This window comes from Bubalus bubalis, chromosome 23, assembly GCF_019923935.1.
Source record: "Bubalus bubalis isolate 160015118507 breed Murrah chromosome 23, NDDB_SH_1, whole genome shotgun sequence".
Classification (NCBI taxonomy): domain Eukaryota; kingdom Metazoa; phylum Chordata; class Mammalia; order Artiodactyla; family Bovidae; genus Bubalus; species Bubalus bubalis.
Window position 1 is genome coordinate 23,649,768 of NC_059179.1, and position 60,948 is coordinate 23,710,715.

Below are 60,948 nucleotides of genomic sequence, written 5' to 3' on the forward strand. Positions count from 1 at the left end.
TATACTGCAGATGGCTCATGGTTCAATGTACAAAATGAACAATGTACAGCCTCCATCAACTGGAAACTGAAATAAAATGCAGTCAGGAAAAAGAGGAAACACTATATATACTTATTATGGAAATATCTCCCAAATATGTTGTTAGACTTAAAAAAACAAGAATGATGTGTATTGAATTCCCCCAATTATGTGAAAAAGAAGAAGAATATATGTACTGTTTTGCTAGTATATAAGGTGTCTCTGGAAGAACACTCAAAAAGCTCATGAATTTGGTTGTCAGTGGGAAGAAGAATTAAGAACACACAAAAGCTGGGGGTATGGTGGTGGCAGGAAGAAGAGTTTTCAGTGCCTACCTTTTTATATCTTTTAAAACATTGAGAGGATTTACCTGGTGGTCCAGTGGTTAAGACTCTGACTTCCACTGACTTCCATTGCAGGGGACATGGTTCCACCCCTGGTTGGGGGAACTAGGATTCTGCATGCGGTATAGCCAAAAACAGCAACGCTGAACCATGTAAATGCATTACCATTTCAAAGTTGAGTTAAACATTAAAGCAAGAAGAAAAAGAAGAATAGAAATAGAAACTGTATTAACTGACTGTGTTAATACATTTTTTGAAAAAATTGATGCCTCCACCTACCACCCTGTTCCCTCAGACCTCCCAGAGATTCTTGTTTCATTCATCATTTTCCTCCTGCATCTTCCACTCACCCTCTTGGTTGGCCTTTTCTCCTCAGCTGACAAATACGCTTAAGACTTTTATCTCAAACAAAATTTTAATATCCTCCATATCCTGATGCTATGTTCCCCTCTAATTTTCCTTTAATTTCTCTCCTCCAACTTGCAATCAGACTTCTTGGTAGAATAATATGATGAACATTTGTGTTTCTATCTTATTCCCCATTCATTGTACACTTGTAGTTTGGCCTCTGACCCACTACACTGGTAGATCCATAGGATGTCTTTCAGACCTTCTATCCATCTATCTATTAATTATTGAGATATAGTTGATATTATAATAGTTTCAGGTGTATAACATGGTTCAAAAATTCTAACGGCTATATTTCATTTACAATTATATTAGCTAAATTCCCTGTTATACAATATATCCTTGTAGCTGTTTTAATACATAGTAGTTTGCACTTCTCAATCCCTTACCCCATCTTGCCCCTCCCCTCTTTTCTCTCCCAGTGGTAACCACTAGCATGTTCTCTATACCTGTGAATCTGTTTCTTTTTTGTTGCGTTCACTAGTTTGTTTTATTTTTTAGATTCCACATATAAGTGATATCATACAGTATTTATCTTTCTCTGACTTATTTCATTTACTGTAATACCATCCAAGTCAATCCATATTGTTGCAAATGGCAAAATTTCATTCTTATTTGTAGCTGAATCAAATACCATTGTGTTTGTGCGTATATATATGTGTATATCAATATCCCACATCTTCTTTATCCACTCATCCATTGATGGACATGTAAGTTGCTTCCGTATCTGGATTATTTGTAAACAATGCTGCAGTGAACACTGGGGTGTATCTTTTTTTTTTTGTTTGTTTGACTGCACTCTTGCGGCTCATAGCACCTCAGTTCCCTGACCATGAACTGAACCCTGCCGTCCCCAGTGAAAGCACTGAGACCTAACCACTGGAGAACCAGCGACATCCCCGCAGGTATCTTTTTGAATTAGTGTTTTCCTTTTTTTTTTTTTTTCAGATATATTCCCAGAAGTAGAATTGCTGGTTTATATGGTATTTCTACTTTTAGTTTTTGAGAGAAACTTCCATATGTACTGTTTTTCACAGTGGCTGCACCAATTTACTTTCCCACCAACAGGGCACGAGAGTTTACTTTTATCCACAGCCTCACCAACGCCGAGATCGTTATTTGCGATCTTTTTGAGAACAGCTATTATGGATGACATCACATTGTGGTTTTAATTTACAGTTTTCTGATGGTTAACAATGTGAGCATCTTTTCAAGTGCCTGTTGGCCATATGTCTTCTTTGGAAAAAAGGTCTATTCAGGTCTTTTGCCCATTTTTTAATCGAGTTGTTTGTGGTTTCTTTATGTTCAGTTGTATGAGCTGTTTATATATTTAAGATATTAATACCTTATCTGTCATATTGTTTTGCAAATATTTTCTCCCATTCAGTAGGTTGTCTTTCTGTTTTGTTGGTGGTTTCTTTTGCTGTGTAAAAGTTTTAAGTTTAATTAGGTCTCATTTGTTTATTTTTGCCTTTATTTGCTTTTCCTTAGGAGACAGATCAAAAAAAAAAATTGCTACAATTTATGTCAAAGAATGTTCTGCCTATGTTCTCTTCTAGGAGTTGTATGGTTTCCAGTATTACAATTAGGTCTCCAATCCATTTTGAGTTTTTTTTAATATAGTGTTAGAAAATGTTCTGTGCATGCTAAATCACTTCAGTGGTGTCTGACTCTGCGACCCTATGGATTGTAGCCCAACAGGCTCCTGTGTTCATGGGATTCTCCAGGCAAGAATACAGGAGTGGGTTGCCCTGCCCTGCTCTAGGAGATCTCCCTGCCCCAGGGATGCAACTAGCATCTCCTATGGCTCCTGTGTTGCAGGTGGATTCTTTACCACTGAGCCGCTGGGGAAGCCCAACTTCATCCCTTTACATGTAGCTGCTTTCAGACATTCTCTTGTAAAGACTCTCAATTAGCATTATCAGTTATTTTCATCTTCCTTACACCTTCTAATATGAAACATCACATAGTTCTGGATTCCTGGTAATCCTTTTGTTTCTCTTCTAGTTCCCCGTGTCTTCTCATGGATGTCAGCTTTCCCTAGTCAGCTGTCTTTGGCCCTTCTCCATCTACATTCTGCCTGAATGATCTCACACTTTCAAGGTTTTATCTATCATCAATACTCAATCTTTTTTTTTTTAATGGTCATTTTTCTACCAATGTTCAAAGTTTAGCAAATCCTTACTGCTTTTGACCCTCACAGAGCTTAGAGATGTCTGTCATTGCCTCCCATACTCATCTGACTTCACCCAGTTTGTGCGTTGTGCCTTGTGACCCTGATTGAAATAGGAGGATATGGCCAACGGGGAATCTATTCTCAGGCTGAGTTAAGCCAATCAAATTCCTTTTGGGAACTTGACCCTGCACTGTCAGCAACAATGCTGATTTAACAACCCTAGTCACAGTCTGGTCTGGAGGAACATTTTCCTTTTCATCCTTGTTAGCCGCATAGGCATGTCCAACTCTTTGCTACCCCATGGATAGTATCTGTTCATGGGATTTTCCAGGCAAGAATACTGGAGTGGATTACCATTTCCTTCTCTAGGGGATCTTCCCAACCCAGAGATCAAACCTGGGTCTCCTACACTGCAGGCAGATTCTTTACCAACTGAACAACCTGCAAAGCCCATTTCATCCTTAGGTATCAGTTATACATTTATCATCTGACTGTTGAAAAATCTTAGTTTATGAAAACCTTTACATTTTAATTAACTTGCAAAAAATCTACCATTTCAAAATTAAAACAAAAATCCCCCCAAACAGTGGTCTATCAGTATCCATGGGTTGTTGGTTCCAGGACCCCCATGGATGCGAAAATTCACAGATGCTCAAGTCCCTTACATAAATTGGCATAATATTTGCATACAGTCTACTTACATCCTCTTGTATACTTTAAAATATCTCTAGATTACTTATAATACCCAATACAATGTAAATGCTATGTAAATAGTCACTGGCCTACAGCAAATTTAAGTTTTGGTTTTTAGAACTTTCTGGAATTTTTTTCCCCAGGAATGTCATCTATATGAGGTTGGTTGAATCTGTGGCTGTGGAACCGGTGGTTGCAGAGGACTGGTTGTACCTTTAGTCAAAATGGGCTTTTTCAGAAAGGCTGATTGTGTAAGGTAGATGATAAACTGATCTACTCAATAGTAAGGCAAGAATCACCTGTTTGCCAGTGTAAAAATTCCTTCCAAAAGTACATATATACCTGGTGAGGGTGTAATTATGATCTCTGTTTTCTAGATCAGGAAAATGAAGCTTGGAGAGATTAACTAGATCTGTTCAAGATTGATCCCACAGCTGGAAAATGAGAGTGCCAAGGTTCAAATCCAGGGCTGACACCAAAGCCTGTGCTCTTAACTACTGTGCTTATGGTGTGGCAGCAAGAGAATCAGGAACAGGTGAGAAGTCACACTGCTACCTCTAAGAAGGCACACTGCACAGCTCAACCTCCCAGCCTTCCCCCAACACAGCCTCCCCTCCCATTCATCAGCACCCAGATGGAAAGGCAGAAAGGAACTGGAGCTGCTTCTCATAAAGGCTGCCCCCAACTAAAATGGGCACCAAGCTAAATCTTTGGCAGATATGTTTACACAGAAGAATGTCAAGGGCCATGCTTCCTGCCCTCAGAAAGCTTGGTCTAGTTTATACCCAAAGATCATGTCCTCCAACTGCCCACAATACATGGTGTGCTCAGGGACTGTAATACACGTGCACATATACATCAGTGTGTGTAGCAGATGTAATAGTCATGCAAATGCACATGTATATGGAGAGCACTGTAGATTTTTCTCTAAAAATATCCTAGCAGCTCCACTCTACTTAATAATGTAATACTTCATATAGCTGAGCTAAATGGACTCAACCTAGCTATGAGAAAAATAAAAAAGGTTTACTAAATAAGAGTATACCTAAGCTTTAAGGGTTACTGGTTAAACTATTAAGGACTCTTTCAAAGTAACCTCAAGCACTTAGAAATTTTCCATTTACGTGCAAAACCAAGACTAAGGAAATTGCAAATTCCTTAAGGATCATGCTAGGTAATATGTGATTTATGTTTTTTATATATACATATACACACAAATGAAAATATAACAGTCTTTGAAAAACACTGTATTTAAGATTTTCAGCTAGTTAGTTTAGGCTTCTCTCTACTTCCTCAAATACTGCAAGTTAGTATGGATTTATTACACATGATGAAATTTAAGAAATAATCAAAATTCTAAGAGGTAAGCAATGATGAAAAGTGGGAGATCAGCATAATGGAGATAATTAGTTGTCAGAGCTTAATTCTAAGATCATATACCACAATTTAAATATGAAATGTGGAAGTAATCCAAAAGAAATAATAAAAACAAATATCTATTTTAATCAGTGTCTTACTTTCTTCCATTAATTATTTCTATCCCATTTTAGCTATGATTTCACAAGGGAGACAAAGTGATAACAAGCGACCACTCCTGAAAAATTAGAAATATCCTAGGACCACAGCGAAAAACATAAAAATTTGGTCTATAGGGGTTCAGAACAAGCATCCCCCAAATGGGCTACTCTTCAGTTCAGTTCAGTCGCTCAGTCATGTCCGACTCTTTGTGACCCCAAGAATCGCAGCACGCCAGGCCTCCTTGTCCATCACCAACTCCTGGAGTTCACCCAAACTCATGTCCATCAAGTTGGTGATGCCATCCAGCCATCTCATCCTCTGTCGTCCCCTTCTCCTCCTGCGCCCAATCCCTCCCAGCATCAGGGTCTTTTCCAATGAGTCAACTCTTCGCATGAGGTGGCCAAAGTACTGGAGTTTAAGCTTTAGCATCAGTCCTTTCAAAGAAAACCCAGGGCTGATCTCCTTCAGAATGGACTGGTTGGATCTCCTTGCAGTCCAAGGGACTCTCAAGAGTCTTCTCCAACACCACAGTTCAAAAGCATCAATTCTTCGGCGCTCAGCTTTCTTCACAGTCCAACTCTCACAACCATACATGACCACTGGAAAAACCATAGCCTTGTCTAGACAGACCTTTGTTGGCAAAGTAATGTCTCTGCTTTTGAATATGCTATCTAGGTTGGTCATAACTTTCCTTCCAAGGAGTAAGCATCTTTTAATTTCATGGCTGCAGTCACCATCTGCAGTGATTTTGGAGCCCAGAAAAATAAAGTCTGCCACTGTTTCCACTGTCTCCCATCTATTTCCCATGAAGTGATGGGACCAGATACCATGATCTTCGTTTTCTGAATGTTGAACTTTTTCACTCCCCTCTTTCACTTTGATCAAGAGGCTTTTTAGTTCCTCTTCACTTTCTGCCATAAGGGTGGTGTCATCTGCACATCTGAGGTTATTGATATTTCTCCATGAAATCTTGATTCCAGCTTGTGTTTCTTCCAGCCCAGCGTTTCTCATGATGTTCTCTGCATAGAAGTTAAATAAGCAGGGTGACAATATACAGCCTTGACGTACTCCTTTCCCTATTTGGAACCAGTCTGTTGTTCCATGTCCAGTTCTAACTGTTGCTTCCTGACTTGCATATAGGTTTCTCAAGAGGCAGATCAGGTGGTCTGGTATTCCCATCTCTTTCAGAATTTCCCACAGTCTATTGTGATCCACACCGTCAAAGGCTTTGGCATAGTCAATAAAGCAGAAATAGATGCTTTTCTGGAACTCTCTTGCTTTTTTGATGATCCAGTGGATGTTGGCAATTTGATCTCTGGTTCCTCTGCCTTTTCTAAAACCAGCTTGAACATCTGGAAGTTCATGGTTCACGTACTGCTGAAGCCTGGCTTGGAGAACTTTGAGCATTACTTTACTAGCGTGTGAGATGAGTGCAATTGTGCGGTAGTTTGAGCATTCTTTGGCATTGCCTTTCTTTGGGATTGGAATGAAAACTGACCTTTTCCAGTCCTGTGGCCACTGCTGAGTTTTCCAAATTTGCTGGCATATTGAGTGCAGCACTTTAACAGCATCATCTTTCAGGATTTGGAATAGCTCAACTGGAATTCCATCACCTCCACTAGCTTTGTTCGTAGTGATGCTTTCTAAGGCCCACTTGACTTCACATTCCAGGATGTCTGGCTCTAGGTCAGTGATCACACCATCGTGATTATCTGGGTCGTGAAGATCTTTTTTGTACAGTTCTTCTGTGTATTCTTGCCACCTCTTCTTAATATCTTCTGCTTCTGTTAGGTCCATACCATTTCTGTCCTTTATCGAGCCCATCTTTGCATGAAATGTTCCCTTGGTATCTCTCATTTTCTTGAAGAGACGTCTAGACTTTCCCATTCTGTTGTTTTCCTCTATTTCTTTGCAGTGATTGCTGAGGAAGGCTTTCTTATCTCTTCTTGCTATTCTTTGTAACTCTGCATTCAGATGCTTATATCTTTCCTTTTCTCCTTTGCTTTTCTCTTCTCTTCTTTTCACAGCTGTTTGTAAGGCCTCCCCAGACAGCCATTTTGCTTTTTTGCGTTTCTTTTCCATGGGGATGGTCATGATCCCTATCTCCTGTACAATGTCACAAACCTCCGTCCATAGTTCATCAGGCACTCTATCAGATCTAGTCCCTTAAATCTATTTCTCCCTTCCACTGTATAATCATAAGGGATTTGATTTAGGTCATACCTGAATGGGGTACTCTTACACAAGACTTATTTTGAACTAAACGCAATTCAGACCCTATGGGTTCAGGAAAAATCCACTGCTCCTGTCTTAACTACGTAGAAGATTTTAAATTAGAGATTTTTCCTAGAGAAAGTATTTACCAGAGATAAAATTTATCTTAGTGGCCCCATCTTTATGACAGAACAAACACCTAGTTATTAAATATCTGCTCTTCTTAATCTCCTGAGAATGACCCTCCTGTCCTTGGAAGACCTAGACCCCCTCCCTCATTCCTTAGCTCAGGATGGCATAAGTACCTCCTTTTACCTTTCTGTCTCATGTATGTGGAGTCTCTGACCTCTTACATGTGTGCATTCCTATATATATGAAGTTAAATTTGATTTTCTGCTGGTAATCTGTCTCATTTAATTCTTATACAAGCCAGAAGAACCTGGAAGGGCAGAGGATAGTTTCTTCCCTCCGGACGAGGCTCAGTCTTGACAAGAGAGAGATCTCTTATTCTCCAACAATAATGCAAATTCTCCATTTGGTTTTAGGACATAATAAAAAAAATGAGAAGGTACATTTCAGTGATTTTTAAAGTTCCACATCCTCAACAACCATTCAAAGTACTGCCCATTAAGGAGGGCACTAAGACACCCCCCTCACACCTCACAAATAAAAAAGGGGGAGGGGCTCAAGATTACACTAAAGATTGCTTATCTACATTATAAAACTCAGTATGAAGGGTCAGTGAGAAGTTCAAGATTGGGAATTTGGCTTGTTCGTGCCTCACCTCCTTTACTGACCTTGTGCCCTGTCCACCTGAAAGCCCAATGGACTTGAAATGTAAGAGGCTGTGATGACTGTTATTATAAATGACACTGTTCCTACCATCACTAATTACCTTCAAAGAACCAGGTTTCCTGGAGTTTAACAAACGAATGAAGAGGACATTTAAAAAAAAAACCCCAAAACCAAAGTATCTCTAGTGTTTCATCTTCTTAGTGTAGTTAGCCATGACTCACTTCAAATAAGAACTCACATAAAACAAATATTTTTTCTTCCCTGGCATAACAGACAAACCTCAATTAAAAAAATTTTTTTTTTGCTAAAGTATCCTCAGGAAAAAAATAGAAGAAAAAAGAAGACCACAGCTAAGTTTTTAGGTAAGACAAAAGTTATGGACTGACAGGAGTAGTTTTCTTCAGGATCTGTTCAAGATGACCACAAAGATAATGGAAATTTTTCCCCTGCTCATCCCAAACATGTTGCCAGGGCTTCACTGATAGTCGTTTCCTTATCTACACAGAAATGACTCAGAGGAGAGGACTTGAAAAGTACTCCTGTTTACCTAACAAAACTCAATGTTCAGAATTAAAATTGGGCCCGTCTCATATCACCCCCTTTGAAATGACTCATTCACAGGTGGCTCCTGGAGCAACTGAGGAAGTCAGTCACAAGTCATTAAAGCCTCCCTCCCTGGAGAACAATCTCATTGATCAAAGCACCATCATGGTTACCATGCTGAATTCAAGAATCTTGTCTCTAACTATAGAAGGAATCATTACTTTCCTTCATGCTGTTTTTGGGTTAAGCTTAAAACTGCCTGAAAGATGCAAAGAATTTTATGATGGAAGATAATTTCACTCTATTCAAGCAACCTTGGTGAAGTCAGCAAAGAATGAGCTGAATGTACTGTATGTTCTAAGTTGGTTGCAAAACCTAGATCCTCCTTACAATTGTATGTCACATTGCCTGTGTGCATATGCACATTCTTCTGGGAAAAGCACCACAATTTTGATAGAATTCTCAGAACATGTAAACAAAACTTGTTAAAGAACTGCAGACCTAGAGGTGTCCTTTGTGAGTGAACAAAAGCACTTTCATAGAATGTGTGTCATTAACTTTTGTTTGTGCTTTTGAACATCCACAGGTTTCCATCCAAAAGAATTAATACCACTGACCACAGTGAGAATTTGGGGGCCAATCTGTACAACCCTTTCCAATTTTCCAAATCAAGGAATCTAGTACACACAATGGGTTCCTAACAACATGCCTCCAGAATGATCTGTAGCCATAGTTCAGGCCTTCACACTGAGGCCTCACAGAGAAGCTCATGCACTCTCATCTCTGACTCCTCTGGTCTTAGTCCCTCTGGAGCCTCAGTCAGTCAGTTCAGTCGCTCAGTCATGTCCGATTCTTCTCAACCCCATGAACTGCTGCACACCAGGCCTCCCTGTCCATCACCAACTCCTGGAGTTCACCCAAACTCATGTCCATCGAGTCAGTGATGCCATCCAGCCATCTCATCCTCTGTCGTCCCCTTCTCCTCCTGCCCCCAACCCCTCCCAGCATCAGAGTCTTTTCCAATGAGTCAGCTCTTTGCATGAGGTGGCCAAAGTACTGGAGTTTCAGCTTTAGCATCAGTCCTTCCAATGAACACCCAGGACTGATCTCCTTTAGAATGAACTGGTTGGATCTCCCTGCAGTCTGGAGCCTCAGTGTCCTCTAATTTAGGGAAAATGATAATAGTGGCACCAAACATTGCATATAATTATTGGAAGTTGAACCGGTATTGAACCAAAGAAGCTAATGTTCCTAACAGACTGGGCCATCTTGATGCCAGTTTCAGCACAGCAGTAAATAACACGGTCAACACTTGTCCCTGCAAAACAAACAAAACTTCAATAACAAACCCACAAACAAACAACCCTAGCACTTTCTCTGAGGAGGATTCTTATAACAACTCAGGACACCAGTACATAGAAATGCCCTTCCTCTATCACCACCCCATGAGGTCCTACCCCTCTGGGATAGAACCATGGATTTCTTCCCCCAGTTCTACCCCAACTAACCTGCCTTGTACTGTCTCTGTCAGCCTTTGTTTTCCTAGAGGAAATCACTCATCTCACTTCTTTATCCACCTCCTCTCCTGGTTCACTCACCGTGAACAAGAGTTGAGATCATTTCCCTGGGCAGAAGGAGGAAGAGAAAGAAGATACTACCAGATACTAGTAATCTTTTATTTTTGTTTTTCACCAAGGCACAAGTATTTAGCAATGATCTTTGCAAACTTCTAAAGTGTTATAAAACTACATTAAGGTGAATAATCACCATCAATTAACTCACCAATCCTAAAAATGAATGGGCTTCCTTGACACTCTTCTTGTAACTAATGCAAAAATTTTTGCACCAAATAATCATAACCTATCTCAAATCTAATTTTCATCACATAACTTACATGTTTTAAGGACTTAGAGTGAAGATCCTTATCATTTATCTGATAAATACATTTTGCAAGTGACTATTTTCAAGCCTCTGGACTTTCTCAGTCACGTTCATACCCCATACCCTTCATTTTTTAGTGTTGTCTTCAGCTCTGTTTCAGTCACAGTTCTGCCATATTCGCCTTGCTCAGTCCTATCTAAGTGTCCATCCTGAAGCCTCCGTTATCCCAAGAGGACCCAGTTCTCGACTATGACTTAGCACATGTCACACACTGAGATGTTGGGATCCACTTCCTCAAGGGATGCCTCTTCCTTCCCCTTCACATTTGGCATAGGCGGCCTCAATTCATGTTGTAGAATAGTGTATAAACGTTGTCTCCCCACCTCTGAGACACTCTTTCCCCAGACTCACTGCAGCTTCTCTATTGGAGTGGCTCCACACCAATCCTTCTTCTGTTACCATCACACCAAGCAGTCCTTCCTAAGACAGATACTGAGCCTCTATCAAAGCCAGGCACTGCTGTCCAGCTGGGAATAAAATAATGAGCCAAACAGATAAAAATCCCTGCCCGCATGGAGTGTGCCTTCCAATAGGGGAGAAGTGGATGCCCTAGACAGCTCGCATTCAATCTGAAGTTCAGTATAATTCAGTTGTTTTGATTTTACATTGAGTCAAGTGACTGCCCAGACTCGTGTGGTAGATATTCTGCAAAGACGGTACCACCAACTCCTCCTAAACCTGCAGACACGGGACTACTCCTCCCATCGAGAGGAAGAGTCTGTTTCCTCTCTACCTGAACCTGAGCTGCCATGTGACTCGATCAACAGTATCCTCAGAAGTTACCACTGTGCCAGTTCTGGACCTAAGAAGCCCAACAGCTTCCTCCGTCTGGGAAACCAGGTAGCATGTAAAGAAGTTCAGCCTATCCTGCTAGAGAGAAGGCCATGTGGAGAGAAAGACCCCAAGGAGGAGAACCATGGCACCCCGAGTAACAGCCAGGACAAAGGCCACAGACATGTGAGTGAGGCCACCTCCTACCTTCCAGCCACCAGGTGAATGCAGCCCCTTGAGTGAGCCCAGCAAACTTCACTGGAGCAGAGACCACTACCCATGATGAATTTCTGAACTATAGCATCACAATCAATAAAGTGGTGGTGGTTTTAAGCCACTAAATTTGGGGATGATTGTTAGGCAGCAATAGATAATGAAGATCCTGCCTTCATGAGACAGAGTTCTTAGCCAGAGTCAGGGGTGGTATCTTCTATGTGTTTCTAGGCCTTCATTATATCCATTACAGTTAGGGATTCCCTTGTGGCTCAGGTGGCAAAGAAACCACCTGCAGTGTGGGAGACCTGGGTTCAATCCCTGGGTTGGGAAGATCCCCTGGAGAAGGGAAAGGCTGCCCACTCTAGTATTCTGGCCTGGAGAATTCCATGGACTGAACAGTCCATGGGGTCATAAAGAGTTGGACATGACTGAGCAACTTTCACTTTTCACTTTAGGCAAAAAGGAAATACCCAGTCAAGATCTGATGAATGACTATTTTTTTGTTTGTTTTTTTTAAACAGCTTAATTGAGTTAAAAATTACATATAAAGTTCAAACACATAAAATGTACAGTTTCAGGACTTCAAGTAACCATCACAGAATCCAATTTTAAAATCTTTTCATCACCCCTCCAAAAAGAAACCCCACACCCACTACAGTCACTTCCTATTTTCCACCAACCCCCAGCCCAGCCCTAGGCAACCACTGATCTACAGTCTTTCTGTCTCCATGGTTTTGCCTATTCTGGACATTTTGTATAAATAGGATCATACACTATCTGGTCTTTTATGACTGCCTTCTTTCACTTTGCACTCGGATTTCCAGAGTTATCACATTATTAAACTCAAAAGTCCAGTGTTCACTAAAAAAATCACAAGGCATACTAAGGAACAGCAAAGTATGGTGCACTCAAAGGAATAAAACAAATCAATAGAAACTGTCCCTGAGAAAGACCTAAGGTCTGATATACTAGACAAAGACTTCAAAGTAACTGCCTTAAGGATGCCCAAAGGACTAAAGGGAGATATGGAAAAAGTCAAGAAAACAAGGTGTGGACAAAATGGAAATATCAATAATGAGACAGAAAACTTAGAAAGAACCAAAAAGAAATTCTGGAGCTAAAAAATATAATTGAAATTAAAAATTCATTAGAGAGATTCAAAGGAGATTTAAGCAGACAAAAGACTCAGTGAACTTGAACATAGGACAATGGACAGATTCTGATATTCTGGTTTGCAAAAAGGATCCACTGAGGTAAGCTGTCATTGACTGAACATATTTCAGACAAGTTCTGATGATTTTCTATTAGTTTTCTATTGCTGCATAACAATATTACCACACACATAGTGGCTTAAAGCAACACATGTTTATTACCTTATCATGTCTGTGGGTCAGGAATCCAAGGACAGCTTTTCTGGGCCATGCAGGGTCTTAGAATGCTGCAGTCAAGGTTGTGGCCAGGTTCTCATTTAGAGGCTTGACAGGGGAAGGATCTGCTTCTCTACCTGCCTGGTTGTTAATACTATTCAGTTCCTTTTGGTTGTTTGACTGAGAGCCTCCTTTTTTGCTGACTGTCAGCTGGAGCTCAGCCCTTAGGCACTAGATGGTACTTACAGTTCTTTGCTGCATGGAGTTCTCCAATGGCCGCTTGCTTTCTCACAGCTCGAGAGGGAGAGACTCCAGCAAGATGAGCCTTACAATCTTATGTAATGCAATCACATAATCTCATACATGTAATCACATATTTCACATCACCTATGCATATATGATTGTTTGGAGGTCACATGTCCTGCCCACAAGTAAGAGAGGAGGATTACACAGGGCATGAACACTGGGAGAAACAGATCATAGAAGCCAGCTGTCAGTGGCCAGTTTACTTACCACAGGTGGCTACTTGTTACCACGGCTCTAGAACAACTGTTCTTTTCCTAAGGTTATGGGTGTGAAGCAACTGGAGTCTCCTGCACTGCTGTTGGGAATGCAGTGGTAAATAACTTTGGAAAATGTTTTGGTAGTTTTTTGAAAAGTTAAAGACTTACCATATGACCCAGCCATTTCATTCCCAGATACTAGCCAAGATAAGTGAAAATAAACTCACATAAAGACTTGTATGTGAATGTTTATAGCAACTGTATTCATCATAACCCCCAAAAGGAAACAGCCAAAATGTCCATCAACAGGTGAGTGGATCAACAAAATAGATCTATCGATACAATGGTCTATATCTCAGCAGTAAAAAAAGGAACAGACTAGTGATACACACAACTAAGTGAATAACTCTCAAAATTGTTATGCTCAGAGAAAGAAGCCAAAAAAAGTATTTCCTGTATGATTCCATTTATATAAAATTCTAGAAATCCAAACTAACCTATAGTGCTAGAAAGCAGATTTGTTGTTGGCTAGAGTGAGGGATAGATGGACTAAAAAGGGGCACTTGGATACTTGTGGGAGTGATGAAAATGTTCTATATCATAATAGTTGTAGTAATTCACAGGTGTACACATCCATCACACTCATCAAATTGTACATTACAAAAATTTTTTGCGGGGGCATGCTGTGTGGCCTGTGGGACCTTTGTTCACTGACCAGGGATCAACCTGCACCACCTGCATTGGAAGTTCAGAGTCTTAACCACTGAATCACCAGAGAAATCCCCAAATTGTACACTTCAAAAGAATGTAGTTATTTGAACATAAATTATACTTTAATAATGTTGATTAAGAACAAGAATTAAATGAAAGAATCAGAGACATCTGAATATAGACACTTGGAAGATAAAGTAATGTTGATATTTAATATAGGTGATTTTAAACAAAATTCGCCAATGTACCATTACCTCTCTCTGGTGCATTGGCCTGAAAAGAAACAGCTACACAAAACACTTGAGATATTAATTCTTTTCAAGGTGATCATCAGTTTGCTTTAATAGAACAAAGGGGTCATTTATCATTGAAAATTACTAGAAAGTTTAAGCATTTTTCATACCTATTGGCTATCTTATTTACCCTTATAATTGTCTGTTTTGTGAACTTTGCCAATTTTTTCTGTTGGCTTTTTCCTCCTGGATTTTCTGTTTGTTTACTTGTCTCCTCAGCCTGGGAGTTTACTGCATCTCATTTTTCTATCCTCAGTCCAACAGTGTTTGGTGTTTCGTTCACGAAATTTTTGTTAAATTGAATTGAATGATCTTAATTCTCAGAACGCTTGGGAGATTTATTATTTCTATTTTACAGACGAAGAACACAAGATGCAAACGCTGAAGAATCTGCAGTCAAGCAACTAACCGGCAGAACTGGGACAGTAATCCATCACACCTTTTGATTTTAAACCATAGGTTTGCTGAAATTGTCCTCCATCCTCTTCGTTGATGTTTCACTGAGCCGCGTCTTCTTCAGGATATCAACTGAGTATTTTAAATTAAAGTGGGCAAAGCACAACCTCCGCTAGGCGCATGCGTCCCTTCCTTTTCCCACGGTAGGAAAAAAAAGACATCACCTCCTTTCCTTCCGCTTTGCACATCTTTTGGCCCGGGCGACTCGCCATCGCCCTTGGGGAGGTGTTCACTGGCCGAAGTGATGGCGACCGGGACCCCAGATTCGCAAGTGCGATTCGGTCAGTCCGTGAAGGGGCTTCTGACGGAGAAGGTGAACACCTGTGGTACTGACGTGATCGCTCTAACCAAGCAGGTTCTGAAGGGCTCCCGGAGCTCCGAGGTAAGCTAGGAGTGACCTCTCCGGGCCTAGCACCTTGGGAATCTCTTTTCTTCCTTGTCTGTGTGGAAGGAGGTGGGGTGGCCGCATTGCATCCTGGGAATTGTAGTCCGTGAACTAGCGGAGACGAGAGGAGAGCTCGTTCGCGGAGGGCGTGCTTTGCACTCTGAGGTGTGTCTCTGGACAGGACTTATGGTTCTACGAGCCGAGGAGGGAGCAGAGGGGAATGGGGTGGGGAAGAAACCAAAGGATAAGAATCGGTGCCTTAAAGCATACATTGCGCTAGGAGACGGATGAGATAGTGATTCTATCGAGTTCCTCATTTTTTTCTGAGTTGTCTTTAGTGAAGATCTGTCCCTTTTGGCCCCCAAATTCCGCGTGGTTTTGCCCTCAACATCCCAGATTCCTTTCAGACTTTATTTCTGCGCTGTCTTCCTTGCCGCTCTGGGGCCTTTCTCTAGTTGGGACGAGTGAGGGGCCTCTCTACTTTTGCTGTTCGCGGGCTTCTCACTGCGGTGGCCTCTCCTGTTGCGGAGCACAGGCTCTAGGGCGCGTGGGCTCAGTAGTTGTGGCGTGGGGGCCCAGTTGCCCTGCAGCATGTGGAATCCTCCCCGACCAGGGATCCAACTGGCCTCCCCTGCATTGCAAGGCGGATTCTTAACCACTGGACCACCAGGGAAGCCCCCTTCAAGACTCTTCTATATCGTGTGTCCACAGATTCATTCTTTTCTGACTTGTCTTTCTGGTCACGTTTTTGGTTTTCTGTTAGCTTTCTCCTTTGCCGTGATTTTCCTCTCATCATCCTCTGGCTAGTTCCATGAATGGGATTGTTTGATGGCTTTTCACACCAGCAAGCTTTATATGTGTACGCTTTCTCCTAAAAGAGACCTATCCATTGTACCTTGAGAATTCAACCAAGTGAAATGAAACTATATGTCCACACAAAGACTTGTATGTGTTCATAAACATTTATCCAAAATAGCACCGAATTGGAAGCACTCCAAATGCCCATATGGCAGGTGATTGGACCAACAAAATAGGTCTAATGACCCAGCTTTTCAGCTTCTAGGTTTTTACCCAGGAGAAAGGAAAACATGTCCATCGTTTTGTTACAGAGACCAGCCATGCACATGGTGTATCATGTAAGATGTCCAGGTTTGGATTCTTTAAAATGGAAGATATCTTAAATATGCTTGCAGAATAATCTGGGGACAGAGTCTTTAGGTTTCTATAATTTCTCCTGTAGACCATTGTCTTGCTCATAATTAATCCAATAGCAGTGTATCTTAGCTACTCATTTTCAACAAGTATATTTGATTTTATAGAAATAGCAACTCTTTCTCCCCCACTCTTCTTTTCCTCATATTTCATCATTATTCCATTAAGTTATATAGTTCCTTTAGCAAGCATGATATGTCTGCAAGTCTTCACCTTCATATATGAATGTTCAAAGTATTAGTTTAGGGTCTGGTAGAATTATCTTTACAAAATTAGCTTTTACCTTATGTCCTTAGTTTCTATTGATAGTGACATCTATTTCTGCTTTATTGACTATGCCAAAGCCTTTGACTGGTGTGGATCACAATAAACTGTGGAAAATTATGAAAGAGATGGGAATACCAGACCACCTGATCTACCTCTTGAGAAATTTGTGTGCAGGTCAGGAAGCAACAGTTAGAGCTGGACATGGAACAACAGACTGGTTCCAAATAGGAAAAGGAGTACGTCAAGGCTGTATATTGTCACCCTGCTTATTTAACTTCTATGCAGAGTACATCATGAGAAATGCTGGGCTGGAAGAAACACAAACTGGAATCAAGATTGCCGGGAGAAATATCAATAGCCTCAGATATGCAGATGACACCACCCTTATGGCACAAAGTGAAGAGGAACTCAAAAGCCTCTTGATGAAAGTGAAAGTGGACAGTGAAAAAGTTGGCCTAAAGCTCAACATTCAGAAAACGAAGATCATGGCATCCGGTCCCACCACTTCATGGGAAATAGATGGGGAAACAGTGGAAACAGTGGCAGACTTTATTTTTCTGGGCTCTAAAATCACTACAGATGGTGACTGCAGCCATGAAATTAAAAGACGCTTACTCCTTGGAAGGAAGGTTATGACCAACCTAGATAGCATGTTCAAAAGCAGAGACATTACTTTGCCAACAAAGGTTCGTCTAGTCAAGGCTATGGTTTTTCCTGTGGTCATGTATGGATGTGAGAGTTGGACTGTGAAGAAGGCTGAGCGCTGAAGAATTGATGCTTTTGAACTGTGGTGTTGGAGAAGACTCTTGAGAGTCCCTTGGACTGCAAGGAGATCTAACCAGTGCATTCTGAAGGAGATCAGCCCTGGGATTTCTTTGGAAGGAATGATGCTCAAGCTGAAACTCCAGTACTTTGGCCACCTCATGCGAAGAGTTGACTCATTGGAAAAGACTGTGATGCTGGGAGGGATTGGGGGCAGGAGGAGAAGGGGACAACAGAGGATGAGATGGCTGGATGGCATCACTGACTTGATAGACGTGAGTCTGAGTGAACTCCGGGAGTTGGTGATGGACAGGGAGGCCTGGCGTGCTGCGATTCATGGGGTCGCAAAGAGTCGGACACGACTGAGCGACTGATCTGATCTGATCTGATAAGAAACAACTGTATAAAAAATGTGTTTACCGTAACACTATTGTTGAAGTAATTGATCTGGTGATCCCAGATAGGCTTTGTATGAAGTTTCACATGGTATACTCATTTTAGGATCCAGAGGGCTTCCCAGGTTATTCAGTGGTAAAGAATCCGCCTGCTAGTGCAGGAGCTGTGAGTTCGATCCTTTGGGTTAGGAAGATCCCCTGGAGAAGAAAAAGGCAGCCCACTCCAATATTCTTACCTGGAAGAGCCCATGGACTGAGGAGCCTGACAGGCTATAGTCCACAGGATTGCAAAGAGCCAGACACAACTGAGCACACCCTCAGGCATCAGAGGAAAATCTACCTGTTTTAAAGAATTGTTGTGTCGCCTTTCACCAAATAAGAATTATGAAACTTACTGTGCTTCATGTTTTACCTTGGTAAACTACCAAGTTTTTACTAAAACTACCACAGTCAGTTTTAGTGGTAGACATATCTACTTCTCCTTTTCATGATTTTTTAGATTCTTTTTCTGTTATTTTTTTTAATGTGTGTGTTTTATGTAGCTTAATTCATAAATCTTCATAACCACTGATAAAGGAAGTGCTTTTCTTACAGAGAGGAGTTTCACTTGTCCAAGTTCATGCAGTAGCTGGGAAGGGGTAGTACTAGGATTCAAACCTAGGCAGGCTGGTTCTAAACCCACACTCTTGGATGCCACTTCTCATGGCCCCTAGCTGGATTAAGTGGTCAAAAAGCCACAGTACCAGTGTTGACTGCCCTGACGTGGCTTGCTGCTTCCGGTTCCAGCTCCTCCTGTATTTTTCGCAAGAGTTTCTTCTGTAGTAGATTTAGATAAGGTGCTCAGTAAGTGGTATGGATTGAGTTAAGCTGAAACCAGTCCAGTTTTCTGGGACGGAGTTGATACACTTCTCAAGCCGGAACTTTGTCTTTATTTTAAAAATTGGTTAATATTTTATTTATTTTTAAATTGGAATATACATCAGTTCAGTTCAGTTCAGTCGCTCAGTTGTGTCCAACTCTACGACCCCATGAATCGCAGCACGCCAGGCCTCCCTGTCCATCACCAACTCCCGGAGTTCACTCAGACTCAATGTCCATCGAGTCAGTGATACCATCCAGCCATCTCATCCTCTGTCATCCCCTTCTCCTCTTGCCTCCAATCCCTCCCAGCATCAGAGACTTTTCCAATGAGTCAACTCTTCGCATGAGGTGGCCAAAGTACTGGAGTTTCAGCTTGAGCATCATTCCTTCCAAAGAAATCCCAGGGCTGATCTCCTTCAGAATGGACTGGTTAGATCTCCTTGCAGTCCAAGGGACTCTCAAGAGTCTTCTCCAACACCACAGTTCAAAAGCATCAATTCTTCGGTGCTCAGCCTACTTCACAGTCCAACTCTCACATCCATACATGACCACAGGAAAAACCATAGCCTTGACTAGACGAACCTTTGTTGGCAAAGTAATGTCTCTGCTTTTGAACATGCTATCTAGGTTGGTCATAACCTTCCTTCCAAGGAGTAAGCGTCTTTTAATTTCATGGCTGCAGTCACCATCTGTAGTGATTTTAGAGCCCAGAAAAATAAAGTCTGCCACTGTTTCCACTGTTTCCCCATCTATTTCCCATGAAGTGGTGGGACCGGATGCCATGATCTTCGTTTTCTGAATGTTGAGCTTTAGGCCAACTTTTTCACTCTTCACTTTTACTTTCATCAAGAGGCTTTTGAGTTCCTCTTCACTTTGTGCCATAAGGGTGGTGTCATCTGCATATCTGAGGTTATTGATATTTCTCCCGGCAATCTTGATTCCAGTTTGTGTTTCTTCCAGCCCAGCGTTTCTCATGATGTACTCTGCATAGAAGTTAAATAAGCAGGGTGACAATATACAGCCTTGACGTACTCCTTTTCCTATTTGGATCCAGTCTTTGTTCCATGTCCAGTTCTAACTGTTGCTTCCTGACCTGCATACAGATCTCTCAAGAGGCAGATCAGGTGGTCTGGTATTCCCATCTCTTTCATAATTTTCCACAGTTTATTGTGATCCACACAGTCAAAGGCTTTGGCATAGTCAATAAAGCAGAAATAGATGTTTTTCTGGAACTCTCTTGCTTTTTCCATGATCCAGTGGATGTTGGCAATTTGATCTCTGGTTCCTCTGCCTTTTCTAAAACCAGCTTGAACATAAGGAAGTTCACGGTTCACATATTGCTGAAGCCTGGCATGGAGAATTTTGAGCATTACTTTACTAGTGTGTGAGATGAGTGCAATTGTGCGGTAGTTTGAGCATTCTTTGGCATTGCCTTTCTTTGGGATTGGAATGAAAACTGACCTTTTCCAGTCCTGTGGCCACTGCCGAGTTTTCCAAATTTGCTGGCATATTGAGTACAGCACTTTCACAGCATCATCTTTCAGGATTTGGAATAGCTCAACTGGGATTCCATCACCTCCACTAGCTTTGTTCGTGTGATGCTTTCTAAGGCCCACTTGACTTCACATTCCAGGATGTCTGGCTCTAGGTCAGTGATCACACCATCATGATTATCTGGGTCATGAAGATCTTTTTTGTACAGCTCTTCTGTGTATTCTTGCCATCTCTTCTTAATATCTTCTGCTTCTGTTAGGTCCATACCATTTCTGTCCTTTATCAAGCCCATCTTTGCATGAAATGTTCCTTTGGTATCTCTGATTTTCTTGAAGAGATCCCTAGTCTTTCCCATTCTGTTGTTTTCCTCTATTTCTTTGCATTGATCGCTGAAGAAGGCTTTCTTGTCTCTTCTTGCTATTCTTTGGAACTCTGCATTCAGATGCTTATATCTTTCCTTTTCTCCTTTGCCTTTCGCTTCTCTTCTTTTCACAGCTATTTGTAAGGCCTCCCCAGACAGCCATTTTGCTTTTTTGCATTTCTTTTCCATGGGGATGGTCTTGATCCCTGTCTCCTGTACAATGCCACGAATCTCATTCCATAGTAAGACGGTATGTGTTGCAAGAGGGCATCAGAGGGCAAACACACTGAAACCATACCCACAGAAAACTAGTCAATCTAATCACACTAGGACCACAGCATTGTCTAACTCAATGAAACTAAGCCATGCGCGTGGGGCAACCCATGATGGGCAGGTCATGGTGGAGAGATCTGACAGAATGTGGTCCACTGGAGAAGGGAATGGCAAACCACTTCAGTATTCTTGCCTTGAGAACCCCATGAACAGTATGAAAAGGCAAAATGATAGGATACTGAAAGAGAAACTCCTCAGGTCAGTAGGTGCCCAATATGCTACTGGAGATCAGTGGAGAAATAACTCCAGAAAGAATGAAGGGATGGAGCCAAAGCAAAAAGAATACCCAGCTGTGGATGTGACTGGTGATAGAAGCAAGGTCCGATGCTGTAAAGAGCAATATTGCATAGGAACCTGGAATGTCAGGTCCATGAATCAAGGCAAGTTGGAAGTGGTCAAACAAGAGATGGCAAGAGTGAATGTCGACATTCTAGGAATCAGTGAACTGAAATGGACTGGAATGGGTGAATTTAACTCACATGACCATTATATCTACTACTGCGGGCAGGAATCCCTCAGAAGAAATGGAGTAGCCATCATGGTCAACAAAAGAGTCCGAAATGCAGTACTTGGATGCAATCTCAAAAATGACAGAATGATCTCTCTTCGTTTCCAAGGCAAACCATTCAATATCGCAGTAATCCAAGTCTATGCCCCAACCAGTAATGCTGAAGAAGGTGAAGTTGAACGGTTCTATGAAGACCTACAAGACCTTTTAGAACTCACACCCAAAAAAGATGTCCTTTTCATTATAGGTGACTGGAATGCAAAAGTAGGAAGTCAAGAAACACCTGGAGTAACAGGCAAATTTGGCCTTGGAATACGGAATGAAGCAGGGCAAAGACTAATAGAGTTTTGCCAAGAAAATGCACTGGTCATAACAAACACCCTCTTCCAACAATACAAGAGAAGACTCTATACATGAACATCACCAGATGGTCAACACCGAAATCAGATTGATTATATTCTTCGAAATCAGATTGATTATATTCTTTGCAGCCAAAGATGGAGAAGCTCTATACAGTCAGCAAAAACAAGACCAGGAGCTGACTGTGGCTCAGACCAGGAACTCCTTATTGCCAAATTCAGACTGAAATTGAAGAAAGTAGGGAAAACCACTAGACCATTCGGGTATGATGTAAATCAAATCCCTTATGATTATACAGTGGAAGTTTTATACATAGTAGTGTATATATGCCAATCCCAGTCTCCCAATTCATCCCATCTCCACCTTCCTCCCTTGGTATCTTCATCTGTGTCTCTATTTGCTGAAATGGCAACCCACTCCAGTATTCTTGCCTGGAGAATCCCAGGGACAGAGGAGCCTGTTGGGTGCCGTCTATGGGGTCGCACAGAGTCGGACACGACTGACTCGACTTAGCAGCAGCAGCAGCAGCGTACTGACTTCGGGCTTCCCAGGTGGTGCCAGCTGTAAAGAACCTGCCTGCCAATGCAGGAGACGTAATGAGAGACATAAAGAGGGCTCGATCCCTGGGTTGAGAAGATCCCCTGGAGGAGGGCATGGCACCCCACTCCAGGATTCTTGCCTGGAGAATCCCACAGACAGAGGAGCCTGGCAGGCTATAGTCCACAGGGTCTCAAAGGGTTGGACATGACTGAAGCGACTTAGCACACACGCATGCATGCACACATACCAACTGTGTGTTTTTACTAGATCTCCTACATGACACTTACCATGTACCATACTGCATTTTTCTATAGTTACTTAGGACTTCCCTCATAGCTCAGTTGGTCAAGAATCCGCCTGCAATAAAGGAGACCCATGTTCAATTCCTGGGTTGGGAATATCCCCTGGAGAAAGAAATGGCAACCCACTCCAGTATTCTTGCCTGGGAAATCCCATGGACAGACGAGCCTGGCGGGCTACCGTACCTGGACTTGCAAGAGTCAGATACAACTTAGTGACAAAATCACCAACATAGTTACTTATGCATATTTTTGCCGTTTTCTTTACTAGGCCCTGAGGTTATGGGAGTATTACTGATGTTCAGTCCTTCTTAGCCCACAGAGCATTGCTTCCCTCTTCATCAGTCTCAACAAAGTTTTGTGTGACTATAAGACAAACTGGTGTTGTGATAAGTATGAGCAAGCCTGGGGGAAAATTCATAGAAATGTACAAAGATTCTATACTCAGATTGTTTTACAGGTGAGTTTCAGATGTTGTTCCACTTTAAGGAAACTGAAACTGGAGATCTTAGGTAATAGGTTATGTGCGTGGCTGGTTTATGCAAGCAAAAAATGCAGCAATGTCAATGATTATGTCTGTCATCATAGAAAAGGCCCTGGTCCTGCATGCCCACAGCCCTGACATTCCAGGTAATCGCAAGTCCCATCAGGTCTATCTTCTGAATAACTCTCAAGCCCTTTACCCTGCCTTTTTAAATTGTCACTTCTGTGGTTCGAATCACTCTCATTACTTTCCTAGAATACTGCTATGTTCTCCTAACCAATCTCTCTGCCTTTAGGCCTGCTCCCCCCCATCCCCCCCCCCCCCATCTAATCCATCTTGTTCACCACGTGCTAAAACAGTCAATCTAATCATGCCACTTTTTTGTGGCATTATACTTCTGAATTCTAAGCACCAGCCTTTAGGTCTTAGCTTAGAAGTCACTTCTTTGGGCTTCCCTGGTGGCTCAGTGGTAAAGAATCCACCTGCCAATGCAGGAGACATGGGTTCAATCTCTCGTCCAGGAAGATCCCATCTGCCATGGAGCAACTAAGCCTGTGGCTACAACTATTGAGCCTGAGCTCTAGAGCCTGGGAGATGCAGCTACTGAAGACTGTATGCCTAGAGCCTGTGCTCTGCAACAGGAGAAGCCACCACAATGAGAAGCCCACGCACCACAACTAGAGAGTAGCCCCTGCTCGCTGCAACTAGAGAAAGCCACATGTAGCAATGAAGATCCAGCACAGCCAAGAATAATAAATAAATAATGAAATCAGGAATTAAAAAAAAAAGTCACTTCTTTTCGGAAGCCTTCCCTGAGTGCCTACCCTGAACTGGCGTAGTCACCACTGCCCCCAAGCTCCCCTGACATCTGGTGCATCCCCCTCAGCACCTACCACAAGGTGTCATAGGACCTTTGTCCTCTCTAATCCCAGCCTGTGAGCCCTGAAAGGATGGGGGCTATGTCTCTTACTGGCTTATAAGCACTTAATATATATTTGTTGAATGAATGAGGAAGATACTATTAGAATCTTCAATTTGTTGGTCACAATCCCTTGTCTGTAGGAGTTTGGAGTTTGCCATTTAAAAGTGGCCACAGGGAGGAAACAGGAACTCTCCTACTTGGTGGGAATGCAAAATGGTATAATCTTAATAGGGAGGGTGATTTGGCAATATGTAGTTCTTGCCTGGAGAATCCCAGGGACAGGGGAGCCTGGTGGGCTGCCATCTATGGGGTCGCACAGAGTCAGACACGACTGAAGCGACTTAGCAGCAGCAGCAGCAAAATTAAAAGCCTCTGATCCAGCAATTAGAATCAAGATTCTGAGTCTATCCAGAGATGCCGGCAAAAAGATACAAAAAGATATGTAAGGTATTTTTTTAGCACTACTTATTAATATGATAGCAAAAGACAGGAAACAGCCCCAAAGTCTTTAGTAGAAGACTGGTTAAATAATCTTATGAGACATCTCTACAGTGGAGTGCTCGGCAGCCCTAAAAGAACAGGTGGAGATTCAATATTTATTGCTGTAGGTCTATCTCAGTATATATTATCAAGTGGACATGGCATGATGTGGAAGAGTGCATATGGTAGGGTACATTTTATGTAAGATGGGCAAAATATATACACATGTCCATTGTTTTATAAAGGAACAATGGAAAGATAAACCAAAAACTAACTTTAAAAATACGTATGCATAGAGGAGTGATACCAGGAGAGGAAGAGGCTGGATAGAAGGTCTTATTTTATTGTTTTGCCTTTAGAAGCACGTAAGATTTTACTAACTTTTGAAGTTAAAAAGAAAAATAAAAGTTGCTATAGGGAGAGAAGTCAGGAGGCTGGATCAGTGCTGGTTTCTTGTTAATTGGAAGTCATCTGACCCAGGGGAACAGGAAAGATTGGTAGACACACGTAACAGGAGCTGCCTTTCATGGCTGGACTTCGTGTCTGCCGTGAACAGGGTGCCTCAGGAAGCAGAACACCTCTGTTGATCTCTTCTTGCTGCTCAGTGTAGAGTCAGATCTGCTGACCACAGGCCACCCAGCTGAAACAGAGCTCACTCAGCCTCTCTCTCTCTCTTTCTCTCTCTGCCACAGGGCCCAGCTATCAATGAATTCATTAAAATCCGCTGCCACCTTCCTCCATTCTTTTCTCTTCCCCAGCTCCATCTAACCATTCTTCACATGGTACTTTCCCACTTTGAATCCCAGACTTCCTCCCAGGTCTTTCCCCTGCGCCCTACTCCCCTCCCCACCCCCTACATCTGTGTTTCTCGTTCCATTTCTGAACAGTTACATCCCTTTGTCCTTTAAAGCCCCATCCTAACTCTTGCCCTCTCCCTCCCCCCAAACAACTCCAAATCTTAAATTTGCCTTAGAGAGTCAGAAGTTAGGTTCTCGCTGGGCTTGTGGAGCCAAAGTTTTTTTTCGCAGACTTTTCCTCTCGGCGCTTGATGAGTAAGCTCAGCATTCTGGAGGACTTGGGGCAGTGGCCTTTGGAACAGATGTCGAGCCCATGCCAGCACTGCCATAGTGACAATGAAATGGATTTTCAACATGAACAAATGGGGAATTATCCTCCTTTACATTCGGAGGGTTTGTATTTGTATGGGGTGGCAGAGTAGGGGGAGGTGAGAGGGCCCTGGGAGAACAGCTGCAGAGAGAAGATTACAGGAAGTTTGGAAATTTTTGATTATTACCATTTTATTTTTGTCTTCCAGCTGCTAGGTCAGGCAGCTCGAAACATGGTACTCCAGGAAGATGCCATTTTACACTCAGAAGATGTAAGAAACAATTTCTGTTACGATTTGAGTTTTATGTGCACAGTTTTTGTGGCTTCAGGGAAGTGGAATGCTCTATTTCTCTCTCTCTTTTTTTTAATGCAGAGTTTAAGAAAAATGGCAATAATAACAACTCATCTTCAGTACCAGTGAGTATGCGCTCTCCAGTGCCTGCTGTACTCGCTACACAGTCACTCTCTGCAGGCTGCTTCTTGTGGCCTTTATGCTTTTGCTTATTTTCCTGAAGGCGGGAACCAGGAGTAAAGTGTCAGGAGGGTGGTGGGAGTGGGTGGGGAGGGGGTTAGTCAAGGATATATTCCCTCTGGAATAGATGCCTGAGACTGCAGAAGTTGGTGTACAGGGTGCGATCAGAGTGGCAATCACCTTTGTGAACCTCGCTCATATTTTGGGAGCTTCTTAGAGGGAGAGACTGCAAACCCCATAAGGCCAGGGCCCATCCAGGACCACACACATGCATAGCCCTTGGCACTTGGTGGACACTTAAGTGGTATTTGTCAACTGTCTGTGCCTGAGGGCTTTCCCAGAGTGGCTGCACCTTCCCTGGGGAATGGAGTACATCAGTGACCTTTATCTTACATTCCCACGTGCGTGCTAAGTCGCTTCAATTGTGTCACCTCAATGTATCTGACTCTTTGCAGTGCTTTGGACTATAGCCCTCCAGGCTCCTCTGTCCATGGGATTCTCCAGGCAAGAATACTGGAATAGATTGGCATGAGCCCTAACTACGTATAAATCATCCAGCAGATTCTGAAATATAGAGACTCCCTTCTCCATTATAGTTTTGGACAAAATTACAATTTAATTAACTTTTCATCTTACTTCATTTTGCTTTTTATTTTATGCAGTTGATATTACACTTAGGTACCTATTGGAAATATCTGACTGGGAATTTAACTCTTGATATTTAAATAGCTAAAACATTCATTTTGGGGGTATGTACCTATCAGGTATGTGACCCTTCAGCTCCACGTACCCAAACTGAATTTGAGCCATCCTTATAGTCAGTTGGACCATGTCCCTCACTCTGATAGAGTTTTATTACATCTTTAGGTGTAAAATCCATCTTTTCAGCAACTCTGTGCTCAGATAGTGAAGAGGGATTCAATAGCACAATCTTAGGATAGGATGGACAGAAATAGAAAATGTGACAAGCTGGAAATTTGTCCTTCCTGTGTATATATCTGATCATAGATAACTTCTTCTAGGTTGCTACATTTTCTTATGTTTATTTTTCTCTTTCCTTCTCTGATTTAGGCAAGAAGCTATTCAGAAGAAGTAAGTAACCCCAAAGGTAGAGGAGTAGGGGGCCAACTAACTGTAGCAAGCTGGGGGGAATTACACTGCTGGGCCTAGGATTAGTATGAAGCCATGGTTGACATAGACCCTTAAATTGATTTAGGTTCTAGGATAGCTCACTGAAAATATAAAGAATATCTCAGAGGCGTGCAGTAAGTCAATTCACTTCTAGCACAGGCTTTCTAAAAGTTATAGGGTGTAGGGAGCCAACCTTCAGGAGTAGACAACTTTTTACATTGGTAATATTTGTTAAGTAGAGTAAATGTGCTGTAGTCATTGAACAGACTTGTATGTTTGTATGTGTGTATTTTTTTTAAGTGGACTAAATCAGTCCCTTGCAATATTGTTTATATAATAATTGGCTTTACAGATCTTTTCTTCATATTTTAAACATGTCTGGTCCCCCCCGCCAGTGGACCAATATAAATTTTTGATTTAGCTTCAGCAGAACTATGCATATATATTTTGTGCAAATACTCTGTGCAAATCATTTGCACAATGAAATGCCTTTTTTTTTTCCCACATCAGTTGATTTTTTTTTTTCAGTATCTAGTTCTCCATTTTTCTAGGGAGAACATATGATATTGTACTTTCAGGGATAGTAAACTGTTACAAACAAAGAATATAGAGAAATATACCCCTATCTCTGCACCCAGTCATGAATCTGACCCCATTAATAGCCCCCACATGTAAAGCCAAAAGAAAATATGATTGCATAGAGGAGTTGCTATGATGACAAGATGCCCATTGTAGATGAACTTTTTTCTCTATCCTAATTTATAGTGTTGAGCAGTCTTCAAATCTACAGGACCAGTTGAATCATCTATTGAAATAGAACGAGTTAGAAGAGGGCAAAAGCACTTCTTTGCCTGACCCTGAGGAGGAAGTATCTTACATACCATGTGCTATGGGTTTGATTTTCCATTTTCTTCTCCAAAAGTTAAGTTAGAAAAGATCTGTGATGATGAACAGTTTCTCCTGAAAGGAAATTAGATGACTAAATTTTAGAAGCACTTCTTAAATCAAACCAACCCATGTTCTTAATGAATTTTTAAGTTGTTCTGTTAGTTTGATATTAAAACAAAATTAAAAGATGTCTTAGTTTTTCCCACAGAATTTTAATATGTCAAAAGCCATGTTGTCTAAATGTGTTTCTTAAGCAAATACTGAGTAGTGTTTTAAATTCAGACTTAGAGATTCTACTGTGAATTTATAAGAATCATTAATATTTTTTAAAGACTTTTTTTTTCTTTTAATCATACTTTCAGGAAATATTTTAATTTCATGGTCACAGAATGATGATTAGGTAATACCGGTTGTTTTCTTTTCTAGTAACTAAGAAGAGATACTTATTTTATTTGTTGGAGCAAATTCCTTCATGAAAATTAGGCAAATGGTATCATATCTGGCCAGCTGTAACTTCCTGCCTTGACCTTCATTCCTAGGGTTTCTTTGTTGTTGTGACTCTTGATTAAGTGGCCTTGGGTTCATTTTGTAATTTTGCTAGTCGTCAGCAAATTCAGTTGTATGACATTATTGCCAAGTGAGAATGCAGCTAAATTACCAAGATTGAAGTATAAGCTTGTGCCATGTAGAAAACCTTATGTTTGTAGACATATACCCGTGTTCACTGAATTTATCTTATTAAATGTCATTGCCTTTGTTCTCAAGTCTGAATGTCTATGCTTTGTTTGAATTTAAAATGGGACTCTAACCTGGTTTAGCTCCATTCTTAATTCACTAAAGTATTGGGAGAAAGCTGACTTAAGAAAATCGTGTTTTTACTGAAAGAAGAAAAGCAAATGTGAGTCCAGTTTAATTCATATGCTCTATCATCAAGTTGACTAATCATGTTAGATTATACATAGATTCCTCATTTTATATATATGCACATTAACTTAAAGTAAAAAATAGGTATGAAGGGATTCACTTATGTATTCATTCTATAAACATTTATTACAATTATTAAATGTAAACAGGCTCAATTTACCTTAAAAAGAATGGTTGCAAACTTACATCAATTGTCATATTATGAGTAAAACATCTGAAATATTATCTGCGGATGTTACCATCAGTTTCTATTTAGCATTTCGCTGTAAGCCACACCTGGTGCAGAAATTAAAATTAAATGTAACTATTAGCAATGAAGAGACAAAATTGTTATCATATAGTAAAATTATCTTCTTAGAAAATCCAAGGACTGATTTTTTTTTTAAGTCACCAGTTTAGAAAACAAAGTTTAACCATCCAAATATACACAAAGCAAAGAAATATTTAAGATGAAAAAAATTAACATATGCTGGAACAAATATTAAAGAAGCAGTAATTGCTTAGGCTTCCCAGGTGGCTCAAGTGGTAAAGAATCTGCCTGCCAATGCAGGAGACGCAGTTTGGATCCCTGGAGGGGGAAGATCGCCTGGTTGAGGAAATGCTTATTCCTGTATTCTTGCCTGGAAAATCCCATGGACAGAGGAGGCAGGCAGGTTATAGTCCATGGGGTCTCAAAGAGCAGGACACAACTTAGCGACTGAACACATACACACTATTGTTTATGTTGTATCTGATAAAATAAATTTTACAACTTAATTTTCACAATTAAAATGAAAGATGAAATTTACATTAAATAATGAAACCCTAGTTTGTTGTTGTTGTTCAGTCAGTCATGTTGGACTCTTTGTGACCCCATGGACTGCAGTATGCCCGGCTTCCCTGTCCTTCACCATCTCCCAGAGCTTGCTCAAACTCATGTCCATTGAGTCAGTGATGCCATCCAACCATCTCCTACTCAGTCATCCCCTTCTCCTCCTGCCTTCAATCTTTCTTAGCATCAGAGTCTTTTCTAATGAATCAGTTCTTTGCATCAGGTGGCCAAAGTATTGGAGCCTCAGCATCAATTCTTCTAGTGAATATTCAGGATTGATTTCCTTTAGGATTGACTGGTTTGATCTCCTTGCAGTCCAAGGCACTCTCAAGAGTCTTCTCCAACAAAGAACATAATGCCAAAATACATGAAAGAAAAGTAGACAATACGAGAATAGGCAGAAATGTATACATAATTTAATAGTTTGTTTCTTATAGAAATAGGTTATATAGAATTAAATGGCGATCAAACATATGGAGACAAAAGATATTTCTTTAAAATAACATCTGGGTTATAGAGGATATGTTGGAGGATAATTTCAAAATAATGAAAATTCAAATTTTATGCAAGTGAATTTATGCGATGACACCCAAGCAGTACTATAAAAGAAAAAAGTCATATTTTAAAGTCATACCGACTCAATGGACATGAGTTTGAACAAACTCTGGGAGAAGGTGAAAGACAGGGAAGCCCTCTATATTAGGGATAAAATAGAAATAAATGCCCCCCCCACCCTCCGCCAACCCAAGGGGTTTGTGGTTAGAATTTAGAAAGAGAGCAAAAGAAATCAAAGTAGAATAAGAAAACCAGGCATGTGTTACAAAAGTTTGAAAAATATATGAAACCATTAATTAGTTCTTATAGATTAAACTGGTAAAATGTTGGCTCAGTCATAAAAGTGTAAATTTGTAATTAAACAGGAGATATATAAATCAGTTAGATTTGAAAAGAATTATCAGTTTGATTCCGTATAGACTGAGGTATGGGTTTTCCAGTAGTCGTGTGTGGTTGTGAGAATTGGACCATAAAGAAGGCTGAGCACCAAAGAATTGATGCTTTCTAATTGGGGTGCTGGAGAAGACTCTTGAGACTCCCTTGGACTGCAAGGACATCTAACCAGTCAATCCTAAAGGAAATCAACCCTGAGCTGAAGCTCCAGTACTTTGGCCACCTGATGCAAAAAGCTGATTCATTGGAAAAGACCCTGATGCTGGGAATGACTGAGGGCAGGAGGAAAAGGAACAAAGAGGATGAGATGGTTGGATAGCCTCACCGACTCAATGGACATGAGTTTGAGCAAACTCTGGGAGAAAGTGAAGGACAGGGAAGCCTGGTGCATTGCAGTCCATGGGGTTGCAAAGAGTCAGACACAACTTAGTGACTGAACAACAACAAATCAGTTTGATGCTGAAAATTTAATTATTAGTATCAAAATGTCTGGCTCATTATAAAGACATAGTATCATAAAACCGACATTTAAAAAAGAGTATGTCCCATCTGGTTATGAGAAATAATCCATAACTTGTCAAAAATAACCAGTTAAAATGTCATCTGTTTGTAATGGCTATCCTGAGACTTTTCCAGAGTATCAAAGAACAAATCATTTCCATATGCTCCCAAAGTATAGAAAATGATAGCAAGATACCCAGTTCCTTTGCTGAAGTAAATGTAATTTTCATGAAAAAAAAATAAATTGAGATAACATATAGGTATTTAGGAGATACTTATTTATGAATATAGAGGCAAAAATCCTAATAAAATCTCTGAAAAATCAAATAGAGAAATATTTAGAAGAGTTGCCAAAATAATTCCAGAATTACAAAGTTGATATAACAGCTGCAAAATACATTAGATTACCAGGAAACAATAAAAATTATACATCACTGTAATAAGCACCAAAAGGGGATTAGAAAAAATTCAACTTCTATTTCCAATTAAAACTTAAAAAAACTCTCTAAAAGTATGTTTTAGAGGAAAGTATCATAGGACTCCAGAATATTATAGCTGTATGAGGCCTCACAAATGATTAAATTTTGGCCCCATGTTTAACAGATGAAAACACATAGGCAGGGAGATGAAGTGACTTATCCAAAGTCTCTGAGCTTGGTAGTCTTGACTGCTAGTCTAGCTTGCTATTATCTGTTACTTTTCTTTTAAATTGAGACAAGGGTATGTGTGTGTGCTCAATAGTGGCTCTTTGTGGCTCCATTGACTGTAGCCCCCCAGACTCCTTTGTCCATGGAATTTTCCAGCAAGAATACTGGAGTGGGTTGCTGTTTCCTCCTCCAGGGGATCTTCTCGATCTGGGGATTGAACCCATGTTTCTTGTATCTCCTGCACTGGCAGGCGGATTCTTTACCACTGCACCACCTGGGAAGCCCCAGAAACAAGGATGCTTCCTGTCATTTCTAGTATTTAGCATCATACAAAGGAAAGATTTTTGGAACTGAATTTTAACCCATTTACCCCTGCTGCTTCATGTCTGGTAGGTAAACAACCGGTTGGTATTTCTATTAATAGCTTCTGTTTAAATGCTTCTAATGTTTGGAGAATCTTTTACTTGGGGATGCTGGCCATTTTGGAAGCTCTACTTGAAAGGTGGCTCTGTGTATTGAACCAAAATCTGGCTTTCTGGACCATGCTGGAATTGTCAGACCAGTAACTTACAAGGTTAGATGTGTGGAGTTCTACACAAGGCCATCCTTGGAGGTAAGGAAAGAAAACATGAAAATATCTGTGTACGTTTATGTTTTATTTTTAAAAGAGAAAATTAGGGACTTTCCTGGTGGTCCAGTGGCTAGGGCTCTGTGCTCCCAGTGTCGGGGGCCTGGGTTCGATCCCTGGTCAGGGAACTGGATCTCACATGTAGCAACTAAAAGGGTCCTGCACAGCACAAGAAGGACCCACGTGCTGCAACTGGGATCCAGCTCAGCCAAATAAATAAATAAATAAATATTAAAAAAGAGAAAATTCGCTTTTGCTAATATTTTAAATATGGCTTGATTTGAGAGCTCTACCTCAGTCTGCCTAGCACGTGCACCATTCAGGAGGAGCGCTGGTGGTAGTGGTGGTGATGTAGTCACTAAGTCGTGTCCGACTCTTACAACCCCGTGGACTAGAGCCTGCCAGGCTCCTCTGTCCACGGCATTCTCTAGGTAAGAATACTGGAGTGGGTTGCCATTTCCTTCTCTAAGGAGTGATACTAAAAACAAAAAAATTCTGTGACTGAGGCCCTGACCAATCAGGATGAGTGACGTTCACAAGCCATCTGGTCCAAAACCAGCCCTGCACACTAGATACTTCAGGGAAAACTGGGAATAACCCAGTGTAAGTTGATGGTGGTTTGTTTAATTGTAGCATATCTGTGTGTGGTTAAGCGGATTTAAGGCTTATCAAATGGTTCTTGTGAATAACCGCAAATTGAAGATAATATAATAAAACAAGCACAAGTGGACAAGTAGAAAATGATAAATTTCTTTCCTTAACCTCCCACTCATCTGTCCTTTCGAGATAAAGTTACCATTTTAACAATGAGTGAGAAAGTGACTACTTTTCTAAACGAACTAATTTTAAATGGAGAGAGTGTTTTTAAAAACTTAATATTTAGAAGTTCAGTTCCGTTTAGTCTCTCAGTCGTATCTGACTCTGTGAACCCATAGACTGCAGCATGCCAGGCTTCCCTGTCCATCACCAACTCCCGGAGCTTGCTCAAACTCATGTCCATCGAGTCGGTGATGCCATCCAACCATCTCATCCTCTGTCGTCCCCTTCTCCTGCCTTCAATCTTTCCCAGTATCAGGGTCTTTTCAAATGCGTCAGCTCTTTGCATCAGGTGGCCAAAGTATTAGAGTTTCAGCTTCAGCATCAGTCCTTCCAATGAATATTCAGGGTTGATTTCTTTTAGGATTGACTGGTTTGATCTCCTTGCAGTCCAAGGACTTGCAGTTCCATATTCAGGAGTGTTTTCACCATTAAATGATTGCCCAAAACTAGGTATCTATAAAAATTTACTTTTTAAAAAACTCATTTTTACATATTTAATAGTTAGAAATATTCTGGCCTATAAGAATATTCCAACAAGCATCATTTCCATGGGTTTAGTTTGTTAAAAATACAAAAATACAACAACTTCCTCTTAATATTTAAAAACTAACTGACATCTGGGAAAATTGTTATCAGATGAGATTGAAAAGTAAGTAAAATTTGGTAAATTTTCCGTTCAGATATCCTTTTAATTGAAACCCCGTATCTCCTTACTATCCTAATGAATAGGAATTCTTGTTGTTACCACAAAATAAAATGTATTAGTGGAGGAAAAACTAAATTAAAAAAAAATTTCTGCAAGATGAGATGACAATACCTAGAAAACAAGTGAATTGTTTTAACCTCTAGTAACAATACTAGAGGTTAAAAATGAACCTAGCAAAGTTGCTTTCCTAAATACCATTCAATGTAGACTGTGAACAACTACATAATGTGTGAGTCTATTGCTGTGACATTCTGGGAAAGTTGGGACAACAGATCTATGGTTTAGAAGCTGGAGGTGGGGAGATTTACTATACAAAGAGGAACGAAGAAACTTTTGGGTGAGAGAGTCTCGATTATAGTGATGTGCTCTTTGTTAGACGTCACAAAACTGTACACTTTATAAAAAAAGGTGAATGTTACTGAATGTAAATTATATCTCAATACACTTGACTTTAAAAACTAGATTGAGAAAAGGTGATTTCATTCCCTAAAGAGGCAAAAATCAATGTATGTATGGATGTTAATATGAGCGTTATAAAATGAAAATTACAGTCGAGCAGTAAAGGAAGATACTAATTAACAGTAATTGCCTTTTCCTGGTTGGAAAGACCGAAAGCCAAGCTGACATTAGGCCCAGTAGGGCCAGAGCAGCACGTGGGGACACGTGGTCCCTCCTACTGCACAGGTGGGTTCCTGCCCCGGGGCGGGGGCGGGGACTCAGGCCTGCCTGTCTGGGGGTGGGGCCTCGGGAGCGCTGGGCTTTGAGAGAGGTCTGCGGGTGCTCAAGCCCTGGAGTCCGGAGACGGTGGAGACAGTGAGTGTGGTCCTTCTCCTCTCCGCCCGCCCCCAGACCAGGCCCTGTGCCCGAAACTCTGCTCCCTCTACCTCCCACAGTCGCCCCCAGCAGGGAGCTCCGGCTCTAGGCCACCCCTCTGCCCCGGGGCTCCCCCACCTCCACGCTGGGCTCAGCGCCCTGGCTTTTCAGCTGCCTTTTCTCCCTCCCGGCAGTGGCCACCCCGCGCGACGCTGAGATCCGGAAGGACGTGCAGGTGCCAGCAGCAGGGCCAGTGGTTGCGGTGGAGCTTCGGCTGAGTGCAGACTTTAGGCCTTTGGAAGCCCGGCCTGGCCCGCCAGGATTCCTGGGGTGGGGGCAGGGCCACTTCCGGGCTTGGAGCTTTACAGGGAGCAAAGGCCGGCCAGGCCTCAGTGGGTTGGAGTGGGGTTGGTGGGGTGCAGGGGGCCTTACCCCAGTGGACACCAGCTCTTCTTTCCCCACCCCTCACCCCACCTTTGGCCCCTGGGTCAGACCTACTATGGGCAGGTGCTGAAGAAATCAGCAGACTTGCAGACCAATGCCTGTGTCACTGCAGCCAGGCCGGTCCCCCAGCACATCCGGGAAGCCCTGCAGAATGTACACGAGGAAGTATCCTTGAGGTAAAGTGCTCTGTGCTGCCTCCATGAAGACCCCAGACAGCAGCTTTCTCAAAAGATAGTGATGCCAGGTCACTAGAATTAACCTGCCTCCTCCAGTCCATGGGGCTTGCCTTATCTGTCATAAAATCGGTAAAGCTCGCACTGATTATCTTACTGCTCTGTTGAAGAACATCCAGTGACACCCCCTCACCTCCCAGCTCCAAACACCCCCCCCCCACCAACCCCCACAACGCACAACCCTTTACTCACAGGATACATTCACACTCCTTTGACCTGACATTCCAACCTGTTCAGTTTGGCCCTACCTTCCTAACCAGTCTTGGCTCCCTCCAATGCCCTGGACTACTCTAGGCCGACCTTTCCTTTCCTCTTACCATCAACACAGCCAAGATGATTTCTGCCTGCCCGGCGTGCTGTTATCAATCTGGAATGCTTTCTGAATCCCGCCTGTCCAACACCTCACTGATGTCCTACCTACTTTGCCAAGCTGTCGTCAGTCCTTGAGCACTGCTTCCCTAAACCACTATAGCACTTACTTCCTGTGCCACTGTTTTTCAGTAAATCATAGAAAATGTTCTCTGTGTTTGTGTTTTACCTCCCCCATTAAATACACTTGTCTTACCTTTCTTCTTCAGTAATGAGCTTGTCCTGGACCTGCATTAGATGCTCAGTTAGTGCCTAACAAATATTTTAGTTGGTTTATTTGTTACTACCTGGAATGGTGCCCATCAATTCAATGGTAACAAAGCAGTGATAGTCAGCCTTCATGGAGCTTCCAGTGTATTGGGGGAGACTAAACACCAGAAGAGAAATTGAATGAGTGATGGAAGGAAAGGAGGGAGGGAAGGAGGAAGGATTTATAAGATTTAGTGGTTCCATGTCTTCTAGTTTCTAGAGGGAAAATAATAGACAACGTGTATATATTTTCTATTTTCCAGGTATTATGGCTGTGGTCTGGTCATCCCTGAGTGTCTGGAAAACTGCTGGATTTTGGACCTGGGTAGTGGAAGTGGCAGAGATTGCTATGCTCTTAGTCAGCTGGTTGGTGAGAAGGGACATGTCACTGGAATAGACATGACAGAAGGTCAGGTGAGGCGATTTCAGGGATACTGCTGCTGCTAAGTCGCTTCAGTCGTGTCCGATCTGTGTGACCCGAGACGGCAGCCCTCCAGGCTCCCCCGTCCCTGGGATTCTCCAGGCAAGAACACTGGAGTGGGTTGCCATTTTTAGAGATGAAGTTGTTTCCTTGTTATGTGTCAAGGATAATTTAAGAGAGATGCTAAATGCAATGCTCATTTCTGCCATTATTGCTTCCTGACTTGGAAGCTGAGAACTTTGAGGTTTAGGGGCCTCTCTGGGAGAAGGGAGTCAGAGGTTTGATCTGATATAGGAGTTTCATGATGTCTGAATGGAGTTTGATCTTTTCCTTCTTTCTACCATTTATCCTGAAAGATTTTCTTCATTCAAATAAAACCCATGTATTAGACAGGGGGTTTATGCTTCATTGAATTGTCCTATGTTGTAGTAAATTCTCCTTGCCCAGATGAACCTTGTTTACTTACTTAAAATAGTCTGGGGGGAGTATATTCCATTAGTAATAGGAAATGTTAGGAAAATATTAGTGCATTCAAAAATGTTGATTATCAAATCTATTTTTTTCCTTCCTGTAGGTGGAAGTAGCTAACAAGTACATTGAATATCACATGGAAAAATATGGGTTCCAGGCACCCAATGTGACTTTTATTCATGGCTACATAGAAAAGTTGGAAGAGGCTGGAATCAAGAATGAGAGTTATGATATTGTTATGTAGGTCTGCATCCTTACTGTTGTGAATATAGTCCATTTATGATTGAACACACAAACATCACCACTTTTTGTTGAATGGATTCTCATTTAGGGGCTTAAAGTAAACTTAGGCTGGCTTAACAAAAGGATGGAGCTAGCCTGAAGCACTTGTAGTCCACTAGCCACCTAACACACTAGCCTAAGAGAGAACAGATTTTAAGCTGAACCGTGGTTTATGAATGTGCCCAAAAGACCAGCAAGACTCCTGAGTCTGCTTGTATAATGTACATTGATCTGTTATTTTTAATATTATTTTCATGGGAAATGATAAGATTCTGTGTTTCTGTTTTTCCTCCGAGTTGTCAAATCATGCCCAAGTGACAGCCTTAATAAAGCTGCCTTTGAGGAGCTCAACCTATTTACATGTGGTGTAAGAAATGCCTTGAACAGTAGGCGTCTGGTCCCAGATCATTTTGTTGCATGGCCAACATCATGCCTCAGAATTTTTTCTGCACACTTAAACTTGCTAACAGTTTATTGAGATTCTAAACATTCTATCGCCCTTATCTTGGGACAGAGTTGAGTGTGAGGAAGAGAGGAGGGAGGTGGGAAAAATGGTGTAGCTTTGAGAAAATGGTGGGAACCACCTTTAGGGACTAAAAGGATTTGAGGGTGTCTTAGTAGTCTGAAGGTGTGCTTGACATTCTCTCTGTTCTTTTTTAGATCCAATTGTGCCATTAACCTTGTACCTGATAAACAGCGAGTGCTGCAGGAGGTATATCGAGTGTTAAAGGTGAGGAGAAGAGGGAGACAGGCTGTCTTTGAACATCAGTGAGAACACATGGAATCTGTCCTGTCCTTGTCCCCTTGAGCTGAGAGCTCCAACTCTTAATTTATCCATTAAATTAGAAAGAGTGGCAAAAAGGGGGTGACTGGAATACCTGAGATATGAATTTATTTCCCTCTCAGGTTGCAAAAGGTGATAAATCTGAGAGTCACGATTGAGATTGAATATGTTAAAATTTGCTTTTTTGACTGTTTTTCCTCCTTGCTTCTGTAGAGGAGCCTAGAATAGCATCTGCAGAGCTGCGGGGACCTTTGGACTGACTCCTAAGGTTATTTTGAATATGCTCTCCTAGCATGGACAGTGTTTCTCAGTGCTCCTTATTTTGTACCCATCAGTATTCCATTATCTTTGGGAAGTTACAGAAGGTGAATCTTTTACACTAACTACTGTCTTAAAGGAAAATTTGCAGGCACTCCACACCCTCTATATGTATCATGAGATGTGTATCTTCATGATAGAAGATTCTGAGATTCTTGGTTTATATTACTGTTACAGAGATCAGGGGCTTTTGTCTGCAATTCAGGAGACCCAGGTTTAAACGATCCCTGGGTTGGGAAGATCCCCTGGAAAAGGGAATGGATACCCAATTCAGTATTCTTGCCTGGAGAATTCCATGGGCGGAGGAGTCTGGCAGGCTACAATCCATGGGGTTGAAAAGAGTTGGACACTATGCAGAAATGATTTAACAGTGTCTTAATTAGTATGCCATTATATAGACCAGTTCATTACTTTCACCAGGGTGTACTTGTAGAAGGTAGAGACATTACTGTAGAATCTAGACCTCCATGCTCTTGAAATTAGCTAAATAAAATCTTAAAATTCCTGATAACTCATATGCCTGAAATTTTAAGGACGTTTTAAAAAGATAATGTGTTATTACAAAAATAAATAACAGTGTTACAAAAGTTATATAATTTTTAAGGAAGGAGACTTTATGAGTACCGTTTACGTCTGTTCTGTGAAAGCCTGGTCTGCTTTGCTTCAGATTGATTAAGTTTGTAAAGTTATTTTATTAGCTATTAGCTGACCAATCCCAAAGAAAGGCAGTGCCAAAGAATGCTCAAACTACCGCTCAACTGCACTCATCTCACATGCTAGTAAAGTAATTAATGCTCAAAATTCTCCATGCCAGGCTTCAGCAATACGTGAACCGTGAACTTCCTGATGTTCAAGCTGGTTTTAGAAAAGGCAGAGGAACCAGAGATCAAATTGCCAACATCCGCTGGATCATGGAAAAAGCAAGAGAGTTCCAGAAAAACATCTGTTTCTGCTTTATTGACTATGCCAAAGCCTTTGACTGTGTGGATCACAATAAACTGTGGAAAATTCTGAAAGAGATGGGAATACCAGACTACCTGACCTGCCTCTTGAGAAACCTATATGCAGGTCAGGAAGCAACAGTTAGAACTGGACATGGAACAACAGACTGGTTCCAAATAGGAAAAGGAGTACGTCAAGGCTGTATATTGTCACCCTGCTTATTTAACTTCTATGCAGAGTACATCATGAGAAACGCTGGGCTGGGCTGGAAGAAGCACAAGCTGGAATCAAGATTGCCGGAAGAAATATCAATAACCTCAGATGTGCAGATGACACCACCCTTATGGCAGAAAGTGAAGAGGAACTAAAAAGCCTCTTGATGAAAGTGAAAGAGGAGAGTGAAAAAGTTGGCTTAAAGCTCAACATTCAGGAAACAAAGATCATGGCATCTGGTTCCATCACTTCATGGGAAATAGATGGGGAAACAGTGGAAACAGTGGCTGACTTTATTTTTGGGGTCTCCAAAATCACGGCAGATGGTGACTATAGCCATGAAATTAAAAGATGCTTACTCCTTGGAAGGAAAGTTATAGCATATTGAAAAGCAGAGACATTCCTTTGCCAACAAAGGTCTGTCTAGTCAAGGCTATGGTTTTTCCTGTGGTCATGTATGGATGTGAGAGTTGGACTGTGAAGAAAGCTGAGCACCAAAGAATTGATGCTTTTGAACTGTGGTGTTAGAGAATACTCTTGAGAGTCCCTTGGACTGCAAGGAGGTCCAACTAGTCCATCCTAAAGGAGATCAGTCCTGGGTGTTCATTGGAAGGACTGATGCTAAAGCTGAAACTCCAATACTTTGGCCACCTCATGCGAAGAGTTGACTCATTGGGAAAGACCCTGATGCTGGGAGGGATTGGGGGCAGGAGGAGAAGGGGACAACAGAGGATGAGATGGTTGGATGGCATCACTGACTCAATGGACATGAGTTTGGGTGAACTGCGGGAGTTGGTGATGGACAGGGAGATTCATGGGGTCTCAAAGAGTCGGACACTGAGGGACTGAACTGACTGACTGAGGCACTGAAAAAAAATCTTGGCAGTTTGCTATTGATTGTAACTAGAGAGGGAGCAAGTAGTTATTTGTTCAAAAAGGGTCAACTCAGGAACTTCTGTTGTTTTTTTAAAACTTGATTTTATCCCCTCATGCCTTTCTTTGCTATCAGGGACTAATGTAATCTTTAACCTTGTTTGGATTAATTCTGTTTCAGCATGGTGGGGAGCTATATTTCAGTGACGTCTATGTTAGCCTTGAATTGCCAGAAGAAATCAGGACACACAAAGTTTTATGGGGTAGGTGTTTGTGTTTTGTTTTGTTTTGTTTTGAGGCAGATACTTGTTCAAGTACAGCATTCCATCCTGCTGATGTCCAGGGTGAGGCTTTGTGCTGTGGGAACACATGCCTTTAGGTAACAGGCTTAGGTTCTTTTCCTCCTCTGACACTCAACTCTGATAAGACCTTGGGCAATTTAATTACTCTCTTTGAGTCATGACTTCCTAACTATAAAATGTAGGTAATAATTCAGTCTGCCTCATAAGGCTGTCATGAAGATTGAATGGGATAATGTGTGTGAAAAATTCTTTTAAAAGCTCTAGTGTGGAAATGACGCCAGTTGCTCCAGAGATGATGCGTCCTTAATTCCCTGTATTTTCACCATTATTCTGTTGCTGATCCCTTGAGTGTCATTTTCATGGAGTTTCTGGACATTGAGGAGATAAATGGCATGTGTTTGGTCAGTCTGGCTATGAAATCAAAAGTTCTTTTAAAATAAATTATGTTAACTTTTTTCTTTCATACAATTATATTGTACAGCTGAACCATATTTTATTTGGCCATTTCTTTCTTGGTAATGATTTAGTTTGTTTCTAATTTGTTGATGTAATGAACTTGAAAACTATAAATGCCTTATGAACGTTAATAGTACTTACTGTTCTAGTAGCAGATTGTTATAAGGTTAATCTGGAACTAAGAGGCAGTGTTGTAATTTTTCTTGTATATTTTTACTCACATAACATAGTGTTTTTCAGAATGTGACCTAATATATGCATGAATATTATGATTGATAGAACCATTAGCTAGCATATCCAGCCTTCACTTTGATTTTCTAGACCTTGGGGGACTCTCAGGTTCTTCTATTTTTCTAGGACCTGTGTTCTAAGTAATACCATAGCCTAATCAATTATACCAGAAGAATAACTCCCTAATATCTAGTTGTATTGGTTGATCTGTGATTTTTCTTTTTTTAGGTGAGTGCCTGGGTGGTGCTTTATACTGGAAGGACCTTTCTATCCTTGCCAAAAAAGTTGGGTTCTGCCCTCCACGTTTGGTCACTGCCAATTTCATTACAGTTCAAAACAAGGAGCTGGAAAATGTGATCGGTAAGAAACAGTGGCAGGGACTGTTATAACTCCAACCTGAATGGTTCTGATTTGGTGATTAGCAAGTATCTCCTCAGTGAGTCTCACTGAAGGAGACTGTGTCATCTGGAAATCTCTATCTTATCTCCCCTTTAATGGCAGCTTCCCAAAGTTTGGTGTTTATCCTCTGAGCCACCAGGGAAGCCCCCCAAAGTTTGGTGTTTAATAAAGCACTTTGAAGGTATTCAATAAATAGAGTCATGTGCCCAGAAAGATGATTGATGGCATGCAAAGAAGATACCATCTTTATAATATTTAAGTCTTCATCTATTGAGCAGACCAATAACCATTGCAGTGCTGGAGACAAACCATGAGTATATTCTGTTTTTAGGCGACTGCCGTTTTGTTTCTGCAACATTTCGCCTCTTCAAACTCCCTAAGACAGGACCAACCCAAAAATGCCAAGTTATTTACAATGGAGGAATCAGAGGACATGAAAAAGAACTAATATTTGATGCAAATTTCACATTTAAGGTAACTAAAGATTTCCATGACTTCCAGCATTCTTCCTCTTCTTACTTTGCTCCACAAACCTTTGCTTAATCTTGCATTGCTTCTCACTTTTCTGGTCTTGGTATATGTGTATGTGTCTGTGTGTCTGTCTATATACACACAAACAAATACACACACATACTTGTGGGCTTCCCTGGTGACTCAGTGGTAAGAATCTGCCTGCAATGTAGGAGGCCCAGGTTCGAGCCCTGGGTCAAGAAGATCCCCTGGAGAAGAAAATGCCAACTGACTCCAGTATTCTTGCCTGGGAAATCCCATGGACAGAGGAGCCTGGTGGGCTACAGCCCACGGTGTCAAAAAAGAGTCAGACACGACTTAGTGACTAAATAATAACAAATATATATATATATTATATATATATATATATATTTTTTTTTTTTTTGCTAAACCATTAAAATGTAAGTTGCAGATATCATGACATTTTACCTTTAAATATTTCAGCATACATCTCCTAAGAATAGAATGTTCTCTTACGTAACCAAATATCATTACCTTAAAAACTTTTCTATGAAACGTCATTCATGCATCAGAGTCATGGTATTATAAAGATGGAAAACTGTGAGAGTACTGAGCAACAATATTTCAGTTGTTTAATTGTTTTGGGACTAAGGAATTGTTAGTGTTTAATGATGACACTGATATTGCTACTACTCTTTTTCGAGTAGGCTTTGTTTTTTCAAAACAGGTAAGTACAGGCTTTGGAACTAGACAGCTGGTTTCAAATTCTAGTTCTGTCATTTATTTATTACTTGAGTAAACTTGAATATGCCACCAAAATTGTTTGAGAAACAGTTTGCTCCACTGTAAAAGTAGGGATAATAATAATACTATGTGGCAGATTTTCTATAAAGATTAGCAATACTGTAGTAAAACATTGGTACTGGGAACTCAGTAAATAGAAGATACAGTCATTGTTTGTTTCAAAGGTGGAAGAACTTAACTGTTTCCCTACTCTGATGTTTTGGTCTAGATAGCATTTTCCGATTTCTTAAATACTCCTGGTGCCACAGAGCCATTAATGCTTTTTCACTGATACACTGCCATTTGCCTGCTCAGTAGAGCCACAGAATCAGTAAAACCATCACTCTGGTCTAGTGGCTTTCCAAAAAACATTTCTAATGGCAGAATTATTTTTTATTGAGACATAGTTGGCACATAACTCTATATTAACTTTAGGTATAAAACACAGTGATTTAAAATTTGTATATATTGCAAAATGATCATCCAGTAAGTCTACAGTTAATGTCCATTACCATACGTAGTTACAAATTTTTTTTTTCTTATGATGAGAAATTTTGGGATCTTTCTCAGCTACTCTCAGATATATAAAACAGTATCATTAACTACAGTCACTGTGCTATACATTACAGCCTCATGAGTTATTTATTTTATAACTGAGAGTTTGTATCTTTTCACCCCCATCAGCCAATCTGCCTACCCTCTACTTGCCCCCAGAATTTTTTTTTTTTTTTTTCAGCAAAAGCAGGCAGATTCTTTACCAACTGAGCTATCAGGGAGGCCCACAATTTTATTTAAAAGACCAATACTTAACTATGTGTAGGTCCTTGCCTTATGTAACCCCAGTATCTGAAGGGATACAAGCAGAATTTATTGGACAGGAGCAGAGACTGGACAGCTCAGAATCTCCTGTGTTAACTCCTGGTTCCCAAGGCGTGGACCCTTTACGCATGTCCCAGGCACACTGGGACTCAAGGAAACACACCAGAAAAGCCATTAGTCCAAAGACCTTATTTTAGCAACAAATAAGGTGAAACTCAGAGAGCAGTGGTTTTCTACATTTGCTTCTGAGCAGAAACTAGACACTGGAGCGATGAGTGTCCTTTTTTTTTTTTGGTGTTGCCACCAAAGGAAAACTAATAATGACACTGGTCAATTCCATGGAGAAATAAGCATGAAGCTACTAGCAGCAGGGTCTGAACGTGAGAAAATACTATGTCAAAAGGTGTGGTCTTTTATCGTGAGATACTTCTTGATAGTAGTAGATAGAAGAACCCTTCAGGGTGTTTTTCTTCTATTCAGACGAGAGTGGCATCTCTAAGAATGTCTTTCATGCTTCCCTTCAGAAAGATGAAGCTGTTGAAGTAGATGAAGAAACAGTGGCTATCTTGAAGAATTCACGATTTGCCCAAGATTTTCTGATCGGGCCAGATGGAGAGAAGTTGCCAACATGTGGAGCCTATACTGCTTTAGAAGTAAAGGTTGGCTTGGCTTTTAATTCCCTAACCTCCAACGGAGAACCATTTAAAAAATTGTTATGATCACCACAGACTGCTAAAGAAACAAATCATTATTCTTTTAGTTGGCCATCATAACTTATTTCTAGTATTTTTGTACCTATAAAATGATTTAACTTCATTTTTCCAATGCTGACTTGGTACTTCCATCAATGGACTTTGAAGCATCCACGAACCCCTTAAAATTGTATGTGTATTTTCTTGGGAAAGAGTCTGTTACTTTCATCAGGTTTCCAAAGAGGTACAGATACAAAAAAGATTAAGAGCTACCTTGGGAAAAAATTATGCAAAGTATACATATATACATACACCTTTTAATGTGGGCTTCTGTGGTGGCTCAGCAGTAAAGAATCCACTGCCAATGCAGGAGATACAAGAGACGTGGGTTCAATCCCTGGGTCAGGAAGATCCCCTGGAGAAGGAAATGGCAACCCACTCCAGTATTCTTGCCTGGGGAATCTCACCAACAGAGGAGCCTGGAGGGCTACAGTCCATGGGGTCGCAAGGAATTGGACACAACTTAGTGACAAAACAGCAACAGACCTTTTTATATGAATAGTCAGAAAGATGGTACCAGCCTACATGCCTGCCTGCAATGTATGAGAATACCTTTTCCCTGTATCCTTACTAATATGGCTATTACTTTTTAAAAAAGATGATGGTTGGCTGGCATCATCAACTCAATGGACATGAGTTTGAGCAAACTCCAGGAGATAGTGAAGGACAGGGAAGCCTGGCATGCTACAGTTCATGGGATCACAAGGAGTCAGACATGACTGAGTGACTGAACAACAACTTAAAAAAAATCTTTGTTTATCTGATAAGCAGAATATAATTTGCTTGTTTTACATACATTGAACTTTTTGGTTATGTTTATTGACTATTTACATTTCATCTATTGTGAACTTCCTTTGTAATATAAGAGTGTTTATTATTATGTTGCAAATTTTTTCTCTTTTATCTTTTCATTTGCTTTTTTTGTTGTTGTGCCACATGGCATGTTGGACCTTCGTTCCCTGGGCAGGCATTGAACCCATGCCCCTTGCAGTGGAAGCGTAGAGTCTTAACAACTGGACCACAGGGGAGTTCCCCTTTTTATTTGCTTTTTCTCCTGAATAGATGTTTTCAGTTTTTATGCAGTCATTTCCTTTATGGTATCTGGCTCTGGTGTTACCATTAGAGAGATCTGTTCTATGTGAACCTTATAAATTTACTTGTTTTCTTTTAGTGCTTTTTAAAACTTGAGGTAGAATTTGCATAATATAAAATTCACTATTTTAACCAATTTTTTTAACCATTTTAATCTGTACAGTTTAGTAGCTTTTAGTCTGTTTATAATGTCGTACAACCATTACCACTGTCTAGTTCCAGAAAGCTTTCGTCATCCCCCAGAGTAAATCCTATTCCCATTAAGCACTCATCCCCAGTCCTCCTCTCCCCCATCCCTGGCAGTAACTAATCTGTTTTCTTGTCTCTGGATTTGCTTTTTCTGGACATTTCATAAAAGTGGAATCATACAATACTTTGTGACCTTCTCTGTCTGGCTTCTTTTACTTAATGTAATGTTTTCAGGGTTTATCCATATAGCAGTATTTCATCCCTTTTCATAGCTGGATAATAGTCCCTTATATGGCTATACCACAGTTTTTTCTTTTTAGCCCATTCATCAGTTGAGAGATGTTTAGGTTGTTTCCACTTTTTGGCTATTGTAATGTTGCTGTGACTATGCATGTATATGTGCCTCATGTACTTGTTTGAGTGGTTGTTTTGAATCCTTTTGGGTCTGTATCTGGGAGTGGAATTGTTGGGTCATGTGGTAATTCTCCATTTAACTTTTTGAAGTCACCAAACTGTGTCCTACAGTGGCTCCGCCATTTTACAATCCTCCCAGCAATGTGCAAGGGTTCCCATTTCTCTGCATCCTTGCCAGCAGTTGTTATTTTCTGTTTTGATTGTAGCCATCTTCGTTAGTGTGAAGTATTTGAGCCAGTATTGCAGCATATTCTAAAATGAATATTTTCTAAAATATCTTAGATTCTTATTTAAAAATTATTCTAGTAACTGAAATATTGGTGTAGCATTTTTAACAGCATTTTATCACAAGTTATCTCCAGTCACCTCTCACAACCTCCCTATGAAGAAGGTGGATAGGGAGTGGTAACAGATAGTGGCATCTTTCTCTTATTTATTTTTACCTTTCCCCCATTCATGCTCTCATAATTATTAATCCATTTGTTAATTTATAATATTCTATTATTTAGAACAGGCTTAGTGATGGATTTCAAGTCTTTTTTGTCTGACAGAACTTCTAACCTGCACCAGAGTCCTGCCCAGCAAAATAAGCTACTGCTCTTTCTGGGGCAGGATGGTGGGGTGTATGTACACGATAGGCTAAGTACACATCTCGGCTCTGCCACCTATGTGTAATCTTGGATTCCTTACCTAAACTCCTCAAACCCTCTGTTTCCTCATGTTTAATGGCAAGATAATAATCCCTTTTCTCCTCAGATTGTAAAAGTCAAATGGAATGATACATGTAAATGTTAGGCGATGCCTGGCAAGTAATAACATACCCAAGAAACAGAGGTGGTTATGGTTGTGGATTTGTATTTGCTAAGATTCTTGGTCCAACTAAAGACTAAGATCCAACCAGTCCATCCTAAAGGATATCAGTCCTGGGTGTTCATTGGGAGGTCTGATGTTGAAGCTGAAACTCTAATACTTTGGCCACCTGATGTGAAGAGCTGACTCATCGGAAAACACCCTGATGCTGGGAAAGATTGAGGGCAGGAGGAGAAGAGGACGACAGAGGATGAGATGGTTGGATGGCATCACTGACCCAATGGACATGGGTTTGAGTGGACTCTGGGAGTTGGTGATGGACAGGGAGGCCTGGCATGCTGCGGTTCTTGGGGTCGCAAAGAGTTGGACACGACTGAGCAACTGAACTGAACTGAACTGAAGATTCTGGGTATCTTGGAACTGTGTTCTGTGTGTTTGAATTCTGACCCTCTTTGCAGGATTCTTTCATCATTCTCTCATGTACCCTTTCTCCTGGCTCAGAATTTCTATAATCTTCAAAAATTTTACTTTTCTGCTCTTTATATTTTGTAGAAATTTTCGATGCATGGGGCAAAAACATTGATACACAAGTAACTCTTGTGCCTTTTCCTCCACCTTTTGTTACCTTGCAGTCTTTTTTTTTTTCTTCCCTCAGTGCTTGTGGGATCTTAGTTCCTGAACCAGAAATTGAACCCCGGGCTCCAGCAGTGAGCACTGAATCCTGGCCTCTGGACTGCCAGGGAATTCCCAAGCAGTCTTTTTTTATTTGGCCACGCTGGGTCTTTGTTGCTCCGCACAGGCTTTCTCTAGTTGCGGCGAGGGGGGCTACTCTGGTTTGGTGCGTGGTCTTCTCGTGTTGGGGAGCACAGGCTGGAAGGTACATGGGCTTCAGCAGTTGCAGCTCCCAGGCTCTAGAGTGTGGGCTCAGTAGTTGTGGTGCATGGGCATAGTTGCTCCGAGGCATGTGGGATCTTCCTGGATCAGGGATCAAACCCATGGCCCTGCAGTGGCGGGTGGACTCTTATCCACCAGGGAAGTCCCCAAGCAGTCTTTTAAGAGTGAAGCTTATTAGGGAATTCCCTGGTGGCATAATCTGAGCTAAGTGTAGAAGCCATCGCTAGAGGTAAAAAGTGATTTTATTTATTTATTTTTTGCTTTATTTGATTCTTGAGCACTCTGCTTTTGAAGGAAAAAGAACTTTAGAGGGAAAAGTAGAGAAATTTGAATTCTGACTTTTCAGTCCATTGCATTTCATGAATGTGTTACTGGTCTTTTGAAATTCTTGGTCGTTCACTGATAACAAAATCTTCCTGGTCAAAATCAGTGTTTATCTGGAAATACTTTCATCATTCTATTCTCCTTTACTTGGTTTCCTGAATCCTGGTTCTGAAGGCTGCCAGAGAATTAGTTACAAGTAAACAGAATCTTTCCCCCAGCCCACTCTGGGGGCGTTTGCTTGTTAGATGCGTTTGCTTCTGCAGGAGAGAATTTTCTGGCAGCAGAGCTCTCCAGCACCTCATGTGCAGGAGGATGCCTGACCTCTGGTTGGAATGCAGCTTTCTACGTGTTTGAACTGGTTTGTCAAAACCATCTCCCATCTCTCACCTTGCTTCTTTCAGCCTGCGGGCGTGCCGTCAGTTCCATGTCTGAAATGGGACTAATTGACACTGAAGGAAGATTTGAAGAATGAAGCAGCTGTGTGTCCTAGAAATACAACCTTGGGCTTTCGGAGGAGGACGTTCTTATCTTTTTTATGGAAGACCTTTGTGATAGATTCCTGGGAACCACAAGCAGGAGGCATGTGGGGAATTGCTCGTATTTCTGTCATCCTATCCGTTGGCGCAGTAGAAGAATCAAAGTACTGCTTCTTTCTGGGACTTGACTCCATAATGACTGTTTTTGAGAGTCCTCGTTTTTCTTTCTTCTCCTCCTCCTCCTCCTTTAATCCTGACAAGCAAAGTGTATTTTGCTATTTAAAAGAACTATTAAAACCCTGCAGCATCTATAGTGATGCAGATAGGATGTGTGCTATGTCCTGTCTTGCTCTAGTTAATAGTCGTGGGAGTAATCACATGACAACAGTTGTTGCTGTTGTTCAGTCGCTGAGTTGTGTCTGACTCTTTGCCACCCCATGGACTGCAGCACGCCAGGCTTCCGTGTCTTTCACTATCTCCACGCCAGGCTTCCGTGTCTTTCGCTATCTCCCAGAGTTTGCTCATACTCATGTCCACTGAGTCAGTGATGCCATCCAGCCATCTCACCCTCTCTTGCCGCCTTCTTCTCCTGTCCTCAGTCTTTCCCAGCATCAGGGTCTTTCCCCATGAATTGGCTCTTCAAATCAGGTAGCCAAAGAATTGGAGCTTCAGCTTCAGCATCCATCCTTCCAATGAATATTCAGGATTGACTGACTACCTTTAGGATTGACTTGTTTGATCTTGCTGTCCTGGGAACTCTCAACAGTCTTCTCCAGCACCACACTTTGAAAGCATCAACACTTCAGCACTCAGCCTTCTTTATGGTCCAACTCGCGCATCCATACATGACTACTGGAAAAACTATAACTTGGACTGTACAGACCACTGTTGGCAAAGTGCTGTCTCTGCTTTTTAATACACTGTCTAGGTTTGTCATAGCTTTTCTCCTAAGGAGCAAGCGTCTTCTAATTTCATGGCTGCAGTCGCCGTCTACAGTGATTTTGGTTGTAGTCTAGAGGACCTAATCTTTATCAAACAGTTAATATGTTGAAGGCATCTCATCATTTAGTCCTCATAATACTCCTTTTCTTCATTTTACAAATGAAGAAACAGGCTCAGAGAGATTAATTTGCTGATCCAAGGTCACACAGCTAGAAAGGAGTAAATCTGAACCCACATGTATTTCTGGAGCTGACATTCTTAACCAGTATGCTGCAGTAGCTCTCCATATCTATACTGTTCACACAAGCACAGTTAGTGCTGGAAAGGACTGCTTGTCAGGGTGTCCCACCTTCTAGTTCCTTCAAGTTTTGAGAGCTTTTTGGTCTGGTTGCAGACATTTGGAAGTGGTACTGATATTACTTGTACATCTTTCTGTTTGCTGCCGCCGCCACTGCCGCTAAGTTGCTTCAGTCGTGTCCGACTCTGTGCGACCCCGGATATGGCAGCCCACCAGGCTCCCCCGTCCCTGGGATTCCGCAGGCAAGAACACTAGAATGGGTTGCCATTTCCTTCTCCAATCTTTCTGTTTGCAGTTATAAACAAATAACTTGTTTGTAACTTGTAGGTTGCAGTCCACCAACAAATAATAAGAGTGTAAGATCAATGGCACCCCACTCTAGTACTTTTGCCTAGAAAATCCCGTGGACGGAGGAGCCTGGTAGGCTGCAGTCCATGGGGTCGCTAGAGTCGGACACGACTGAGTGACTTCACTTTCACTTTTCACCTTCCTGCATTGGAGAAGGAAATGGCAACCCACTCCAGTGTTCTTGCCTGGAGAATCCCAGGGACGGGGGAGCCTGGTGGGCTACCGTCTATGGGGTCGCACAGAGTTGGACACGACTGAAGCGACTTAGCAGCAGTAGCAGCAAGATCATGTTTAATGAATTCACTTTCATTAATAAGGTGGCTTGTGCATATTCTTGATGTGCAGTCTTGTGCCTGGATTTTCTCTGACTATTGAGACTGCTGGTAGAGGTATCTCATTAGAAGGTGAAAGGAGGAGAAATAAAGACTGCTGTCTTGTCTTTTGAAAGTTCCACTTACTCTGCCCTGAAATCTTACTGGTTGTGGTTGGCAATCTCAACATCTGAATATCAGCAATTGCTAATGAGGGCCCTGGTATCTGGGACTTCCCTTCTTCTCTTGCACACGTTTCTAGAGATTAGAGTAAGAGAAGGGAAGATCCAGCATGTCAGTAGCTCAGTTCTAAAAAGGTAAAAGGCACAAACAAATGGGAATCCCATGGAATAAAGCAAATCAACTCTTCTGGCCCAAAAGGGACCTTTCAGAAGCTTTAAATGAAGTTTACCTTGAAAATAGCGATAACTTGATTAGAAACTTCAGGAAAAGACAGCCACCTTGATAAGTGAGTCACTGATGCTGCTCCCGGACCCCACAGAACTGTACAATTTTGTCCTCCTTGTAGGAAATAAGCGTTAAGTCCAGCTGAAATGTTAGTGTCTGTCAAAACATCTTTAACGTATCCTTTCGTCTTGGTTTGTCTTTTGACAGGATGTGATCACAGATCCATTTGAGCTTGCAGGGAGGTCCGACAGTGCGGAGTCCAGAAGTTCCCCTGCTGTTGGTGGCTGCTGCAGTACAAAGAAATGCTCCTAAAACAACAGCTGACCAGATGACAGTGGGCAGGAGGTGAAAGAATGAGTTACACATGTCTTAACCCACCCTTTCCCATAGCCCATACCATACGAAAGAGCAAGTGGCAGAAGTCCACTGATCTCTAGATAAAAATAAATGAGTTATCTTTACAAAGTATTAAAGGTTTACATCAAAATCACGTAAAGACCCGTTAAGCCGGTTTCCTCTTACCTGATTCTGGTGCCACCTGGTGGCCAGAAATGGAACTGAGCAGCAGTCTGAAAGCTTGGCCCATGGGCAAGGAAGGCTTTAGAAAAGAGAGTTGGCTGAGTCTCAGGGAAAACATTTTCCTTCTGACCCACATAGAACCTTTTCGACTTTTCACCATGTGTGCTCATTAAACAAAACTCCTACTGAAATCATTCGAATCATGCCAAAAGATTGCCAAATCAAATTTGGTAGGAGTGCTCTGGAGATAATGGTCTTTTATATCAGTTTTTTTCCTCCAATGTGCAGTTGAATGAAGAAAAAACCCAAGTGTTAATTTTTTTGACTTCAGTTTACCCTAACATAAGACAACATGGTAACCATATGCAGTAAATCTTAACCAGATCAGGAAAACAGTTTGATACTTTTTAAAAGACAAACTAGATGTAAAAATGGTGGGTTTTCTTTTCCTTTATAAAATGCCCTAATTAAACCTGTAGGAAAGTATTAGGTTTAGTCCTAGTTTCCATAGTTAAAGAAGATTGAGGGATTCTTCTCTCCTCAATCTTCAAGGATGGTTGAAGATTTCAAGGATGGTTGTGTCACACGAGTGTATGTTCCTTGGTTCTTTGTCTCGTCACAACAAAGATTTGGAGCGATGGACATTAAAGCCCTCGGCACGTCACAACTCTTGGGTCTTGGACAAACCGTGTTATAGCTCTTAGGCAAATCAGTGTTACAGCTCTATTTTATTTAGAAGATAGCAGGAGAATCCATCCTCAAAGCGTGAGGGCATGCCAACCCAAAGACTCGAAGAGAAGAGAGTGGAGGAGTGCGCAGGGGGGTGGGGGAGAGAGAGAGAGAGTGAGAAAGGAGAGACAGAAAGAGCGCATGCACGTAGGAGAGAGGGAGTCCGTGAGAAAGCGCTTTGGCTCCTCCTTTTATATGTTTTTTCCTCCACCTGGGCCTGCCCTATGCAAATTGGGCTTAGCCAGGAGTGCTGTTTGTCCTGCCTGAAGTCTTCACTCTGGTCCTCGGACCTTCCTTTGACCTTCCTTGTCTTTTAGCCACTGCCATTTTGGACTCCTTTTCCCTATTCTACCTACCTAACATTCTCCCCTCAAGAGATGAGAGGCCCAATTCTTTGGGAATAGGGGCGTCGAGGTCTTTCAGGCTACTTCCTGTTGAACTGGGATGGTGAGGGGTATTGGGCCTCCCCCTCTTGCTAGTCTCAATCCTCAGAGTCCTTATAGTGGTGTCCAAGGGTGTGTGATATTTTCCGTGGTCAGCTGTAGTTTTATATCTTTGTTGAACTGGCACTGCATGTTGTAGCTGGTTGACCTGGGCAGAGATAAGACAGGTTAGACAATTGACAGTACATGGAATAAGCATAAGCATCATCAGTATAGCATAACAAGGAGTAGTAGGGACATTGGTCAATTTTAAATTCACATCGCCAGGATGGCTCAAGTCCCTCCTTGTTCAGGGATCAGAAGATCTATCTCCTGTCTGTTTTGGAGTACAGTCTCTGTCAAGCTGTGTTGGCTCTTTAGAGTTATCCTGAGAAATTTTATCCCCAGAAACCAGATTTTGGGGGTGTTCATTAGAATGGCACTCATTGGTAGTTCTGAATAGGTATCTGAGATCTCCCAGGGACTCACAGGTGTATTGAGTGTCCTCTTCTGTTTTCTTCCATGGCTTGACTCGTGAGTAGTGAATCCAGGAGTCATGTCCTGGTACCTTGACTGCTGTGGGGGTAGAAAATATTACAGGGTAAGGGCCCTTCCATGTGGGCTGGAGTTGAGCCTTTGGGGACCCATCTTTCCAGACTTTAATTAGGGCTTGAGTTCCTGGAGCATATAGTGGTGACTCCTTAGAATCTTTTGGGTCCTGGTTCATACCCCACAAGCGTATATCCTGTTGGAATTGCCCAATGGTCATGGTATAAGACTGGAGGGTCTGAACCTCTGGATCAGGTTCACCTGATCTGATCTGATCTAGGAAGAGGTCATTGACATAAACAAAAGGTCTCCCATATAGCATCTCATAAGGACTAAGACCAACCTGTCCCTTAGGGGCAATGTGGGTGCGGAGGAGAGCTATTGTTGGTAAAGCCTCCTTCCATCCCAGGGAGGTCTCCTGGGTTATCTTTTTTATCGCTGATTTTAAGAATTGATTGGCTCTTTCTACTTTTCCTGAAGATTGAGGCCTCCATGCACAATGGAGATAATAAGTAATGCCCAATGCTTTCGAGACCCCTTGGGTGACCTTAGAAGTAAATGATGTCCCATTGTCACTTTGTAATGACCTGGGCAGACCAAATTTTGGAATGATTTCATGGAGCAGTTTTTTTACCACCTCCTCAGCCGTCTAAGTCTGGGTGGGAAAGCCTTCAATCCATCCTGTGACTGTATCTATCATAACTAATAGGTATTTATACCCTTGAGAAACTGGCATCTGGGTGAAGTCCATCTGCCAGTCCTCTCCTGGGTAGGCCTCACGTCGTTGGACGGGCTGGGCCAGCTGGGGTCTTCGAGCTCCTTGGGGGTTGTTTAATTGGCAAGTAGGACAAGAGGAGACCACCTGTCTTATCGTTGTTTGGAGGCCTGTTCCTCTGAAGGATCTTTCTAGTAATCTTTGGAGGGCCTTTCCTCCTAAATGAGTAGTGGCATGTAAGGAGTTAACCAACTTCCATTGGAGGTTCCCAGGCAGAAAAAGGAGTCCCTCCTTTTGGAACCACCCCATATGATCTTCTTGAAAGCCCTCGCTCTTAGCTTTAAGAGTCTCACCTTCAGTATATGAAGGAGTTTCTGGCAAATTAGTCTGTGGAACTAAGGTGGCAATCCCTATTAGGTCATGGTTCTGTAATGCTCTCCTAGCTGCCTGATCAGCTGCTTGGTTCCCTCGTGCCACTTCCGTGCTCCCTTTTTGGTGTCCTTTACAGTGGGAGACTGAAACCTCAGTGGGCAGATGGACTGCCTCCAAGAGTCAAAGAATCTGATCACCATATTTGATTGGGGACCCTCGGGTGGTCAAGTGGCCCCTTTCTTTCCAAATAGCCGCATGTGCATGTAGCACCAGAAAGGCATACTTGGAGTCAGTGTAAATGGCTACTCTTTTTCCTCTTCCCAGCTCTAAAGCTCGAGCCAGGGCTATGAGCCCAGCTAATTGGGCTGAAGTACCTGGTGGCAGAGGCTTAGCCTCTATGGTCTCAAAATTGGAGACTACTGCATACCCGGCTCTTTTTCCATCCAAGACAAAGCTGCTTCCATCAGTGTACCAGATTTCCTCAGGATTGGTCAGAGGATCTTCTGACAATCCCTCTCTGGGTTTTGTCCAGTGGTCCAAGGTTTCTAGACAAGAGTGAAAGGGGAGAGAGCCCTCGGGGGTAGGTAGGAGGGTGGCTGGGTTAAGAACCACACAAGGGGATATAGTGAGGCCTGGATTTTCCATCAGCATTACTTGATATCTGAGGATTCTTGATCAGACATCCATAAATGGCCTCTCCCATTTAGGAGTTGTTTACTTGGTGGCTGGTAAAAATAGTTAGTTTGCCCCCAAAGGAGAGCTTTGAAGCATCTTCTATCATGATTGCAATAGCTGCAAGATTTCGAAGGCAGGGGGGCCAACCTCGGGTAGTTGGATCCAGCCTCTTGGATAAGTATGCTACAGGCTGGGGCTCAGATCCCAACCTTTGAGTTAACACTCCCGAGGCTATTCCCTCTCTTTCATGGACATAAAGTTGGAATGCTTTTTCTGGGTCTGGCAACCTCAAGGCAGGTGCCTGAGTTAAGGCCTGTTTTAGTGTAGCCTCTGCCTCCTTTTGAGGAGTTCCCCACATGAGTGGGATTGAATCATCTTGTCCCTTTAAGCTTTCATATAAGGGTTGGGCAATTAGACCGTAGTTGGGTATCCAGATTCTACAATAACCAGTTAGCCCCAGGAAAGCTCGCAATTGTTTTTGAGTCGTGGGGGAGGGCAACTGGAGGATTCCTTGTACCTGATCAGAGGACAGCCTCCTGGACCTGTGTGTAATCTGAACTCCCAGGTAAGTGACCTTTGTCTCGACCATCTGTGCCTTAGCACGGGAGACTTTATATCCCCTTTCTGCCAAGAAGTTTAGAACCTGAATTGCATGTTGTTGGGCACTTTTCTTGTCTGGAGAGCAGATTAGTAGGTCATCTATGTATTGTAATATTTTCCCATTAGGTCCCAGGTCCAGATCTCGGAGATCCCGGCTAAGGGCCTGTCCAAACAGGTGGGGCCTATCTCTGAACCCCTGAGGTAATACTGTCCAAGTCATCTGTTGGTGTTTTTCTCCTGGGGCTTCCCACTCAAAGGCAAAAAGGTATTGGGATTCTTTAGCCAGTGGTATGCAAAAAAAAAAAATGCATCTTTGAGATCCAAGACTGTAAACTACTTGGCACTGGGTGGGATTTCTCCCAAGATTACATAGGGATTGGGTACTGTGGGATGGAGGGGGACTACAGCTTCATTTATGATCCAGAGATCTTGAACCATTTGCCAGGTTCCGTCTTTTTTCTTTACTGAGAGGATTGGGGTGTTACATGGCGAACTGGTGGGGACCAATAGCCCACAAGCAAGGAATTTATTTATTAAAGGCTGTAGTCCCTCCAGAGCCTCTCTTTTGAGAGGATGTTGTTTTCGGTTAGGAAACTGAGTGGGATATCGGAGGACAATGATGACCTGTTCAGCTTGGTGGGCTCGTCCAGGAATCCCCTGGTCCCACACCTGGGGGTTAATTTTGTCTTCCCATAGTTTTTGGTCCCTCTCTATTAAAGGTGTAATGGGTTCTTCAGTAGTAATGAGGAGCTGTAGAGCTCTAGGGGCTGAAAAAGTTCCCATCACAAGGGTGGTCCCCAGTTTAATGAGTAGGACACTCAGGGACCACCAGAAACTGGTGGGAAAATATTTGTCCATCCCAGCAACAAAGAAGTGCTCGGGTGAATCTTTTAGTAGTTGCTTTTCCTGCAGCACCCAAAATGGTACAGGTTTGGGAGGAGAAGGCTCCGGAGTAGGAGATCAAGACAGAGTAGGTAGCCCCCGTGTCAACTAAGAAATTCTCAGACCTACCTGCCACATCCAGTTGCACCCTTGGCTCCAGCCCCGTGATGGTTATCTGTGACAGGTGGGCTGGCTGGAGTGGGCCGCTTCAGTCCTCTTGAACCATCATGAAGGTAGGCTTGGCCTTTGACCTTGAGGCTCTTGGGTCCCAAGGGCAGAGTGCTGCCCAATGTCCCAGTTGATGGCATTTGTGGCAGGCCATTCTCAGAGACTTGTCACAGTTTGGACACTCTTTGGCCCAATGCTCCGCCTGTCTACAGATCAGGCATTTGTCTCGTGCCTTATCCCTCAAGCACTTGGGGTTTGCCATAGGGCTTCTCTGGAGGGCGGCCAGCATCTGGGCATGCCTTTCTTTCTCTCCTCCTGGGCCTTGGCCTGCTTCTCCTGTTCTCTGTTATAAAAGGTATTGGTGGCTGTCTGGACCATCTCATCTAAAGAGGCAGCAGGGTCCTGCTGTTGTAGCTGCTGTAACTTAACTCTGATATCTGATGCACATTGGGACAGGAATTTGTCCTTTAAAATCATCCGTCCCTCATAAGAGTCTAAGTCCAGGTTGGTAAACTTTTGGAGGGCCTCTTTTAGCCTCTCCAGAAAGGCAGTGGGGTTCTCATTGGGCTCCTGAGTTGTTGCTGAGACCCAGGCATAGCTAATTACTTTTTGTTGGACTGCTTTCAGTCCTGCCTTCACACCGATTAGAAAATGATCTCTTTCCCAGATGTGCTCAGGGTCATTATAATTCCAATTAGGATCGGAGGAGGGGACTGCAGTTTCCCCTACTGGGTATCTATCACTGGACATGTGAAGCCCTGTTGCATACCTCTGGGCTTCCTTTAAGACCCTGGTATGTTCAGGATCAGATCAAGTTTGACTAAATATGACCATGATGTCTTTCCACGTCAAGTCAAAGGCAAAGGTAATAATGTTGGAAGGTATCTATATATTTGCCTGGGTCATCTGTATAGCTTCCCAGGTCTTGTTTGATCTGCCTTAGTTCTAAGAGGGAGAAGGGCTTATGGACCCAGGTTGGTCCAAATTCTCCTCCAGTTTCAACTAAGGGACATACTCAAGCTGGCTTTTGTGGAGGGGGTGCTCCCGGATATGGGGGCACATTTGGGTACGAGGAAGGAGCACCAGGCAACTCGGGAGCTGTGGGAGGTGAGCCTTCGCGAGGGGGTTCCTTTTCTTGGTTGCCTGTGCCTAACACCATTTGCCTAGTGGGCTCACTTTTAGGGCATACTACAATCCCATACTTAAGACAGAGTTCCTTCATATTGCTTAGTCGGAAGAAAATTTGGACATAGGGATCTCGGTCCATTTCCCTTGTCTTTTGCAGAATAATTCTAATTGCAGGATGATATTGTAATTTAAAGTTCCATCCTCAGGCCAGTGTTCCTCGTCCCCCAGTGGATACTGGGGCCATGCAGCAGCACAAAAGAATTTCAAACGACTTCTCCTTAGGGCTAGAGGGTCGAACAGCTTCCAGTTATCAAGGATACATCTCAAGGGCGTCTGCCAGGAAAGACAGTCATGACAGGGAGAAAAGAAAAAGACCTCTTTTGATTTTTATGGGTGGACTTCCTTAGGGGTGAGTCTTTCTAAAGCTTATCCTACCCAGAACTGTTGCAACCTGAGAGCCAGGCGTCCCCAGGTCAGGGTGCAGATCCCCACACAGGCTGAGGTGTGACAGCCTCCTAGAGATCGAATCCTTGGGCAGGTCGAGGTGTGACGGCCTCCTGAGAATTGGGTCCCTGGGCAGGTCGAGGCGTGATGACCTCCTGGGACCCCTGGGACTAGAGGATCCCCAAGCAGGTTGAGGCATGACAACCTTTTGAAGACCGATCCCTGAGCAGGTCAAGGCGTGATGACCTCCTGGGATCCCCCAGACTGGAGTTTGGGCGTCCCCAAGATCTCCAGTGTGACCAGTGTTCGGTAGGATTAGGGGCTTGGATATTATAGAGTATTTCCCTCCCACGGCCAGGTATTTTATGGTTGTCTTTCCAAAAGATTGTAGAGGCAACCTGTGGGTCTGGATGGGGCTCAGGAAAAGAGCATGAAACAGGAGGGAAGGGGGCAGAGCACAACCTTTGAAAGAATGACATAGCACAAGGGTATAATGTAAACCAATTAAAATCAATTGGGTCCAAGATGACAAGTCAAATTCAAGTAAACCTTAATCCCCGATCTATAAGCCAACAGACACACCCAGAGGTGGCAGGACAGCTCCAAGGCATGGTCAAAAGAGGGAGGAGTGGGTGGTTCCCCAATGGCTGGGATGATCCTCTCACTCATTAGTATATGAATCCCACCCCCTCACAAAACCTGGAGAAGGCAATGGCACCCCACTCCAGTACTCTTGCCTGGAAAATCCCATGAACGGAGGAGCCTGGAGGGCTGCAGGCCATGGGGTCGCTGGGAGTCGGACACAACTGAGCGACTTCACTTTCACTTTTCAGTTTCATGCACTGGAGAAGGAAATGGCAGCCCACTCCAGTGTTCTTGCCTGGAGAAACCCAGGGATGGGGGAGCCTGGTGGGCTGCCGTCTATGGGGTCGCGGACACGACTGACACGACTTAGCAGCAGTAGCAGCAAAAGCTAGCCAGGCCTAATACCATGGCCCCAGCCCTTGCCCTCGGCAATGGTTCACACCCTGAAGAGTGGCTTCTCTCCAGATCCTAACAAATCCACCTTTTATCGCTTTGTCTCTCATTGAATTTTTGCAATGAGACATCGGAGCCTGAGTTTCATTAGTTTAGGCTGGGCTTGAGTCCTGGGAGAGAGCTGAAGGACAGGAGGAAAAAGCAGTGGGAAAAACGTGCCAAGGAATCCCCTTCATAGCCTGCCGGAAATTTTGCTAAATATCTGACCGGTGCTCACAGTTTCATTGGTCTGATCCTTGGCACAGAGAAGAGAAAGGACAGAAGAACCCCGCCCCACCCCTCCACCCACACCGGCTTGTGTAACAGTTACTGGGGCTCAGCAGATAGTGCCTTTGGGACATGCTGAGGAGTAGCCTCTCCAGAGTCCCTCAATTGTGCCCCCTGCCACCTGCCTGTTCGCGGGAGGTTCGAGGAAACAAGAGATTGTAAAGGTCCCTCCAGCCATAGGAGCGAGGACCTCTTACCTTAACCAGAGGTCTTCTGGAATCTGAGACTGGGCCGCATGAGCTTTCTGTTGAGTTCGTTTTTCACTGTCATGGTTTCCAGCACCAAGGGCCTTCCCCTGCGATGGGTTTCTTCGCCTTCCACTTCTAGTGCGGGAGCTTCGCTGAGTTGGGCTCCTGCTGTGCTTGGCCTCTTCTGCCCGGAGGTTGTTTCAGCCAGGTTAAACCCGAGTCACGGCACCATAAATGTCACGCAAGTGTATGTTCCTCGGTTCTTTGTCTCGTCACAACAAAGATTTGGAGCGACGGACATTAAAGCCTTCGGCGCGTCACAGCTCTCAGGTCTTGGACAAACCATGTTATAGCTGTTAGACAAATCAAGTGTTACAGCTCTATTTTATTTAGATGATAGCAGGAGAATCCATCCTCAAAGCGTGAGGGCATGCCAACCCAAAGACTTAAAGAGAAGAGAGTGGAGGCGTGCATGCTGGTGGGGGGCGGGGAGGGGGGTAGAGAGAGAGAGAGAGAGAGGGAGAGAGAGAAAGAGCAAGAGAGTCCGTGAGAAAGCGCTTTGGCTCCTCCTTTTATATGTTTTTTCCTCCACCTGGGCCTGCCCTATGCAAATTGGGCTTAGCTAGGAGTGCTGTTTGTTCTGCCTGAAGTCTTCACTCTGGTCCTCGGACCTTCCTTTGACCTTCCTTGTCTTTTAGCCACCGCCATTTTGGACTCCTTTTTCCTATTCTACCTACCTAACAGTTGCATCATTAGAAATTAAGAACCTTAAGGGAAGTTTCAAGAATGATTAGATCAATTGAAGACCACTTTTACTTGAAGACTTTGTTAGGGGCAGAACGTGTAAGTCATATATAAGTCACGGCCCTGGTCATTAGGAGCTGATGGTTCAGTTTTTAAATAACAACC

The 60,948-nt window shown here is 42.4% G+C and overlaps 2 protein-coding genes and 1 long non-coding RNA gene across 6 annotated transcripts; 2 read left to right on the forward strand and 1 right to left on the reverse strand.

The window, feature by feature from the left end:
* The first annotated feature begins 15,154 nt into the window (after window positions 1-15,154).
* BORCS7 (BLOC-1 related complex subunit 7) lies at window positions 15,155-28,992 on the forward strand. Of its 3 annotated transcripts, XM_006067768.3 has the most exons (6): window positions 15,155-15,349; window positions 23,333-23,374; window positions 25,946-26,008; window positions 26,111-26,154; window positions 27,281-27,301; window positions 28,106-28,992. In XM_006067768.3, exons 1-6 carry the CDS (start codon window positions 15,212-15,214, stop codon window positions 28,155-28,157), a joined length of 360 nt encoding a protein of 119 aa, XP_006067830.1. In that variant the 5' UTR covers window positions 15,155-15,211; the 3' UTR covers window positions 28,158-28,992. The 3 variants fall into 3 exon arrangements, with proteins under 3 accessions (XP_006067830.1, XP_006067831.1, XP_044790860.1); XM_006067769.3 differs by lacking the exon at window positions 23,333-23,374; XM_044934925.1 differs by lacking the exons at window positions 27,281-27,301; window positions 28,106-28,992 and adding an exon at window positions 26,665-27,274.
* Window positions 28,993-34,909: 5,917 nt separating this feature from the next.
* Window positions 34,910-51,833, forward strand: AS3MT (arsenite methyltransferase). Of its 2 annotated transcripts, XM_006067770.3 has the most exons (11): window positions 34,910-35,025; window positions 35,220-35,260; window positions 35,518-35,645; window positions 36,584-36,734; window positions 37,316-37,452; window positions 38,155-38,224; window positions 40,806-40,887; window positions 41,842-41,973; window positions 42,344-42,486; window positions 44,610-44,744; window positions 51,551-51,833. In XM_006067770.3, coding segments are annotated over exons 1-11 (1,125 nt in total). In that variant the 5' UTR covers window positions 34,910-35,024; the 3' UTR covers window positions 51,656-51,833. The 2 variants fall into 2 exon arrangements, with proteins under 2 accessions (XP_006067832.2, XP_025129725.2); XM_025273940.2 differs by lacking the exon at window positions 44,610-44,744.
* A 6,418-nt stretch (window positions 51,834-58,251) lies between these two features.
* On the reverse strand, window positions 58,252-60,235 carry LOC123331309. Its single transcript, XR_006547862.1, has 2 exons — window positions 60,049-60,235; window positions 58,252-58,435 (listed from the first exon to the last, which is right to left on the reverse strand). It is a non-coding gene; the product is annotated as an uncharacterized LOC123331309 (long non-coding RNA).
* Between the last annotated feature and the right edge of the window lie 713 nt (window positions 60,236-60,948).

Bases quoted from the DNA above. Each gene is read 5' to 3' on its own strand.
- BORCS7 (XM_006067768.3), top strand. From the start codon at position 15,212: ATGGCGACCGGGACCCCAGATTCGCAAGTGCGATTCGGTCAGTCCGTG. The intron at 15,350-23,332 runs GTAAGCTAGGAG...CTGTCATCATAG, and splicing joins AGGGCTCCCGGAGCTCCGAG to AAAAGGCCCTGGTCCTGCAT. The intron at 26,155-27,280 runs GTGAGTATGCGC...TCTCTGATTTAG, and splicing joins ACAACTCATCTTCAGTACCA to GCAAGAAGCTATTCAGAAGA.
- AS3MT (XM_006067770.3), top strand. The intron at 35,261-35,517 runs GTGCCAGCAGCA...CCCCTGGGTCAG, and splicing joins AGATCCGGAAGGACGTGCAG to ACCTACTATGGGCAGGTGCT. The intron at 42,487-44,609 runs GTAACTAAAGAT...GCTTCCCTTCAG, and splicing joins ATGCAAATTTCACATTTAAG to AAAGATGAAGCTGTTGAAGT.